Raw genomic sequence first — 60,948 nt, 5'->3', positions numbered from 1 at the left:
GAATGCAAAGTGATGGAAATAGCTAACCCTGGCCCTTTCTTTTCACACATGTATCACCTGAGAGACAATAGGTCAAACAATTTCTTAGCTTTTATCTTTTTACATTCAATGATTACAAAAAAATGCTATCAAAAACCATAAGTTGAAGTAAGACGACAACACCATTGCCAAAAGAATCTAAACAACAGTCCACAAAACACTACACAGAAAACTAAAGATTGAGTTTGTTGGGTATATTTTTACTTTTTAGCACTTTTTGATATTTCTAAAAAGGGTACATAATTTAAGCTATGAATCCTTCATTTTTAAAATTTTACAATGAATTAGCTGACAAAATGTTTAAATATCAGCAAAATGATACAAGTAACAAGGCAAAAGCTCAGACACAACCAAGGCAGACGAAATATTTTTGAAAATATATATTTAAATAAGTTGAAGCCTTTTTCAACTGTTTTTTAGTTTGTTCTTATGTTGTGCTGTTACACCACTGTTCCAGGTTAGATACAGGGTTGAGTGCTCAAAAACATGTTTAACCCCACAACATACTATATATGCCTTACTGGAATACAGTGGTAGTAGTTGGTTGCTGTCTATTATATTTGTTTTTTCGTTTTGTACATAAATCAGGCTGTTGGTTTTCTTGTTTGAATTGTTTTAACAGATTGTCATGTAAGGGCCTTGTTTAGCTTTTGATAGGGTATGGGTTTTGCTCGTTGTTGAAGGCAGAATGGTGACCTATAGTTGCTTACAGCTACAACATATGGTCTCTGGTGGATATCTTTCTCACTAGCAATCATACCATATCTTCTTATTTTCATAAAAAAACAAAAACAAGTGGTATTTTATGAATTTATTTATTTCATTCAGATACAACCTTCCTGATCATAATAAAAAGAAACTATAAATAGAGGTAACAAATATGTTTGTTTTACCATCAGCAACAACAGACCTGCAACAGACTTAAAATAAATCATAAATAAGGTAATAAAGAGTATAGATATTACATTTTAGACCTAAAATACCATAGTCCTTGCTGCATATTCTAATTCTATTTTTTTATAACTGATTCCGGAAATTTTTAAATTCATGTCAAAGTTGTGGTTTAAAAGTCGTTGATGAAAAAATTCAAAACTATGAAATCAATACTGATATCTTTGTTTTGGTAGATCTATAATTCTTTTTGATTTTTGAATTAAAGGGGCCAAAAATGTGGCCTTAACATACTTTCTGCTTTTTCAAATTTTTATTCCAATTCCTACATACTGGTAATAATGATGCATAAAGAAATAAATTTGCAGTTATGTACATTTTAACAGATAACTCAAATCTGTTTCAAACCCACAAATTTAAAATTCCTGTTTGATGGTAAAAAATTTAAACATCTTTGTGACTGAATTTTTCCTCTAACTTTTATCCTATAAAATTATTTTGATTTCAGAGTTTTTTTTTTCACTTCACAAAGTGTCTGAAATAAGTTTAATAGTAGTAAGCTTTGTCTTTAAACAGCCAAAAAGAGATTAATAATAGCTAAAGCAGCTGCAGCAGAAATTTGAAGGTTACAATATTTAACAAGAAACAAAACTAAAAACAAATAATGAAAAAACATAAATGTTCTTTCAATATTTTAAACACAATTATTGTTGGAAATAAAATACAAGTACATATAAAATACAAATGAAATCATATAAATTATCACAGATAATAAATAAGGGCTTTTAAATTCAAGTTGCCTCCTGAAAAAAGGGGAGGGGTGGGAATTTGATTTTAAGTAAGGTTGGTGATATGTGGACCAATTTCTACAATAGGTATATGATATTTTCTATTGGTGGGAGTTTGAGAACAAGAGGTGTTCCCCTCCTCTCAGGTATAATTGAAAAGAAAAGCCCATGGTCAAATAAGATAAATAAGTTGACTTTTATCAATCCATTCTTAATGTCCTACTCAAAGCATGATTTTTTTGTGCAGGACGTTAAACACCCCAATCTAACTAACTAGTCCTTTTTTTATTTAGTGTATAATTTTATCTGCAGTGATGTGATACCTTTTTTTTTCACTACAAGGAGATTATTTGTGAATTCTATTTTCCTATTTTTTTATAAAATTTCTTAACCTGAAAATTCAACGCAGCGGAATATAATCCCTCAATTATTTTGGTTAAAAATTTCAAGGATTTCTTATATGAAATGGGATGATTATGAGTAAGACAAAACATCTTATTAAATATGAAATCAATACTCATGAATTTTTAGTTTTCTGACAGTTATGATAACTCTTATGCACAAAATATAAATTAAATAATGGTAAACACAATCTCACAGTATTTGCAAACAAAACATACATATTTTATTATTTTATTTAAGCATAATAAAAATCTTCTGAAATCTATAGTTCAGTCAATGTGGTTTGACCACAACATACATGTAAAATATGGACGGATATATTTTGAGATGCAATTTGTAACTACATGTATATCATATAAATACATAAAAATAGCACATCCTTTCTAAAATTACTGATTTCAATATAGTGTTTTTTCTTTTTTTACGTATAAAATCTTGAGACCTTTATAAACAAACACTCTGGATATATATTTTACATCAGCTCTTTCCATATAATAAAAAACATTCCAGGAAAAAAATATGTTATCAATAATTACATATAGCTATTGAGCAAATTTTATTTTAATTATGATAACCCTGATACATATTAACTGAAAAGTCTTTTTAAAGAAAACTTAACTTATTATCTCCCTTATTTTAACACTTGCCTATATATATAGAACATAGTAAAGAATATGAAATATAAAGATTTTGTTACTTGTAATGATAATCATGATGATAGCCCTTTCTTAAAAAAATATTTTGTTTTTGCCTTAGATAACTGATAGCTTTTTAGTGTTATCAGAGGTGTTTTGACTCACACTTCCTTTAAGTCTTTCATATAAATGACTTTCACTGTATATATATCGTTCACTTTTGTGATGATATATCCTATGAACCTGTTTTTATAATTTTAAAAAGTGAACTGACATTGTTACTTTTGATAGCTTGTCTACATGCTGATACCACTTGTGTCTTGTATTTACCAACTGTAAATAAATAGAAAAAATACATTTTAGTATACATTCTTACTTAACCATCGCATTCTGTTACATTTATCCCTAAGCACAGTAAACTAGTAAACAATTTTACAACCAAAATGATACAAATGTTAAATAATTTTCTTGTCAATTGTTATCTTATTTCATCTTGAGCCTTTATATAAAAAAGATGATGAAACAAATATTATTCATTTGAAACTTCTGTAAATTCGATATTGTTTATTTCAAACACTTGTAACTTAAATTTAAATTGAACTGACATGTTGCTAGAAAATAGGTTAACACAAGTATGATTATGGTTATAAATAACACTTTAATTCTAGTAGTACATAATCATTGCAGAATACTGCTCCTTTCAACTTGCAAAATCAGTTCAGTGAAAGTACAAATCCAATACTAACATATGCAAACCCTGCAACTTTCTTTTTAATTGTTTTTTTTTTATAATTAGTAAAAAGAATGGATAACTTAAATTACCAAATGGAAAAGACAGGATATAGTAAATTAGTTCATGACACAAATTCCCTAAATGTAATCTGAATTTTTTTTCTTAATCTTTTACCCTTTCCTAATTATTTTTGATATCTTAGTTTTTTCACTTCCCAGAGTGTTTGAAATTATTTTAATAGTAGTAAGCTTTGTCTTTCAACAACCCAAGAGATTACTGCTGGAAATAAAATATAGTCATAATGTGCCCTGCCAAAAGCTCACACCTCACTCTGAGTTTAAGACTGCCCCAAGAGGAATTCTTTGCTATATGTTAAATGCTACAACGGTACATGGAGGACAGACACAGATGAGGCATTATATCATCAATTAACAAATCATAGATTATAAAGGACAAAGGGATCTAACAAATATTGTCAAGCCATTTAGACAGATATAGGAAGATGTGGTATGAGTGCCAATGAGACAACTCTCCATCCAAGTAACAATTTATAAAAGTAAACCATTATAGGTCAAGGTACAGCCTTCAACACGAAGCATTGGCTCACACCGAACAGCAAGCTATAAAGGGCCCCAAAAATTACTAGTGTAAAACCATTCAAACGGGAAAACCAACGGTCTAATCTATATAAAAACGAGAAACGAGAAACATGTATGAACTACATAAACAGACGACAACTACTGTACATCAGATTCCTGACTTAGGACAGGTGCAAACATTTGCAGCGGGATAAAACGTTTTAATGGTACCAAACCTTCTCCCTTTTCTGAAACAATAGTATAACATAACAACATAGAAAGACACACTATAAAATATCAATTGGAAGGCTTAATTCAATCAAAAGATGCCTGCATAATCAGAAATATTCAAGATGGGTTTTATGTCACATCTCAGATACTCTGAATTCCAATTGAAAGAATAGTAAATACTTCAGGACAGAAAAGCTTTAGAATTACAGTAAATGAATTGGTAAACATTACATTTTCAAGGAAAAACAATGAATTGTTGCAGTAATAAAGCCAGTATTGACTAAGTCTTATATCCATTAAATGTTGTTCTGTTTACCTAAAAATTACATTTATTTTCAGTGTAGATTTCCATTAGAAACCTTTTAAATTTGTTAACATGACATACTAGTTTTTTCTCACGGTCACCTATAGAAAATTTCTTTTTTTTTGTCAATAATCATCTAAAGCAATCAATTGAAGCAAAAGGAAACTAACTCAATTGCAGAGAATAGGTTTTCTGTATATAACAGTATTAAGTATAAAATGCTTTGTTTCTTATTTGAAAACTAAATTTCGAAAAAGGTAAAGCATTAGTGAATATGCTAACATAATGTTACTGTACAGTACATTTGATATTATAACCTTTATCAAATTGATTATATTGATATTATTATTTTATAAACATATTAAATACCAATTAGAAGCCATAAAAGTTAAACATAGAAGCTACCAATATATTTTGTTTGAAATTTTCTTTTTCATTATAAGTGTGATGGGACACAAAATGGGGAGGGGGATTTTGTGTTGTGTAGGGTTAACATGGCAAACCATTCTCCATGCTTCACATTATAACAGTGAAAAGGATGAAACTGAATAATTAGCTTGGACAATAAAGACAGATATTAAAATCCATATACAGCATGATTTTTATTCTTAACATAACATGTAAATTTCAACATACCTCTGAGCCTGCCAGATTTCTGTATAATTTGATTAACAATCTTTAAAGAAGCTAATAACTCCTGGTGGTTACTACATCTTATTTTATATCCATTTATTAAGTCTCTATTCAAATTGTATAATTCTAAATAACCCTTCCGCATGTTCTTCCTGAAATGATATAAAAGAATAGTCCATGTATTAATACATTGGTTGCAAAGAAAAACTGATTTCCCCAAAAAATGAAAAATTATATTTCAGATGTGATATACATCCTGTAATTTCACTCCTCTGTATTCAAACAACGATGAAAGTTGACCATTCAATGACAATGATGTTGCACCAAAACCAAGTTAGTCTTATGCAAAAGTAGGTTTCGGACTAGGAACAGTAAAGTGTAAGAGTGTTTAAAGAATCAATTTGATTACAAGGCAGAGTTGGATGTGAACATGTCCTAGCCATTCTTGCAAATCTTAACATTTGGCATATAAAAATGAAATAAAATATACAGTAAACAGTATAGAGTTTTACTGAAGTCAAAAGCCTTACATGTCTCCCATAAGTCTGGCATCTTCAGCTCTTACCACCATACTTCTAATTAAATTGGAATGGTCAGCCATTTCTGCTGTTAACTTTTGTCGAACTACATGGAATTCATCAACCTATAAACAAACAAAAAAAGCAATAAATTTTCATTTACGCATTTCGTGGTTGTTTGGAAATATAATTAATACAAAGTGAATTACACCAAATTTTTTCTATTTAAAGCGCTTTTTTGAGAAAATTTCCTACATCTTTCTATCAATCTATTTTATTTACTATGAATTCTTTTTTATTCTTAGGCACCAATTTTTGTGGATTTCATGGAAAAAGGGAAATCAAAAATGTAAAAGATCAAACAAGTACAAATTTTCTATTGGTTTGAACGCTGACTTTTGCAAAACCACAAATCAATTATCCATGAAAATAAAATTTTTACTCAATCCATGCAAATTTGTACCCAAGATAAACAAGAGTGCACACGCTGAAATGTTTCGCCTTCTTTACTAATCATTGATATTATGTTGATAGTCCTAAATATAAAGCTTTATTACAACTGTCACATAAACTTAACATTAACCAAGTAAACTAAACATTGACCAATGAACCATGAAAATGAGGTCAAGGTCAGATGAACCATGCTAGGCAGGCATGTACAGCTAACAATTCTTCCATACACCAAATATAGTTGACCTATTGCTTATAGTTTAAGAAAAACAGACCAAAACACAATAACTTAACACTGATCAATGAACCTTGAAAATGAGGTCAAGGTCAAATAAAACCTGTGTGACTGACATACAGATCATAAAATATTTCCATACACCAAATATAGTTGAACTATTGCATATAGTATTAGAAAAAAAGACCAAAACTCAAAAACTTAACTTTGACCACTGAACCATGAAAATGAGGTCAAGGTCAGATGACACCTGCCAGCTAGACATGTAAACCTTACAATCATTCCATACACCAAATATAGTAGACCTATTGCATACAGTATCAGAAAAACAGACCAAAACACAAAAACTTAACTATAACCACTGAACCATGAAAATGAGGTCAAGGTCAAATAAAACCTGCATGACTGACATATAGATCATAAAATATTTCCATACACCAAATATAGTTGAACTATTGCATATAGTATTAGAAAAAAAGACCAAAACTCAAAAACTTAACTTTGACCACTGAACCATGAAAATGAGGTCAAGGTCAGATGACACCTGCCAGCTAGACATGTACACCTTACAATCATTCCATAAACCAAATATAGTAGACCTATTGCATACAGTATAAGAAAAACAGACCAAAACACAAAAACTTAACTATATCCACTGAACCATGAAAATGAGGTCAAGGTCAGATGACACCTGCCAGTTGGACATGTACACCTTACAGTCCTTCCATACACCAAATATACTAGACCTATTGCTTATAGTATCTGAGATATGGACTTGACCACCAAAACTTAACCTTGTTCACTGATCCATGAAATGAGGTCGAGGTCAAGTGAAAACTGTCTGACAGGGATGAGGACCTTGCAAGGTACGCACATACCAAATATAGTTATCCTATTACTTATAATAAGAGAGAATTTAACATAACAAAAATTCTTAACTTTTTTTTCAAGTAGTCACTGAACCATGAAAATGAGGTCAAGGACATTGGACATGTGACTGACGGAAACTTCGTAACATGAGGCATCCATATACAAAGTATGAAGCATCCAGCTCTTCCACCTTCTAAAATATAAAGCTTTTAAGAAGTTAGCTAACGCCGCCGCCGCCGGATCACTATCCCTATGTCGAGCTTTCTGCGACAAAAGTCGCAGGCTCGACAATAAATAAATCCACTGTATTCCATATTCATATCATGCTTTTAAATGACAGAGCTTATGAAATATATCATTGCACTTATTAATTCTCTTTTCAAGCAATTAGTATAATAGGACTTTTTGCAGCAGATGCAGAAAGTTTATGAAGAATTTGCTCTTCATATTTTTGTTGTTTCTCTGAGTTTAAAGTAAGATCATTTTTACCTATCAATTTTCAATAAAACAAGAACCAATACCTTGACCAGCAATTCTCTAAGTTTTTCCATTTCCTCTGGAAAATCAGCTGTGGACTGTAAATCATCAATATTCAAGAAAGAAGCCATTGCTTGTAATACATCCCCTGCCATGTCCATATCATCTGTTTTGATTACAACCTGAAAATGAACACATGAAAATAATGTGTATATTCATACTCACACCTTTGAGTGTGAATATCAGCTAACTTCTAGGGCAGTTAACTTGTGAGTGAATTTTGATCTTACTTCTCATATTGGATACTGGCAGTATTATCTTTAGTTTTTGATCAAATGGTCATTCTTTTTCTGCACTTTAGTAAACATAAGAAGAATCCAGTGTAATTTGATTAAGTGACATCCAGAATTTTGCCATCATACATAAAAGTTGGTAGGACAAGGAAATATTCAATAATGGTCCTTTGTATCCAAATATGTATCTAACTTATATTATTGTATCCATACTTATTCATGCAGACCTTAAAACACATTACATTCAAACTACTTGTTTTGGTTTCTTGGATGTATTTAAGCAAATACAGGATCCTTTTCATAATCAAATCTTATTATTTTTCCTAAAAAAAATAGACAAACCTTTGCCTACTTTTAAACATATAAAATTGCTAAAAATGGAAATCAGTTATTTAGTGGCAAAAAAAGGGGCAAAAGCCATGTTAGCTACAAATTAAACAAAAGATAAAATGTGATTTTTTTTTGTTTCAAACATTTTTTAAAGCTGAATATAGAAATAATATTTCGCTAATAGCAGTCAGTTTTGTTCAATTTTGTCATAATAAGCTAAAAAAACATTGCTGATGTATTATTGGCTTGCAAGTCAATAATTCAACTCATTTGAATCCATATTCATGTAACCTTCAATTTATCCTTTAGTGGAGTTGAGGTGCACATGTGTCCACCCGAATGTGGTGTCATGTTGTCCTCACGTTCATTTATTAAAAGAGAAAAGAATATCAACATCGAAAAGTGAAACAAGGGAGACACCAGGAATAACCATTTAGTTGACTGATACAACCCACAAAAAAACTATCATTCTTATGCAAATAAAACAATGATTTACATATATTTTTAACCTATAACTGGAGATCAAACAGACCATAAAAAATTGTATTTATTTGATTGCTCATGCTGATTTACTTATCTAAACATGTATTTAATTTATGTTCATATTGGGTTATTGACCGTAGGCAGTCTTTGGAGGTCACATAGATGGATAATTAGATAGTGTCTGGTCTAAAATATGCAAGAAATGCTGATATATTATAGCGATTCCACGAATTGTTAATGGTTTCTTTGGAATTTTTGAAATTTTGATATTCTTTTAAGTATGTTATAAATCAAATGTGAGAATTTGTGTCAAATCAGTGAACATGAATTTGACAGCTAATGCCCCTTTCATAATTTTTTAAGAACCTGTGCTATAAAATTCCCCTCCCCTATTAGCTTACCTGACCATTAGTCTCCATTTGTATGATAACGGGACCTGATCCTCGTAATGACATAAATGCTACATTCAAATTTCCTTCACATGCTATATCATCTTGTAAGAGAAAACTTTGGTTTATCCATAACAAAACCTAAAATAAATCAGAGGACAATATTAAATTTAATCCCTAAACTGTACTAGTAGAGTAACACTGTCAGGTGTGTTTGATTTGTAACTAATTTTAATCAGAAATTCATACTACGATCTTTTGTACATGAATACAGTGAAATTTTACCATAGGGTAGATGTCAAAATTTTATAAATGAACATACATTCTGTATGTGCCTGTCCCAAGTCAGGACCCTGTTATTCAGTGTTTGTTCTTTGTTGCTGTACATCATATTTGTTTTTAGTTTCATTGTTTTGTACATAGAATAGGCCATAAATTTTCTCGTTTGAATTGTTTTAAATTTGTCATTTCGGGGCCTTTATGAGTTTTGATTATTGTTGAAGGCTTTACGGTAACCTATAGTTGTTAACTTCTACATCATTTGATCTCTGGTGGAAGTTGTTTCATTTGCAATCATACCACATTTTCTTGTATTTTTATTGTCCTTTGAAGATCATATGTTAACAACAATCCTGATAGAATCACTTTAATAGTAAACCAACTAACTTTTTTGCAAGCAATTTATTTACTTTCACAAGTAAAAGAACAAAAAGAAATATGTTTAAACGCAAATCTTCCCTTATATAGAGACATCAAAATAGAAAATTAGAAAATTTCGGGAAAAAATTAGTGTTTAATCACCCCCCCCCCCAAAAAAAAATAAAGTATCAGGGAAAATAAGTTTGTTTACAGTATATCATGATTTTCTTAATTTGCTAAGTGAATTAAAAACATTAACAAGCATTTTTTTAGTATAATCAGATCTCAGGTTGAAAATACACATACCCTTTGAACTCTGTCATTGACTTGATATGTGACGGAACTCTTTGGTTCTGGAATGTCAGGTTTACATAAAGCATACATAGAAAATCTTGGCAACTGTCGCGTCAATTCAAATACATGGTATTGTCCACTGAAACGGAAGAGGAAGATTGATCTACATGATACAAAGCATAAAACATATATACAGAATGAACAAAATTATTCAAAAGCTGACTAATATCAAAATGAGAAAACACAAATTTTTAATGAACAAAATTTGGGAAATTCTTGAAATACAAAGGCAAAACTTACTAGGTGTATGAATTGTTTAATTCACAATATAACATGAGCAGTGGTCACAAAATTAGAAAAATAATCTTAATTAAATGGGAGGGTACTGTCATCCCTTGGAAGATACTAGATTCAGTTAAAGGACACTTAAGTTACTAGACAAAATGTGAAAATATGGATAGACAACAGTTGACTAAAATCATAGTCAAACTTAGATTTATTACCAACCCATGTTTAGATAGGTAGATCTATTGGCAAGTTTTTAGATGTCATATTATGTAAATTGAATTTACTGTCGATTCATTATTATTCATGGGGTTACAATTTTTGTGAATTCATGGACAAAGATGAACCCCAAATTTACATGTCCAACAAACTAAAAATTTCCTATTGGCATGCATGTAGACTTCTGCAAAATCATGAAATCAAGTATCCATGAAAATACTATTATTCATCAATTGATACCATTGAAAAATAAATGAATCTGCAGTACACTTACCTGGATTTATAACCCACAAATGCTTTAATATGTAGATCAACTGGTAGATCTTTGGGCGGTACTATAGGACATTTCAAACAATTGGATAATATACTGGGATGTGGATGTCTGAAAGTAAATATTTTTGTTAAAATTGTAAACCTTCTACTTTTATATTGGATATACATCAGTTTTTTTTTTATCAAGGAATCAAAGCAAAGTGCACAAAATTAAAGAAGAATACTGAAATTATAAAATAAAGTAGTAAAAAAAATTTCTTTTCTCTTCTTAAGGTTGGTGGTTCTCTCTGGGAACTCTGGCTTCCTCCACCAATTAAAACTGGTGCTATGATATAACAGTGTGCAGAAAGCGGTGTTGAACACCAACAATCAAGTATCTTCTTTAGGTTAATATGTTCAAGTAAATCATATTTGACTATACAGAATATCAAAGAGTTGAATTAACAGCTTAGTGATCAACTTTGTTAAATAACATCTATTTTCTAAAATATGTTTTCGCATTTAACACCATGTTGAACAACACTGGCTTTAAGCCTCATTTTTAGCATTTGTTAAAATAATCAAATTCTAAAATCAATTTCATAAAAGAAGATATTGCTATTACTGTGAACATATCAGATTTTTTTTAAAGACATGTCATTTCAACAGTTTTGTTTTCTGTTATATCTTTGCATGTATTTACTTTATCAACTTTTAATTGTGATACTTTTTTAGCTTTTTAAAACAATTTCCCAAAGTTTCCATTAATGACATTATACACCATAAAAAATGAAAAATAGTAACTGCCTAAACAAGATATTTGAATTTGTAAGTTACTTTTAAATGAGAAAAAGAAAAACAACAGACACAGAGAGGAACAGTAGCAAAAGAGCCTCCCTAGAGCAGATATCTACTTATACTTTTACAGTAAGTACTCTTAGAATTAGGTATTCCAGTCCAAGTGACCCCCTAGTAATTTAACATTCTATATAAAGAGTTGTCTAACCTCACCAATATAATTATTGAAAAAAATGAACTTATTAATGGTATACAAACTTAATAGAAGTAATATTTAGTAGTGAAAAATGCAAAATGAAGAATTTTTTTCTGATTTGTTTTATATATTTTTCTACACCAACTTACACAACATGACTTTCTCCATCAAATATTCCTTCAGCAAATAATAATACTGTTCTAATAATGGTATCTGCAAATATATGAAAACATATTCTAATACCAGAAATTGTTTTTGTATATATAATAACAGCTATTATGTATTAATTTTAACATAATTATAGATGCAAACTATTTTGTGACTACTGTAATGAAAGTTACAGAAATCTGTATTTGACAGATGATTTCTTTCTTGTAGTATAAAAAAAAGTTTTTTGGGGAAGTTTAGGCAACTGGTCTTCTGCATTTGTTTCTAAATCATAAAATGGAAAGACTTTTTGGTCATTGAGGTTTGATGAAAACCTCTAAGTAACTGAGCAATTGGTGTGTGTTTGTTTTGCATCTACATGCATTTTTGGTTTTTCCTTTGATTTGTGTGCTGTGTAAATTGCATACTGTGGATGCATTTATTTTCGTGGGTATCAATTTTTGTGGATTGAGGAAAACTTGCATTTTTGTGGATATTTGATTTCGTGGTTTTGCCAATCTCCGCATACAAAGCCTATAGACAATTTGTAATCGTTGAACATTTAAATTCGTGGTTCACCTGTAATCATGAAACCCATGAAAATTGGTATCCAACGAATAATAATGAATCCACAGTACCCTTTTTCCAATCATGGACAACAACCACTTGTTTATCCTTAGGCAAAATCTATGATCAAAACTTACCATTAGTTGTACCAACAAATAGCTCCACATGTGGCTAAAATAAACAAAGTTATCAAACTGAACAAATGAGCATTGTATTTATAGATTATCGTTGGTCATCTCAACGAGATTGATTTTCTCGCTTGAGCAAGTAGGGCGAAAGTGAGAAAAACAATCGAGTTGAGATGACCAATGATAATCTGTTTACCGCTATTTTACCTATGACGACGTTGTTAATTTCATTGACAACGGCATGTGCACCCTTAGTTTCTAGCGATAATTTTTCATATCACTCTACTGTTCTGAGAAAGGAAATTATCAGTCAGTAAGATCGAAGGAAAATTTCGTAAAATAGCGATAACATATTTATCATTACTTGTCTTATTTTAATATGAAGCAAGCAATATTTTTCTTTCTCTCAAATCTTTTTTTAGCTTTAAATTTGTCTTCATGTGAATTCATTTAATATACACACAAGGGCCATACAGAAAAAAAAAACATGAGTATTGAAAGGGACTTTCTACAAAGTGTATGAATTAAGAGTGATTTGAAGCATATTTTAATGGGACAGCAATCCAAACATTGAATAGCATTAAAAAATCTACAATACAATCTGAATGGTTTGCTTCCTAGAAAGTGAATGAGACATAATAATTATTTTTCAAAATGACTGTCTTAAGCCAATAATAGTTTAAGTGTATAACATAGCACTTGAACTGTGTTCTCTGCCCAAACAATGTACTTGTTTTGCTGTTTGGCTAATTTATTTTCATTCCTTTATATGAATTTCCACAGATAGCTCATAAGAATGTGATTATGCTGATCCCTTTATTAAGAAATTTTTACAAAACAAAATATGTTCATAATTTCACATTTGAAATAATTCTAGCTGGCCAATAAACAAATTAAAAATTAGTACACTGTAATTAAATCATTCAAATTTAAATCCGATAATTATACTTTTTTCTATCAATATGAAAACAAACTTACAGGTTTCCCTTCTTCTCCAGGATTGACTGTTAATGTTGTCTGTAACTGTGTTGATGCCTGTGGGGTTAAAAGTTAATGCAATGTATGATAGATTTCTATGAAGATTTCATCAGTTCTCTATGCAATTCATTTTAGTGTGTCTCCTAAAGTGTCTACATATTTGTACATCCCTGTTTTTCAAATGTTTGGGTTTGAGCATTTCTGATGAAGGTAAATCCAGAGAAGTGCTACTGACACACAAAATTTATGATTTTTTTTTTTATTTATTGATTATTCCAAAATAGCTTTCTTTAGACAAAATTAAGGCTTTGGTTAATATCATAGAGTAGTACTTAAAACTTGGTACTAGGATCTGTATTGATTTTGTAGTATGGCATAAGCTCTTTAATTTCTAGATGACAACAGAAATTCAGTACTGCACATTTGAGTTATGGTTATTGGCTAGTATTTCTAGGCTTTGATGTTTAGAGCATATCCGACTAAAATCCTTTTATCTTAATAATTTTTCACAACCTTAGTTTTAAGTACATTAAAAAAATTAATAATTTTCAATCCCAATGTGTAATTTGTAAATGGGAAAAAGGAACATCCTTATTTACCTTTTGTAACATTTTCAAAACATGTGTTTACACATAGGTACAGTTACTAAGAACCAACTTACTGGAATAACTCCCATAGCTTGTTGATCTAACTCTCCACCAGGTGGGAAAGGTTTCTCTGCTGAAAACTTATTTCCACTAGCAGCAGCTGATTGTTGCATCTGTAAGGCTAAGACACCTGCTTTTGTATTCTCATCATAATTCTTCAGCTCCATTTGTAAATTCTACAAAAATTATAAACATTCTTCAAAATACATATTCATTGTTTATCTAAGCATTTGAATCATATAGTTAGTAAATATATTTTTACAAAGCTTAATATTTAAACTGATGTTATTCATATAAATAAACTTTGAAAAATTTGATTACTGTTCTATCTGTATGATAATTAACAAAAATTAAAGTTTGTATAGGATTGTTAGATACTTTCTGCTTTGTTTGTATGTTTTTGGTGTTTAACACCACTTTCAGCGACCTAGCTATCATCACAGCCAGTTTTTATTGGTTGATGAAGCAATAGTAACTAGAAAGAACCATGACCTTCAAAAGGAAAGCTGGAAATCCTTGTCAAAGAGAGGCGAAAGATACCAAAGGGACATTCAAATTCATAAGTAGAAAAGAAACTGACAAAGCCATGTCAAAAAAAAAAAGACCAACAGACAAACAACAGTACATAAAACTAAAGACTGAGCAACACGAACCCCACCAAAAACTGAGGGTGATCTCAGGTGCTCTGGAAGGGTAAGCAGATCCTGCTCTACATGTGGCACTCATCAAGTTAGATTTAAGTCAAACACAACTGGTCACAATCCGAGTTCAAACTCACAATCTCAGAGTTGACAGGTTAGTGCTGATGGAAAGTTAACCATGACCTCATGTTACAAGAAACCTATAACAATAGTATCATGAAAAAGATGAATGAAATCATAAAAAAATCATAATTCTGACCTGTTTTCTAAGACTTAGTTCTCTAATAGTATCCTGCTCTAAGTTGGCATCCATCAGATTTCCTCTCATTTCTGCTGGAGCTGGATTGTATGCTTTTACTATAATAAATGAAAATTAAGTTAGAAAACATTCACATCTAAAAAAAAATTCCGAAAATATATCAATGAATTTTATTTTTCTCTTGCTTCCTTTTCATGCTTAAGATACCCTTTATCTTTCTTTTTTTTAAATACACTTAGATTTTAAATATGTCATCTGACATCAAATATGAATTTTGTGATTTTTTAGAAAACAAGCTACTGCTTGTAGTGTATGCCCTTATGTTTTACAGTTAGGGTTTTTTGCTTGTGAGATAGCTGTCTATATATTCTTATTTTTATATTTTCTGTGGATTCATTATAATTCATGGATTTCATTGGTACAGGTGAACCATGAACTTAAACGTTCAACAAATTACAAATTTTCTATGGGCTTGTATGCAGACTTTGGCAAAACCATGAAATCAAATATCCATGAAATGCAAGTTTTCATCAATCAATGAAATTCGGTACCAATGAAAATAAACAAGTGAAACTGTGAGCTACTGCTCACTGATGATACCCCCGCCCAAATATTTCGGTAAACAGAAAGTTGTTGAGTGATGAATTTGAAAACGCATCACACGGTATAGCTGACTGATATAAACCCTGAAACCCAATTTCAGAAATCCTTGTAATGTAGTTCCCAAGATAAATGTGACGAAAATTTTCAACTACTTGGATGTCATGTGTAAAATGATGTAAGTGTTCAGTAAACAGGAAGTTGTTGAGTGATGAATCTGTAAACGCATCACACGGTATAGCTGACTCATATAAATGTATGTATTTAAATATTTAGGGAACTATATTATTACATGTCTAGATGTTAGACGAAATGTAAATTAATGTATGTAATAACAATGATAATTGTAATGATTTTATGGCTCTGGTACTGCCTGGAATTAAATGTATGTGATTTATATAGAATGGAGATAATAATATGTCTGAACTATTTAATGTTTCATTTCAATGTATAAAAAAAATGTTTTTCTGTTACAAATCATGTTTTGTTTTATGTGTACATGTCATGCTGCCCATCGAGGGCCCTTGATTGGAATAATAAATATTCTTATTCTTATTCTTCTTATAAACCCTGAAACCAAATTTCAGAAATCCTTGTAATGTAGTCCCTGAGAAAAATGTGAAGAAAAATATTCATGGGACGGACGGACTGACGGATGGATGGATGGACAGACAGAGGTAAAACAGTATATCCCCATTTTTTTAAAGCGCGGGTATAATGAATCCACAGTGTACTAGTATTTGTAGCACAAGATACTGGTTGATCAAAAGACACATATCAAAAATAATTTGAATCAAAGCATAGTTTCAGGTAGATATATTAAAGGACAGAAATCAGTCACTTTCAAATTAGAAATATTCATTTGTATCACTGAAAAACGTGTTCTTTTATGGTTGAGAATATTATATTACATCACAAGTTTCCTCATTTAAAAAATAAATCTAAATCCTGACTTACTCTCTCCTTCAGTAGAAACACACAACAACTGCTGAGTTCCATCAAGTCTGTAATCAGCCTGAAAGCAGATATTTGTTTCATTGAAGTTCCAATCAATCTAATAATCAGGAGTATGATATACATGATTAGCAATCAATTTTAATTTGTTTATCATATTTTGCAAGACAGTAGAAAAATACACATAACAAAGATAATTTTAATTTAGTGAATGAACACTTTATATCTTGATATATTGTGTCAGTACCTATCTTTTGTTGGTCTTAAGATGTGTTTTTGGTTTTTGTGTATTCTGATTGATGTATCACATCTCCCTTTCTTCAAATCAAATCAAAAGAATATAATAATACTTTTACATATCTTTAATTTTCACAAACCTGTACAATACCAGCAACAGCAGATGCAAAATTGTCTTTGAATATAACTTCACCAGTTCTGTCACTTCTGGCATCAATCTGTAGAGAGAAAAAACAAAGTAAAAAATACTAGGGGGTGTTTAAGGATCCTCACTACCCATGAGGGTCTTGTATGGTCGGTAAAGTAGAAAATAATAGATAAATCTACAATCTAAAACTCTTTTAAAATGTAAAACTAGTGGCAAAGTTTAAAATAAACGAAATTCAACTATTTACATTATAACGCAGTAGTGTAAAAAATAATTTTCTAGTTTTCTGGATGTTAATTAGAAATTGCACTTACCATAGGACTAACCATTTGATAAAGCAAGCACGCAAATACATTGCTATAAAATAATCATTGGCATCTTAACCTTACAGCATTTTACTCTAACATGTCACCAAATAAGTTTCATTGAAAATACAATAGTTGGTATTTTGCTAACTTGATTTTTGTTATGCAGTTAAGTCATACATTATACTTAAACCTGTCATTAAATTCAATAACTACATGTATTAACAATTTTCGTCATATCTTTTCCAGGTGTCAAGGCAAAGGCTCTATATGTGAAAAATGTATTTAATTTCTATGACAATGTATTGAGACACATAAATTAAGTGACCAAGAAATTTTGTATCAATCTGTTCATCATGATTTTTTGGGACAATATCTGAAGATTTTGTGCAAACATTCTTTTCAATGTTGTTGAGGTAAACACAGTAGATCTCCTGTTTTACCAGTTGTCCTTAAGTATTTCTAACCATCTCTATGGGTAATAGGATAATGTATATGATTTGTTTCCTTATTTAAACATTCTTAAGTACCTTTCCATTACTCCATCCTGTTATTAACTCTGCTACACCATCAGAATCTATATCAAAACTGTGTATAGTCAGGGCTTGATTCTTAGACTGAAATATACAAAGTGAAATCTTCATACATGTGTATGTTAACATACCTAAATCCAATTCTATTATTATTTATAAATTACAATATAAAGCCAAACAAAAATTCAAAACACTTATCACTTTTTTTAAAACATTTCTTGATACAACAGAAACAAGTACTTTTAAAAGTGATCGAGAAATAGCCAATGGGAAAAAAATTGTACATTGTTTTTAAACTCGTCAATTTTTTAATGGAAATGTCAAAATTTAAGCTTCCCCTTAATTTACACTAGAATAGACAATACCATTTTGCAAAAACAACTTACCTTAATTCTCCAATATCTAGCTGATCTATCATAAACCCCTACAGTACCATTAGCCAAAGCATATCCAAACCTAGAATCCATCATTGGACACAGAGATGTAATGGCCTAAAAAAGTAGAATTATGAGATCACAGTATTATAACTCAAGAATTTCTTAAATCATAGATTTGAGAATTCAGTCATTATATTCTACTCTACGATGGCTCTATTAATATCTGAAGGCATAGATTTATCACATCTTTGATGATACAATAATTATAATCAAAAGTGCAAAACTGTTTCACTTGAGCAATTTTGACATCAACAGTTACCAATTTTTAACTAGAAATAAATTGTGAAAAAATGTTACTAGCATTTACCTTTTTGGAAGGGTATTGGTAAACAGATATATAGCCTTTACTATAACTTCACATGGACTAACATAATAGAAAATTAACCCAACATCAATATATATATGTAGGAGTAATTACCTCAGTTTCTGTCATTTCAGCAATAATCTCATCCTCTCTAAAAACTCTTATATCAAAATCTTCAGAACCAACTACAAGCTGTAAAAGAAAAATAGATAAAAATTATATCTCTATTCATTCTAAAAAAAAACGTTTTAAATAATCAAAAACTTTCAATAATAATAAAAAGATAGTTTTTAAAGGTAGATACATGTTATATTTCTACCTTATCATATGTACATATTTATATTCTGTTTTTAACAAAAAAGAATAACTTTTGTGAACATATCTTTTTCGATAATGGAATATACAATTTTATCCAAAGATTTAAATATAATTATTTTCATCATTTCCTCAATGTGGTATTTTTTGTGCAGTTGTTAATACACTGCCTTGAGAGTTAGGGGATCGTAATTTTCTTTTTGACAAGTGCAGTGTTCTCCCCAGGATTTTTGGATAGCACCAGGGTAACGCGTGTGGACTTCTTGGTGAAATATTTCATGCAATCAGTTGTGTCGCATCGCGTCGCTTAGCTCTAGTTACTGTAGTTTTTATGTCTCTTGTTTTTTTTTAATACTGTGGTACTGTGTTATGTAGACATTGATTCAGAAAATTATTGGTAAAATAGAAGTAAATCAAAAAACAGTTTGTATACTTTAATATTTTTTTTAAATAAATAAATTATGATTCATAATAAAATATTAATCTGAATTTAAAGTAATTAAATCTTTTATAAAATCCCAAATCAATAAAAATAAAATATCATTCAAAAGTGAACAAAAATGTTCTATTTAAAAAACTTTCTAGATAATGATTCTAGAAAAAAGTTGTTGTATGTGAAAGGATTCTTGTCATAAGAAGATATAAAATTAACAAGAACAATTGCAAATATTGTTTTATTATTTGAACCAGTTTCTATCTTAGATTTTAATAAAAAGAAATTTTTCATAAATTTTAGAACATTTTGCCATAGATTTCATGTAAATATTAACCTTTCTTGTCTTTGGTGATAATCAAACATAGATACAGACTTAATACTGCCCTGAAATCTAAATCTTTATTTGTCATGAAAAGGAATTCCTAAATCTATAAATTTATCTTTGGTCTATAGATCTATAAGTAACCATATTCAATGTCAACAACTAAGTCTCCCTATTTTACCCGCCTAAATGACAGGAAGTAGATATAAATAGATTTAACATGTGCTTATGGATAAAATTTGCAAGAATTAGATTACTTCTGTTATTCATTGATTATGGATATAAATATTCAGTTTTAAGGTACAGTCATGCATTTTATTTATAAAATATAATAGATTGCAATTAATTGTAAATAAAAGTGAATATTCTACGTGAACTAACTGGGTCATGTGATATGTACAGACAGATACTACAGTTTGAAACCCGACTATCATGCAATAACTATGTCATAATTAAAGATAATATTGTCCATGGTTTAATCAGAGACATATAATACTATATTATAAGAATTGGGAAATGTATAGTTGTCCATTATACGTAATGAGCCACCTTTATGATGTACACAAAATGTACCTATCGGGTCAAGACACTGTTTGTGTACAAAGTATTTACCGACTTGTCACAGGTCAGTGCTTGGGTGGAGAGTGAAGCCATAAAATAGTTATCTGTGATCATAAAGTTATGAATTCTTAAATAAAACACAAAAGAATCATGTTACAAGTGTTAATTACTGTTTTTACATCGATTAAATGCAATCAGCAAGGTTAACCTCCTAAGGTAAATCGATCACGTGGTGTAAACAATCTGTGTTGAACTGGTTTGAACTGGTCAAATTTCACCTGGAATTTTATACCGCACGGAAAAGATTTAACAAGTCGTTTAAAACTTTACCGATTTACGATTTTTTAACTGAAAATTTTAGCACCACGGATAAAAATTATACATCGCGGTAAGAACGATACCACCGCGGTAAAAAATTATACATCGCGGGCCCGCGGTCCTTTAAGGGCCTGGGGAGAACACTGAAGTGAAATATCATCAATGAAAAGACCTGGGCAAGTAAAGGCTAGTCAATACATTTTAAACCCTAATTTTATGCTATTTTAACCATATTTAATAAAAAAAAAAAAGCACTGACAACATCATTTCAAAATCTCATATATTTCAAATCTAAAACACATTTAATCATTAAAAGGAATAGAACATATGAAAACTTTCATAAAACTTTCCAGCACTTTTATCGTTCTCAGACATCAACAATTAAAAAAACTGGATTTGGTGTTTCGAGCACAAATTTTGTACTCAGACTACAGAGTAAATTTTATAACAGAGAGCCATGGTGATGGAATTATGACTTTCATGTAATATTTCCATCTTTAAACCTGTGTTTAAGACAGATAGATATTTTTTAATATTACCTGATTTTGTCCTTGTGCATTAAAATCCACCAAAGCAAGGGAACATACATTGTCTCCAGTTACCTGTCAATAAAGTATGCATAAATATAGATTACTAATATTACATGCAAAACATAACTTACAGCAAGTCACTCCTTTAATCTTAATTGAAATGCACTATAATTTCAATGTCAATTCAAATAAAAAATACCACCTCCCACCCCTTTACCACATAATTTTTTGGTTTGTTTAAATCATCAATGAAAGTCAAGAAAATAAGATTTTTTTAAATTGGTCTTTTGTCCATTACTATGATTGATCAAGGAACAAACAATCATTCCTCGATTATTTGTAGTTAACTATAGAGTGTATAAACAGATTATTAGTCTCAGAAATGCATGATGTACTATAGTGCTTAACATATCTCCTTTAAGAAGCAATTTCCAAATTTTGTTTTATATTTCTAAAGACAAAATAATATAGAAAGAACCAAGTCTCTTTAAGTATCTTATTCAATACTGTAAACCAACTTATTTTCATAACGATGCCATAATTTCCTAACTTTGTTGGTGTATTCTTATAAGAGAAAATACTTTTTGTAATATACACAAATTTTTTTCTTCGTGAAAAAAAATGCTCACAAAATTAAGTTGATTTTCAATATATTGTAGTGGATAAATATAAGCCTTAATGTAAGCCAGATGTTTTGAAAATGTTTCATAGTTTTACTAATAATAGTCTGTTGTCAATGAATCTACTCACTGTCCAAAATATATCATTTCCATCCTGGTTATATCCTTGTAGTGAACAATTACCACCAATCAATACCATTGGTTCTATAATGGTTCCTAACTTTCCTATAACAATACAGTTGGCCCCATCTGCACACTAGAAAAATATTTTGAAGATGAATGCTTAGTACATAATTATACATATGTGTTACAATATTTTATATTCATTTATATTAAAAGTGTTGTGAAAATAATTTTGTGTGTTTCTGATAGAAAGCATATTCCTTGAACTGTTTCTCTTCATTCTTATCATCATGATCATGATAATTTCTTATCTTAAATTAGAATTGAATGCTTCTTTTTGTAGTTTTATGGGGCTGTTAAAGCATTGAATGAAGTGAAGAAGTGCTTTGTATTACAATGTGTGAACAGTCAATAAAGGAGTTGGTTCACTAACTCATAATTTTGGCATAGAAAATCTGCAATGATATTGTGAAAATTTGATGAAAACATATGTTAAAATGTCAAATTATTTTAGGCAAAGAAGATTTTAACCAATTGCATCATTAGTGATGTATTTGTGACATCATAAATGAAGGTGAATTTCACGAAAAATCTAATTTTTTGCATAATATTTTTGCTGAAATATTCTTAATATACCATATTCTTTACTTTTTAACAAACATTTCAATGGGAGAGGGGTGGCTACACATATATCATGAAAAAAGGTCACAAATTTCTAGAAAAATGGACTAAAATGAAACCTATTTCTTTTTTTGGCTAACATATTTATAACATTTGAAGCAGATATACAACTGTCTTATTATACTTTTAAGAATAAAACATTTAACAAAACACACATTAGATTAACTCAAACAATTGAAGTTTAAAACATACACCTTTACAGGGCTGTTTTTTGGGGGTAACTGGCTCTACTTCTTAACAACAAAAAATTACTATGAACAAAAAAGCAATCAATTCTTATAATTACAATTTAAATTCTTAAACCATGACATAATGAGTTAAATCAAGCTTTTAATTTGTTTTGTTTTAAATATTCCTATGCAATGTTGAAACATTGTCATGGAGAGAACATGTATGTATTCATGGATGTTGCATTTTATTGAAACATAATTATTACTTTAGTACACAACATGATTGTTTTTTACCAATCAAAATGATGGAAGCTTATAAAACATATACGTAATGTGATTAGTTATTGATGCAGGCATTTTTTGTATTATGATAATCTGGTAAAATAACAAATGACTTTATAATGAAGCTGTGTAAACGAAATTTCTCTGGTAATGAAATATAGTTTAAGTAATAGAATTTTACATTAAAACATAAGACATTTATAAATAAAATGACACAATTATCACTATTTTGGTGTATTTTTCCTTTGATCCTTTTTTGTGATAATTTTTCATATCATGTTACTTGCATGTGATAGAAAATTATCACTAGTATCTAAGGCCAACTTGCAAAAGCGTATTTTTTCTCAGTTGAGAGAAAGAGAATGTATGACGTCATGAGCCTACATCATTGACGTTGCATAGGAAAACAGAAATTAACAGATTATCAATGGTCTTTCAAGCTCGAGGTTATCGGCCTTCAATGAGATTGTAGCTGAGAAACATCCTCTCGTTTGAAAAACCAAAGATAATCTATAAGTATATAATAGTTGATATATAACTCACATCCTTATAAAACAAATCACTATTATTATTGACATCATAAGCCAGTATATTTGTTTGTGTTCCTATAGCCAGTATATCATTCTTTCCATTTAGTGATCCAGCACACACTGATGATACTTGTTGATTTATATTTAATAAATTGATATCTTGGTCTTTTGTGGTGTCCACTCTTCCTCCACGCTGACCTCTTGTGTGTGGACTGTGAATCAATACCTGAAAAAATATTTATGTCTTACATCATTTAACAATATTTCAATCACTTTTATTAAAACTGTTAACTTAACTAACTAGAAGCTCTAAAGAGCCTGTATCGTTCACTTAGGTCTAAGTGCATAATCAACAATGGACTCTCTCCAACATTGTAGACTAGAATAGAATTTATGTCAAAAATTTCTTTTTTGTTGATCTTGTATTTGCAGCTTTTGCTGATCATTTTGTCTGTTTAGTTTCTCTCTATCTTCTTTAAGTTGCTCAAAACACAAAAGAGGGTAAAAAATAAATCATCATTTAAGGGCATTCACTCCTATGAAGAGTGACAGTCTACTTACTATATCGGCAACATTTGACTTGTTAGTGGATCTTGCCTTGCTGATCACTTTTGTTATTTAAAATTTCGATTTAACAATTATGGTTATTAAGATATATGGCAAAAACACAAAAAAATGGTAAAAATCATCATCAAAGGGCAATAACTCTAATTTGGAGTCTACTGACGATTTCAACCTTGCATACTTATTTGTAGATCTTTTCTTGCTGATCATTATTGCAACTTATATCTCTATCTATTATAGTTTTCAAGATAAAAAAACAAAAATTAAAAAAAATTGGTAAAATTTGTCATTTAAGAGCAATAACTCCTATAAGTTGCCTGATGGCTTTGATGTCAATAAACAATTGGTAGAGCTCAACATTCTGAACATTTTTGCCCTGTCAGATTTTCAATATTTATAACAGTTTTCAGAATAATAGACAAAACTTGCAGTTTACCCCTATGTTCTATTTTTAGCCATGTCGGCCATCTTTGTTGGCAGGCAGGGTCATCGGACACATTTTTCAAACTAGATACCCAAATGATGATTGTGGCCAAGTTCGGTTAAATTTGGTCCAGTAGTTTCAGAGGAGAAGATTTTTGTAAAAGTAAACGGACGACGACGGATGACAGACACCAAGTGATGGGAAAAGCTCAATTGGCCCGTTGGGACAGGTGAGCCAAAAACTGGTAACCCTTTAAAGAAACACATGCTGTTACTTTGTGTTTTTTTATTTGTGTTGTTGGGTTGCTGTCTCATTGATGTATACCCTGAATAATCCCATATCTTTTTTTATTCATATTGAATACTTGTTGATCTCAAATTTTGCTGTTACAATCCTTAATTCTTTGTGACATGTTTAAGGAATGTACAGTACTCGTGAAATTAAAGCTTAGCAAGCGAAAATCAATACAATATAGTTATTTGACTCTGAAGCTGTGAATGTAGACAGGCTTAATTTTTACATAAGACATTTGATGTATCAATAAAATTGAGAATGGAAATGGGGAATGTGTCAAAGAGACAACAACCTGACCATAGAACAGACAACAGCAGAAGGTCACCAACAGGTCTTCAATGCAGCGAGAAATTCCCGCACCCGGAGGCGTCCTTCAGCTGGCCCCTAAACAAATATATATACTAGTTCAGTGATAATGAACGCCATACTAAACTCCAAATTGTACACAAGAAACTAAAATCAAAAATAATACAAGACTAACAAAGGCTAGAGGCTCCTGACTTGGGACAGGCGCAAAAATGCGGCGGGGTTAAACATGTTTATGAGATCTCAACCCTCCCCCTATACCTCTAGCCAATGTAGAAAAGTAAACGCATAACAATACGCACATTAAAATTCAGTTCAAGAGAAGTCCGAGTCTGATGTCAGAAGATGTAACCAAAGAAAATAAACAAAATGACAATAATACATAAATAACAACAGACTACTAGCAGTTAACTGACATGCCAGCTCCAGACTTCAATTAAACTGATTGAAAGATTATGTCTTCATCATATGAATATCAGGCACAATCCTTCCCGTTAGGGGTTTAGTATCATACCATCATAACATATATGAGAAGAACATAACCCGTGTCATGCCAACAACTGGTTTTTAAATAAATGTGTTTAGTGCCGATGCAAAGACCCTATAAGTGAATCAATATTAACGCCAAAATATGCAATTTTTAATGACCTGACAACAGTATCGTAACTATATCCCTTCTTAATAAGTCTATTTAAAGGTTTTGTTAGCTTCAGAGGTGATACTGACATTTTTGTGCTTTATAAAGAATATTTCCATAAAAAATTGGATGTGAAATACCTGAACGTATAAGAAGTCTGCATGTTGAGCTATATTTACGAATGATGTCCTTATACCGATGATAAAATTTAGTAAATGTTTTGACTAGTTTGTGATATCGAAAACCCTGGTGTAATAATTTTTCAGTAATACATAAATTTCTCTCGTTAAAATCTAAAACATTGTTACATACACGAGCGAATCGTACAAGTTGAGATATATAAACACCGTAAGATGGTGACAAGGGAACGTCACCATCTAAAAATGGATAATTAACGATAGGAAATGAAAAATCATCTCTTTTATCATATATTTTAGTATTAAGCTTTCCATTAATGATATAGATATCAAGATCGAGGAAATACCCATTTGTACAAAATGTTTGTTTCTTAAGCTATTTCAGCTACTTTGCATTAGCTATACATGTATCAAGTTAGTCAGTTTTTTCTTGTTGTTTTTTTTTTTTTGGGGGGGGGGGGGGGGGGGCGGAAGCCAAGAGTACCTGTAGAAAACCATTCACAAAAAAGGACAAAATCTATCCAATGTAAAGTCAAACAACCATGGGCACCTTACCTATTTTACCATTTTCAAAATTATAGACATTTGATATAAACACTTCAGTATGTATATAAATATGCTTGTTTAAGTCAGGAACCATGTAGACAGTGGTGGTCTTTGGTTATATCATAGTGTTTTTGTGAATTTGGTGTTGACAGCAGATCTTTGGTTAGTTTGGTAGGCTCTGTTTAAGGTGGTACTAAACACCTTGACTAAAATTAATTTGGCTTGTTTAATTATCATAAAATTTTGACAAAATATTTACTTTGACCCTTTGACAAAAATATAAAAATTTCTTAATAAAAAACTTGAACCACATACTTTATTGGAAAAATTTCATTGGATATATAGCAGTTTGACAAACACTAATTTTGATCATTGAGAAGCTTAATATTTCATTAACAATAGATCGCGATTAAAACATTTAACGTTCAGCTGATTTTTACAGAGTTATCTCCGGGGTCAGTCCCTGTAGTGTTATGTCATGTATGTACCACCTTAATTTAATTTTGGCAATTGACAGATTGGAACTTCTCTTGTTGAAGAATATATTTACTAAATGTCTTTTCTGGAATTTTTGTATTGTTGAGTTGGCATATTTACACAATATACCTTTGAAGGTATTCAATATCTATATATATACAGTGTATATATATTACATGTTAATCTTCTACAAGACAGCTAACAAGAACACTGTCATTGGCATATACACCAACAATCATTGTACATTGTATATATTAAGTATCTTCATTGTATCTTGATCACTTCTCCAATAGAACCTCTCTTGTTTTGTAAGATAGACAAGACTCACCTTTCCTGCTGTGGTAGCACATGTTAATGCTGGGTGTTTACCATCGTATTTACCAACGGTTACCATCCGTGGATTCACCTTGTGGTGAATTTTTAAATTAAATATTGGCACCAACATGATAAATTTTCATTGGTTGCTGCAAAAAAAAAAAAGGAAGATATTAGTTACTGTTTTGTATATCAAAATAGTGCAATCATTATTAGATCTTTTGATAAATTTTAATAAATAAGCAGGTACAGCAGTATATGTTTTACCTGAGGCAGCTTTAATGCTTTCTATATTGTATTATTTTGTAAAGTACTGAATTGTTGAAGGGAGACCTGTAATTGTTCTCGTCTTTGCTCTTTGGTCAGATGTTCTATTGATAGTTATCTCATCATCGCTCATTCAGGCCATCATCCTCAACTCCTAATTTTGTTTATTTTTTTGTTTCTCAATCTCTCATACAATGGCATTACCTTTCGTGTGTTGCGTCTACATATAAATTGGAACACTTTATAGTGACTGAAAAAGGTGAACAAATCCACAGTCTTCAGAATCAGAAAATGAAGAAGACACATAGAAACAGTACCAGATCATTTGACATTGCAGCAAATAAAAGAAAACTCATGTTGGAATAGTTCCAGTTCAAGGTACAAAATGGAAAAAAAAATATTGTGAAACACACATAAACACAATAGTTTATAATTAATAAAGATATCATAATGACTTTACATGGTTATTTCCGTCATGTCTGTAATGGCCTGGTTATTGGTTTCTTGGCCTATACAGCAAGTCTTGAACCAATAATAAGGCCAATACAGAAATAATCACTTAATAATATCATAGTGTAGAATACACGACATTCAAATTTTGATTTTATGAATGAAATACCCCTTTTGACTGTCTTCATGCTTAACCACAGGCCCATCAACCCAGGCTTGTAAAATTGCTGACGGGCCTGTAAAAATCAGGTCTACAGTCTTCATGATAAACTTTACAGGACGGAGCTCAATTTTTTGTAAATTTTAGTTAGACTCTGTTGGCCTGTAGAGATGATTTTTACAGACCCAAGAGTAATTTTACAAGCCTGGGCTGCTGGGCCTGTGGCAACAAATTCATGTATAATTTTGTAAAAGAAAACAAATCTGTATCGTTGGCGCTTAATTTCAAGTGGGTACCAATATAAGTCTGTCATCATAAATTCATATCTGTAACATGTTAAGCAGGACTGCTCTTCTCTTTACTTTTTCAATTTGTGAAATTTGTTGTGGATCCCTGAATGGTTACGCAGTATCCAGTACTCTTAATTTTGGTCGGACTAGAGTAGAGCTTTGACAGCATGAGCTTTGACTGTGTGAGCTTTAACTTTAGGTGAGGCTATGTTAAGGTTTCAGCTAATAAATCGAAGAGACTGATTTGCTTTTGATCATGTAATCGATATTTTTACCCCATTTTAACATGTTTAAGTTTGATTGAAGCAATGAAGGGTTGGGCCTAAATATTTTGCAGAAATCAACTTTTTGATTTTCTTTAAATACATTTTGGACATAGATGATTGATGACACATATGTGTTGACAATTCTACATTTACATAAGATGCAATCAGAAATTTAAGAATTAAATTGCTAAATTAGTTTCATAATAACAAACTACCAGAAATAAATAAATTCTTGCAGAACTTTTGTATCGAATGAAAACATTCGCATACCGGAAGTGGAGCAGAGGTAAAGTTTTATTTCGATCTCGATATGTAATGGAAGTTTAAAGATAAAAACCCAACATGATATTTACTTCATTCAATATAGTTTGGTATAATGAAATCAAATGAATACAAAAATCTATTTTTCCTTCTTTTTTTTATAAACATTCTGCCCGATCAGGATCTGACATTTTCAAAAACAAATCCGGACCGGATACTATGTTGACATGGGATATTGGATGTGGCAATACAAAATTTTCTACATAGCATGATAAGGCATGGTCTGATTTTCATGAGAAGAGTTATTTGTTGTAAAGTACCAGTGATATTCAGAGTTCGTCAGATGTGGGTGAAAGGTTTTGCAGTGAATTCACTAAATAGGCTTAATTCTTTAAGCAGGTAAAACATGATACAGAAACATTCAAACAAGTTTGGTGTTATGACTCAGATGTAATTCAAGCTGTCTTAAGATATACACCAAGGGAGTCTTATGGTTAGGGGTCGTCCATAATTGTCAACCATTTTTCAAAGTGTACAAAGCACACGCTCATGACACGAATTATAGTTATCTCGTACCATTGTAAACTCGTACCAATGTCAACTCGTACCATTAAAAAAATACTCGTACCAATGCAAACTCGTACCACTGCTAAATCGTACCACGGTAAATTCATACCATTGTAAACTCGTACCAACTTATTTAAATGTATTGAAATGGTGTTTAATGATGAATATATACTTTAATTTCACTCAATACCTCTTAAGTCTGTAAAATGTATATAATTTGAAATTACAATGACCAATTTGTAGCTAATTTTCCTTTCCTTGTCTAATTGGATAGAGAAAACCGTGGTAGAATGGCTCTGTTGTCTCCCTTGAATAGACTCTTTTTTAAACTTTTACTGGCTGTGTTTGGATATACGCCTAAGGCAGCCTATGGTTACCCATAGGTATCTTTGGGTACCCATGGTTTGATATTTTGATATATAGAATATCAAACCAAAGGTACCTATGGATAACCATAGGCCACCTCTGGCGTATATCCAAACACAGCCATAGACAACTATTTGATTTAATTTTTTAAAATCATTCCAAATCCGTAACATTGAATAGATTTGGGTATTTTTCTATTGTTTCTAAAAGGAATTTTATTTAATGAAAGAATTATTTATTGTGTTTTAAAGGTATAAAATTGTTTATGACCAACAGTTAGAAAGTATGAAATTTATTTTTATACAATATTCAGCACATTTTAGCAGAATACCGACCGTGCAAGGGCTGAATAGCCAGTCAAGGTCGTTAAAAACTTCCATTTGTTGTTAGCAGAATATGTCCATGCTAATATGATTAAACAAGTTGATTAGTTAATAATCAACCAATAATCACACAATCAAAGGAATTAAGTAATTACACTGTAATTTTGTCTCAGTTTTCATTAAAATCTGGTATAAAATTCAGATATTTTAATTTTTTGTATAAAGCTTAAACAAAAATAATCATAAAACACTGATTCGTATTTTTGTCTAAGTTTTCATTAAAATCTAGTATAAAATTCAAGTAATTCAACTTTTTTTATTTAGTTTACCAAAAAAAAAATCATAAAACATTCGTATTTTTGAATATATTTTTAATGGTACGAGTTTGCAGTGGTACGAGTTCTGATTGGTACGACTTCCCAGTGGTACGAGTTTACATTGGTACGAGTTAACTTTTTTGGTACGAGTCTACGTGGTACGAGTTTACAATGGTACGAGTTAACTTGCTTCCCTCATGACACTAGGCTAGTGACAAGGGGAGAGGGGGTAAAAATACATGTATAATGCAGGGCTCACGCTACCAGGCGACTAGGGCGAAGTAGTTGCTTTCCAGTCCGTCATTTCGCTTTTCCGGACCCTCAAAAGCGAAAACAAGTCGCCCTGTTGTTTACGATACTTGCTTTCAGTCGCTTTCGTCATCAGACATTTTCAATTTTTACCAAGTTGATAAAACATCAATTTTTTATTGATTATTAAAGAAATTCAGACATAAACAATTCATTTTCTTAAGAAAAGAGGTTTAAGCATTGACTTTACAGTGTGTAGCAGGTTATTTAATAGAAAGACAACTTTTTATCACTGCATGCACTTCCGGTACCTGTTACTCAGAGAGCGTTCATCAATCTAAATTTGGGCGGCAAAATAAGTTTGTTACTTTATTTGAAAGTGATAAAAGTTGCCTCCAGTAAATGTTTAATCCATTTATTGCAGTACAAACGTCATATTCCTTTCCAAATAGCTTGTCAAACATCGTTTATTTTGTAAATTTTCTTCGTCTGCCATTAATCGTTTACTAACTACGGATCAGAACCGGACTAGCTTTGACCGAAATCCGTATTTTTACAACAATTACTACGGACGCATGAATGGAAAAGCTGACAGAAGAATATTGATCCCAAAAGGAAAAATTACACATTCCACACGCATTAACGGACTTTTGGTTAAATCTAATTGATTAATGTATATAATTCCATATAATTTATATGGATTGTTTCAAAATATTGATTAAAGTTGCTTAACTACTAATATCAATATATTATGGCCCAGCTTAAATTTGTATATCTTTTGATGAGAAACACTGAATTTCATAACATGATAAATAAGATAGTTTTTAATTGAATTGTAATTCATATTTTATAATTTCTTTACCTTTTTGACATAAAAAAAAATTCTTTTTAGTGCTAGATATTTAGTTGGTAGTTTCTAACAAGAACCTTAACTTAAACAACTTTGAATTTGAACTGTTAATTTAATTGTATACTCAGATATGAATTGAACAATATAAAAAGAACATTATTTACATATGACCCTTTATACTATATTAAAATCAAAACATTGTAGCGCAACACACGAAGGAGCACTTGAACTCTTTCAAATCTCACCACTTCTCCCTATCAGTTTCAAAAAGAGAAGTCACTTCTCCCTATGATTCTGAAGTAGTGTGAGCTCTGATAATGGTCCTTTTTGGCAAACGCTTTTTTTTTTCTAGATTCTGGAAATTTTCTTCTTTTACACAGAACTAAATTTTATTTATTATCGCAATGAAGCAAACTATCATCTGTGCATTTGATAATAATGTGAAATTGAAAGATAAAAGTAATCTATTCTAAATATATGCGAAACTGATTTTCATAATGCAACGTTAACAAGACAACAAAATAAAAAAAAATCAAGGCAAATGGATCCAGTCCAAACAGGTATTAGGGTGAACAGACCTAGGGCAACAGGTACTAGGGTGTACTGACCGGAATTCATGGCTTGCTAAACATTTTTTTGGTTTGTTTGTTGATCAAACATGAGGGTTCAACCCAGGCTCTCTTCAATTCATGAGGCTAATGCACAATGTAGATTATGGCACGACTGGGACCAACAGACACAGTGTAAGGATGAGAAAAGGGCCATTGGCACAATTCCATGGTTTTCTATCCCTCTGACACTTGTAATATCATAAATCTACATAAAATTATCTAAAAATGGTGTATAAATATGGCTTATTTTTTCAGGTCCAGGAAGATAATTGGTGGAATATTAGTGTTCCTAGTATTTCTATATTTACTTGGTTCCAGAATTCCCAGCATTGGACAAAAATCATCACCAGTTGATGGTAAAAATTATGTTTATGGCAGTGTTGTCTGTTTAGTATGAACACAATGAATATGACAAAAAATAAACAAAAAACTTTTCAGAATCAATTATATAGATATGTCAGTTTTCCACACTTTGAGAGGCTTTAAGAGTTATATTTCTTTGGTGCTGGATGAAATATTACTAAATCAGGTTGAAAATTATGAGGACTTATTTTGCAAATATTTTGACATTTTTCATACAAGTCTATAGAAAGGTCTAACTTTCATGACTTTTAAAGTCTGAACTTTTATATGGTAGTAATGTGAATAAATCAATGTGTTTTACTGCAGGTCAAAATTTTATTAATCAGCATGATTAGTGATAAATGTTAACTTGTAAAGAAAGGGAAAAAGAAAATCAATGAAAATATACTTATAATAACTAACTAAAGCTGACAAGCTATGGCAGTAGAAATATCATACATTTTATTCTATCATAAATGAAAATCTACATGATATACTGATGAAAATTAAATTTTTTTTCAGAAACGGCTTCATTATGTATAGATGACAATCTAAGGTTTCTAAGAGGTGAAGTTAAAAAATATGATGCATTTATAAATCACAACCCACAGATTGCTGGAGAGCAATTCTACCCAGCTTATGTTGGTAGGTTTACATTTATCAAATATATCGCTTACAGTTTTGGAATCATTATGTTTAAGTCAAACTAAACTGAATTGATAGAGAAGGAGTTTTCAGAATTATAATAACTGAATTAAGTAACAAATTCAGAGTACTCAAACATGTAAGAATTTAGTCTGATTTCTGTAGATCAGAACCATGGTAAAAATGTGATCTGCCCACCTGTAAAGTTTGATCAAGATGGAATCCATCACAATGCAAAGTTGAATTGGAAAATTGATAGAGAAAATGAAATTTAGTCTGAAGTGGTCATTTTAATGTTGACATGATATAAAATGTTTGAACATAAATAAAATGTTAAGTCTTGTTAAAATCTTCAGTTATTTTCCTGCTATTAAATCCAGTTACATGTACATGCATGTTCATTCATTTTGCAAAGAGTTATCCACAGCTGTTCAGTCACTTTTTGTAATTTATTGTTGTGCACTAGTAAATACATTCTCTAAACAGTCAGAGCTCTGACATAAACAAGTCAGAATAAAATGACTTCTTCAAGTCGGAAAGTGTTTTGAAATTCTGACCTGTACGCGTCAATTTTTGTTTTGCGTAGTTTTCACTTGAGTCCGTCAAACCAGAAGTTATTTTGAATTTGCCGCCGATCTACGACACATACGATCACATGGTTTTTTGCAAGAGATCACGTGTTTGAGAGTCGTTGTTTTGGAAGTGTCTCGAACGAGAAGTCATTGAATATTATATTGATTATTTACGATTTTTAGTGAAAATCTAGGTCATTGTGGGCATTTTTAGAAAGGTAATTCATATTACCTCCATATTTTCATGGGCATTTTTATATTTTTTGCCTATAAAGAAGTTCCTTGCAAGTGATTTTCTTGCTGTTTCATGAAGGCGCGCGACCGGTAAATACGGACGCGTGGTCTTTGAGATGACCTGGTGTTTGACAATTCTGACTTGTTCAGGTCAGAAAATGTTGTTATGACAATGAATTGTTATTTTCGGGAGATAACTCGTGTTGTCTTAAACAATATTAACATTATTAACCAGTCAGTGCAATTTAAAAAGTAAAATAATTGCTTCGAGCTGAACATCGTCACATGATTTTTCTATTTTTAAACTCAATGACGAATTGATTTTTTAACCTTTCTGATTCGTTTCTCCCTATGAGAAAAACGATCATTGTGAATATTGATATGATGATAATGAAACGAAAATGGGAAAAATTTTAATAAAAGAAAAAGGAAGGGAGGGGTTTAACTAAAGAACCCAAGGGTTTTTTTTATTTTTAAAGTTATAACTTGAGAACAATAAGTGATGCACATACCTGGTCTTCATTTATGATCATGGGACATGATAAAACAAATCAAATGAAATGTAGGGCAAGTCTCCAGGGATCACCCCTATCCCTGTCATTTCTCTATTCCTTTTTATACGACCGCAAAAAAATTTTGTGGTCGTATATTGGTATGACGTTGGCATCGTCGTCGTCCGGCGTCGTTGTCCGAAGACACATTGGTTTTCGCACTCTAACTTTAGTTTAAGTAAATGGATCTTTTTGAAATTTTACCATAAGGTTAAATACCACAAAAGGAAGGTTGGGATTGATTTTGGGGGTTATGGTACCAACAGTTAAGGAATAAGGGGCCAAAAAAGGGCCAAAAATAAGCATTTTCTAGTTTCCAGACAATAACTGTGGAACGGTGTATGGATCTCTCTGAAATTATACTACAAGTTTCCATACCACAAAGGGATGGTTAGGATTTGCTTTGGGGGGTTATGGCTCAAACCGTTTAGGAATTAGGGGCAAAAAAGGGGGAAAAACAAGGTTGTCCTGGTTAATGGACAAATACTTTAGTACAAAACATAATTTAAAGCAGTGTAAGGGAGATAAATCAAATACATCATTGAAATTATCTCCCTTACACTGCTTTTAAATTATGTATAAAGTAATGGTTAATGAACAATAAAGATAATTTAAAACAGTGTAAGGGAGGTAATCCAAATACAACGTTTTGGTTACTTCCCTTACACTGCTTTTAAATTATGTTTAAAGAAATGCATATTTATAAAGGAAGACCAGTAAAAATATCTGCAAATGTTGCATCTTTTTTTTTTACAAAAAAATCCATATGAAATATTTGACACTATATTTTTAATTCTATTATAAAATAGATTAAGTTAGCACTATGGTAAATTTAAATGGGTAATTATGGTTGCCAACTCCATTGGAAATTTGAATTGAGATTATGACCATATCTTGAGGGAATGAATTTTTTGGGGGTAAAAAGGGGGGGGGGGGAGGGGGGGGGGGTGATAAAAAGAAATTGTGGGGGGTCAATTTTTTCTCATCTCAGATTTCAGAAATTAAAAAAATTATTCTTCAAATATTATTTTTTTTTCAAATTTCAAATATTGAAAAATTTCAAGAAGAAATCTTTAATTGCACAGTATGGCGCATTAGATTTGTAAAATCTTTGATCACATTTATTTATTTGTTATGCCGAATCCAACAGTGTACATGTATTTTGGGTCCAGTTTTCAAATTGGTCTACATTAAGGTCCAAAGGGTCCAAAATTAAACTTTGTTTGATTTTAGCAAAAATTGAATATATGAGGTTCTTTGATATGCTGAATCTAAACATGTATTTAGATTTTTGATTTTTGGCCCAGTTTTCAAGTTGGTCCAAATTGGGGTCCAAAATTAAACTTTGTTTGATTTCAACAAAAATTGAATATATGGGGTTCCTTGATATGCTGAATCTAACCATGTATTTAGATTTTTTATTTGTGGACCCCGTTATCAAATTGGTTCATATTGAGGTCAAAAGGGTCCAAAATTAAACTTTGTTTGATTTCATCTAAAATTGAATTATTGGGGTTCTTTGATATTCCAAATCTAACCGTGTATTTAGATTTTTAATTTTGGGTCCTGTTTTTTAAATTGGTCTACATTAAGGTCCAAAGGGTCCAAAATTAAACTTAGTTTGATTTTAACAAAAATTGAATTCTTGGGGTTCTTTGATATGCTGAATCTAAACATGTATTTAGATTTTTTATTATGGGCACAGTTTTCAAGTTGGTCCAAATTAGGGTCCAAAATTAAACTTTGTTTGATTTCAACAAAAATTGAATATATGAGGTTCTTTGATATGCTGAATCTAACCATGTATTTAGATTTTTTATTTGTAGGCCACGCTATCAAATTGGTTCATATTGAGGTCAAAAGGGTCCAAAATTAAACTTTGTTTGATTTCATCAAAAATTGAATTATTGGGGTTCTTTGATATGCCAAATCTAACTGTGTTTTTAGATTTTTAATTTGGGTCCCGTTTTTTAAATTGGTCTTCATTGAGGTCCAAAGGGTCCAAAATTAAACTTAGTTTGATTTTAACAAAAATTGAATTCTTGGGGTTCTTTGATATGCTGAATCTAAACATGTGTTTAGATTTTTGATTATGGGCCCAGTTTTCAAGTTGGTCCAAGTTGGGGTCCAAAATTAAACTTTTTTTGATTTCAACAAAAATTGAATATATGGGGTTCTTTGATATGCTGAATCTAACCATGAATTTAGATTTTTTATTTGTGGGCCCGCTATCAAATTGGTTCATATTGAGGTCAAAAGGGTCCAAAATTAAACTTTGTTTGATTTCATCAAAAATTGAATCATTGGGATTCTTTGATATTCCAAATCTAACCGTGTATTTAGATTTTTAATTTTAAGATCCGTTTTTTAAATTGGTCTACATTAAGGTCCAAAGGGTTCAAAATTAAACTTTGTTTGATTTTAGCAAAAATTGAATTCTTGGGGTTATTTGATATGCTGAATCTAAACATGTGTTTAGATTTTTGATTATGGGCCCAGTTTTCAAGTTTGTCCAAGTTGGGGTCCAAAATTAAACTTTGTTTGATTTTAACAAAAATTGAATATATGGGGTTCTTTGATATGCTGAATCTAACCATGTATTTTGATTTTGGACATTGGACCATAATAGGTAAATTAAAAAAATTCAAGTTCTTAGACCACATTCTTTCTGTGTCAGAAACCTATGCTGTGTCAAATATTTAATAACAATCCAAATTCAGAGCTGTATCAAGCTTGAATGTTGTGTCCATACTTACCCCAACTGTTCAGGGTTCGACCTTTGCGGTCGTATCAAGCTGCGCCCCAGCGAAGCATTTTATTATAATGTCAAATTGATTTGAATGAAATATACCGGGCTAGTCTCCAGGTTTACTCCACCCGCTGCCATTTGCAAATGTTCTTATATTTTGTAAACGGTAGAGATCCCCACCCCTAAACCGTATATATTCTTGTATGGGACAATTTAACAAATCAAATGATATGTTGGGGAGGTCCCTGGGGGTCACCCCCTACCCCTTCTGTTTGAAAACTTGTAAACGGTCGAGATCCCCACCCCTAAACCATATATTTTCTTGAATAGGACAATAAAACAAATCAAATGAAATATAGGGGAAGTCCCTTGGGATAACCCCCACCCCCTCCTGTGTGAAAACTTGTAAACAGTCGGGATCCCCACCCCTTAACCATATATATTCTTGTAAGGATCAATAAGACAAATCAAATGAAATAAAGGTGAAGTCCCTGAGGGTCACCCTACCCCCTCATGTTTGAAAACTTGTAAACCGTCGAGATCCCCACCCCTAAACCATATACATTCTTGCACAGGACAATAAAACAAATCAAATGAAATATAGGGGAAGTCCATTGGGGTCATCCCCATCCCCCTTTTTGAAATGTTCTGGATCACCACCCCTAAAGGTAAACCATATGATATTCCTGTTCGTCATTTCAAGAAGATTTGAATGACATGCAGGGTCAAACCCTAGGCGTCATTTATGCATAACACTTTACTAGACAAAACCAATTTGTACTGGAACTTGCCCAATGTCAGGCAACCAGGGGAATGGCGAATTATGGGAGCTTTGTTTGGGAGACTTCGTAACAGCATCCTGTTACAATTATTTCTTGTTTATTTTAATCTGCTGAGAGACCACCTTAATTTACATATTATATTTATCAGTGTTTGTGCAAACAGAATTGTCTATTCAGTATTATTTTCCTCTCACATGCATCACATCTTATTAATTACATGGATATAGGAAGATGTGGTATGAGTGCCAATGAGACAACTCTCCATCCAAGTTACAATTTATAAAAGTAAACCATTATAGGTCAAGGTATGGCCTTCAACACAGAGCATTGGCTCACACCGAACAGCAAGCTATAAAGGGCCTCAAAATATTACTAGTGTAAAACCATTCAAATGGAAAAACCAACGGTCTAATCTATATAAAAAAAAAAAAAAATTTTGGCATATTTGTTTTCCTCTGAAATTACACATCTATAATTCTTACCCCAGATGCTTAGCCACATGAAGCATTTACCTCTTATTTGAGACATAGATAGTCTTTGTTTCTACAGAAGTGAGAAGAACATTGGAAGTCAGAAATTTCTGACTTATAAAAGTCTGAATGTTCTGACTTAATAAGGTCAGAAAGACTCAGAATGATCTGAAAATACTGACTTTTTTTAATGTTTAGAGTATTTTAGAATATGAATGCACTTGTCATGCTAGTACCATAAGAAACCCTGACAAGATTTTGTTCCCAAACAACAATTTTTAAAGATATTAAGAATAACAAGTGTACAATGGAACATAAATTACAAAGTTATAAGTGTTGTGAAAAAAGCTTTTTTAAAAAAAAAATCAATAGATAGTTATCTTTCAACTTTTACATGTATTTAAAAAACAGTGAAAATATTATGGATTATATGTACGGCTTCTTGAAGGACAACAAAGTCACCATATTTGGTCTGAATTTGTATGTTTTTTCTCCTCAAAATATTTTTAACATTAATAATGTCGGCTTTTTTCTTAACTAATTTTAAACATTCTTAATTATAATTAAATTTCCCCAACATTTTGCTTACAAACTCTGTAATTTCTAAAGTCAAATTGAAAGTTGTCTTCACAGATTCAATGTGTCTGAAAATGTTATATTGAAAAAACAATACTTTTATATCCTCAAATAAAATGGGCATACCGTGAGTTTAATGGTCATGCAGATATGCAATCCAGGATGTTAACAATCAGAGTTTAGATTACAGTCATATAGTAATAGGCAGAGTTTTTCTTATATAATCAATAACCAGAGTAAAGATAATTGATTAATAGAGGTTTAGTTTAATATAAGTAATAAACAAAGCTAATTAATACACTTGCAATCACATACATGTAGTTAAATTAGTAAATACAGAATATTCATACAAAATTCAGACAGAAATACTGTAATAGGTCAAGTCATTAGGGACGACATCAAAAGTTCAATGTAGGATAAAAAACTTAATTCACATCACATAGTTTTTTCACTGACCCCCCTCCCCCCATCTTAACTTAATTTGGGAAAGATTGATTGACCAATATGGATTTATGTAAAATCGATTTTGGATAAACAAAACTTGCAGCAACTTTAACCCCACCCCCACCCCCAAACTATTTGATTTAAGTTTTTTTTATCCTACATTGGTCTTTTGATGGCGTCCCTTAGAATGTGCTGACTTTGTACATGTTGTAGTGATAGTTATGGCACCCATACAACATATAGGAATCAGTCAAAAGGAGAGAAAAATTCTTGAAATTTGTCACATAGTGACATTTGTGAGTCGGAATAACAAAATATAGACTCATTAATCTCTCCATCTTTTCAAAAATTATGAACCAGATTTTATGCATATCCATTTAGTTTTTGACAGACTCTTTTAAGTCAGAACATGATTTGACCTGTTTGAGTCAATTTGCAGAACAAAATTTCCAATCAAAGCTATGTGTTCTTCCTCTTAGCCCCCTTCTGAATCTGCCACTGTTGAGTTTATTCATTGATTTTTCCATACATTATCATTAATATCAAATGGCAATGCCTTACTTAATAATTTCAATAAATTTAGTTTTTGACTGATGTTTTAAAGTCAGAACATGACTTGACCTGTTTAAGTCAATTTGCAGAACAAAATTTCCAATCAAAGCTAGGTGTACTTCCTTTAAGGCCAGCAATGCCCGGCTTAAATATTTCAATAAATTTATTTTAGTTTTGGACTGAGTCTTTTAAGTCAGAACATGATTTGACCTGTTTAAAACAAAATACATTTAATATTGAATATACCAAATAAACTTTTTTATAGTCCTCATTATTGTGACTTATGGGGACTTTATTCTCTCTGTCTTTTATCTGGCTCACCCATACATTTTTAAATCAATATGACAAAACTATACTTAAAAGTTGTAATAAGTTTAGTTTTGACTGACTCTTTCAGGTCAGAACATGATTTGACCTGTTAAAGTCAGTTTACAGAACAAAATTTCCAATCAAAGCTAGGTGTACTTCCTTTAAGCCCTGCTTCTGAATCTGCCATTTTCGAGTTTATTATTTGATAAGTTTTTAGAAACAATTAAGTCAAATGGTTATTTATTTTAGGGGATCTTACATATATTTCCTGTGTCTTTTATCTGACGTTCCCATACATTCATTAAATAACATATGGCAATGCCCAGCTTATATATTTCAATAAATTTATTTTAGTTTTGGACTGACTCTTTTAAGTCAGAACATGATTTGACCTGTTTAAAACAAAATACATTTAATATTGAATATACCAAATAAACTTTTTTATAATCCTCATTATTGTGACTTATGGCGACCTTATTTCCTCTGTCTTTTATCTGGCTCACCTATATATTTTTAAATCAATATGACAATACTAGACTTAAAAGTTGTAATAAGTTTAGGTTTGTTCGACTCTTTGAAGTCAGAACATGATTTGACCTGTTACAGTCAGTTTACAGAACAAAATTTCCATTCAAAACTGGTCTTTTCCTCTAAGCCCCCCCCCCCTAATCTGAATCTGCTACTGTTGAGTTAATTAATTGATAAGTTTTATTTAGAAACAATTCAGTCAAATGGTTTTTAAAATAATATTTTTTATAACCAAAAGTTCCATATGTTAACTTAACAGAAAAAAAAGTCACGAAAATGCAGAAATAGAATAAAATTTTAAGATAATTTGATGAAATTTGTAAACAAAATACATTTGAATATTAAATATACCAAATAAACTTTTTTATAGTCCTCGTTATTGTGACTTTATTATTGGGTGTCTTTTATCTGATTTTCCCATACATTCTTAAATGCATATGACAATTCCAGACTTAAAAGTTGCAATAATTAGTAAAAGTATAGTTTTTGACTGACTCTTTGAAGTCAGAACATAATGTGACTTGTTCAAGTCAGTTTGCACAGCAGGATTTACCTCAATGAAATATTAAGATATCAAATATATACCAAATAAACTTTTATATAGTTCTAAAAATTGTGACTTAATATTTGTGATCTTTTTTCCTACTTGTATCCATACATTCTAACAATCACATCACAATCATGACAATGCCCGACTGTTACAGTTGCAATCCATTTAGTGTTTGACAGACTCTTATAAGTCAGAACATGATTTGACCTGCTTGAATCAGTTTACAGAACACAATTTCCAATCAAAGCTATGTGTTCTTCCTCAAGTCCCCTTCTGAATCTGCCACTGTTGAGTTTATTAATTGATAAGTTTTAAGAAACAATTAAGTCAAATGGTTATTTATCTTAGAGGATCTTGCATGTATTTCGTGTGTATTTAATCTGACGTTTCCGTACATATCATTAATATCATATGGCAATGCCTGACTTAAAAATTTCAATAAATTTAGTTTTTGACTGATTTTTTAAAGTCAGAACATGATTTGACCTGTTTAAGTCAATTTGTCAGAACATAATTTGACCTGTTCAAGTCAGTTTGCAGAACAAAATTTCCAATTAAAGCTAGGTGTACTTCCTTTAAGCCCTGCTTCTGAATCTGCCATTTTTGAGTTTATTATTTGATAAATTTTTAGAAACAATTAAGTCAAATTGGTTATTCATTTTAGGGGATCTTACATATATTTCCTATGTCTTTTATCTGACGTTCTCATACATTCATTAATATCATATGGAAGTGTCCAACTTTAAAATTTCAATAAACTTAGTTTTGGACTGACTGTTTTAAGTCAGAACATGATTTGACCTGTTTAAAACAAAATACATTTAATATTGAATATACCAAATAAACTTTTTTATAGTCCTCATTATTTTGACTTTAGGGGACCTTATTTCCTCTGTCTTTTATCTGGCTTTCCCATACATTTTTAAATCAATACGACAATACTAGACTTAAAAGTTGTATTAATAAGTTTAGTTTTGACTGACTCTTTGAAAGCAGAACATGATTTGACCTGTTAAAGTCAGTTTACAGAACAAAATTTCCAATCAAAGCTAGGTGTTCTTCCTCTAAGCCCCCCACCCCCTAAAAATGAATCTGCTACTGTTGAGTTAATTGATTGATAAGTTTTTTTAGAATCAATTCAGTCAAATGGTTATTAAAATATTATTTTTTTTGGCAACCACAAGTTCTATGTGTAAACTTAACAGAAAAGAAAAGTCATGAAAATACAGAAATAAAATAAAATTTTAAGATAATTTGATGAAAATCTTTAAAAACAAAATGCATTTGATATTGAATATACCAAATAAACTTTTTTATAGTCCTCATTATTGTGACGTAAGGGGACCTTATTTCATCTGGCTTTTATCTGGCTTTCCCATACATTTTAAAATCAATATGAAAATCCTAGACTTAAAAGTTGAAATTAGTTTAGTTTTGTTTGACTCTTTGAAGTCAGAAAATGATTTGACCTGTTAAAGTCAGTTTACAGAACAAAATTTCCAATCAAAACTAGGTCTTCTTTCTTCTAAGCCCCCCCTTTTTTTCCCCTTTATCTGAATCTGCTACTGTTGAGTTAATTAATCATGTTAATTGATAAGTTTTTTTAGAAACAATTCAGTCAAATGGTCTTTAAAATAATATTTTTTACAACCAAAAGTTCCATGTGTTAACTTGACAGAAAAGAAAAAGTCATGAAAATACAGAAATAGAAAAAAATTTTAAGATAATTTGATGAAATTGTAAACAAAATACATTTGAATATTACATATACCAAACAAACTTTTTTTATAGTCCTCATTATTGTGACTTTATTATTGGGTGTCTTTTATCTGTTTTTCCCATACATTCTTAAATGCATATGACAATGCCAGACTTAGAAGTTGCAATAATTAGTTAAAGTATAGTTTTTGACTGACTCTTTGAAGTCAGAACATAATTTGACCTGTTTAAAACAAAATACATTTAAATATTGAATATACCAAATAAACTTTTTTATATAATCCTCATTATTGTGACTTTAGGGGACCTTATTTCCTCTGTTTTTTATCTGGCTCTCCCATACATTTTTAAATCAATATGACAATACTAGACTTAAAAGTTGTAATAAGTTTAGTTTTGACTGACTCTTTCAGGTCAGAACATGATTTGACCTGTTAAAGTCAGTTTACAGAACAAAATTTCCAATCAAAGCTAGGTGTACTTCCTTTAATCCAAGAAAGTCCTTGCTTTCAGACTGCTTCTGAATCTGCCATTTTCGAGTTTATTATTTGATAAATTTTTAGAAACAATTAAGTCAAATGGTTATTTATTTTAGGGGATCTTAACATATATTTCCTGTGTCTTTTATCTGACGTTCCCATACATTCATTTAATATCATATGGCAATGCCCAGCTTAAGTATTTCAATAAATTTATTTTAGTTTAGGACTGACTCTTTTAAGTCAGAACATGATTTGACCTGTTTAAAACAAAATACATTTAATATTGAATATACCAAATAAACTTGTTTATAGTCCTCATTATTGTGACTTATGGGGACCTAATTTCCTCAGTCTTTTATCTGGCTTACCTATACATTTTTTAATCAATATGACAATACTAGACTTAAAAGTTGTAATACGTTTAGTAAGTCAGAACATAATGTGACTTGTTTGAGTCAGTTTGCACAACAGTATTTACCTCAATGAAATATTAAAATAATAAATGTTTTGCTCTTAATACATTTAGCTTAAAGTGGATGAGAATATATCTTTTATTAGTAAACATAGTCTTATCATGAATAAGTGTCTTGTTTTTCCTTGGAAGATTTGAAGTATTGTCATGGTACTAGTAAATGTATCCAATATTGTATTTTGTAAATCTTTTGATATTCAAAAAATTGTATGATCCATTTTTTCTCACCTGGTTTTTCTTTGTATTTTGAAATAATTGAAAGTGATGAGATAAATATATTATGTTTAGATTCTGGAAAGGAGAATGTATGATGTCAGATGAGCCCCACTTTTTAAAACTCTTTAATTCGAAACTAGTAATCACCATATTTTTATGGAGATTGATAACAAAGTGGTAGTAATGACTGCTTCAAATCAGAACAAAAATGACCTCTCGAAGTCAAAATGCATTAAAAAGGGGCATAAATCTTATTAAAATATGAAGATATTCATGCAGTCACAATATTTTGTGCAAAAGCTGACCTGTGGAAGTCATTTTATGAGACATAAACTGACCTGTACAAGTCATATTCTATTGAGTGCAAGAAGGGAGACAACACTTACTTCAAATTATATCTGACCTATGGAAGTCATTTTATTCTGACTTGTTTATGTCAGAGCTCTGACTGCTAAATATTCCGAAAAAGACCCAACAGATCAGAATATATTGATGGCAAGTGAAATGGCTGAACAATGTTAAATTTTTAAGGCACTTGATTTGTCTGAATATTGTTTGAAAGACTGGACAGGGCTTACTTACATGTATTGTATGATTGGTTTCAATCAAAACAGCTGTTACAGTTTAGTTAATGAAGTCTAAAGCTGTTGCCTTGATGTGGATATCAGGCCTTGCGGTCATAAAAGTTTCAAGCATAATGATCTTACTCAGACTCAAAAATCAACCAATCAAAGTACACGATTTGGTGCTTCAGGCACATATTTTGTACTTAGCTGAGTACTGAGTGAAGTTTTATGAAAAAAGGCCAGCTATCCACTATTTGTGGCCTGGATTAAGAATGATAATGAATCTTTCTGTACAGTCTTAATTTTAATTTCCAGGAAATGGAAAGGTATCGGTATCCTTGGACAGTGAGAAGGGAATGTACATCAGACTAAACAGGGCTTTGTCATTACCTGTCAAATATTATCCTATAGTCACTGCACATTTGGATGACTATATTTCAAAGGGTAAGTGTTTCATGTTTTATATTAAATTTTTTAGACATCAATAATTTTGTTAAACCTTCATGAAATGATATGAAACTTGAGCAAATCAATGCTTCTTTACAATTTAGAAATAGCAACTGATTTTTTTTCTTTTTCAGTTGTTTACTGAATAATGGACTTATATTAAGTTTTGGCTGTCAACATTACACTTTTAAACTGACAGCAGAAAGCACAGGAAAGACACAGAACTTCATGGAACCCTTTACAACTTTTGTAATTTTTTGCTTCGCAAAGTTCTGCCTATTCTAACAGTGTTTTTCATTTTACACCAATTGGATTTACATATTGTTCCCATGTATTTCTTTTCCAGTTTTGATTAATGTGCCATTTCTGTTTTACATGTATTAAGACCACTGTCCTTCATGTCCTTAATGTGTTTTTATTTCTGATATATCAATTACAGATGCAACAGTGTTAAATATTCATCATGGAATAGCAGAAAAGATACAGTGTTTTGAAGTTGTAAGTTTGTATTTACACATTTTGAACACAAATCATTTATATTACATTTGATGTTATACATGTATTTCTAAAATATATATATTTTTTATGAAATTAAATGCCTCAGTGCAAAGTAATTAAAACATTGTTGCATATTCAAGCAAGAAAGAGTTTATAGATAATAACTTTGACAAACCGCATTAAAAGAAAACTTGGTCACTTGAAGTTAAAATGATGGGGTCATTAACATTTATACCAGAAACAACTTTTCTTTTCAATTTTACATCATTGTACAAATAGAAAGAGGACTAAGAAGTATATTTTAAGATGTGAAGTCCAAGATTATTTACTCTTTATATTTGTATTTCAGACAAATGTAATGAAAGTATCCTAATGAAAGTATTTTCCCAGATTACTTTTACTGATATGTTTTTTTCTCTAAACATCAAAGAATGGTAAATCCTCACCATGCTTAAATTTTATTCCTCATCTATAAAAGCTTTGATGGGGAAATCACTGGTTGTACTGTAAGTTTAAGCACGAATGATTTTATTATACTTTTTTCAGGACAAAGGGTGGAGGAGTAACTGCCTTACAGTAGAATCCTTGGTTTATGCCAGTAGGACTAGACCTTCTATATTAGTTCAAGATATCAAAATCAGAAATCCTAGTGTATGTACAAAACATTTGAAGAAATACTTTTCTTGATTATATAAGAGAAATGCCAATGTGAAATATTGTCAATCATATTAATACAAGCAGGGTTTAAGCTAGGATTTTGAGGGCTTTAGTCACTTTTGCGCGAGATGAAAATCAACATTATTTGGGGTAACAGCAAGGGACCAAGGATGTATGTATATTACTAACTATACATCTTTGTCAGACTTTGAAGGACTAATTGCAGGATTTGACTGATCGTTTTAGAAATATTGAAATTATAAAGCGAATTGTCCGGGGGAAAACAATTTTGTTCAAATGACGAAACTATGACAAGCGAACTGCAAATTGTGGTCGTTGGCCTTGAGAAATATTGAAATTAAAATGCAGACTGACTAATTTTACTGGGGAAAATAATTAACTGGATTAGTGACCCATCCAATGGCGATAAGCGGATTAGCTGTAAACACAACTTTATAACACCTGTTGAAAATGTTAATTAGCTGAGGGTCATAAACTTGTCAGAAACATGTAATACAGGTAGAATTCAGGTATTTTCATGCGAAAATATTTTTACACTTTCCAAATTTAAGTGACGAAATTGATTTGAAATACTTTCGTCATTTTGAAAACAGTTTCGTAAATTACGAAAGTGACGAGCACTAGCAAAATCACGGAATACAAGTATATGGATTTAAACATTTGTTGATTTCTGTCATTTTGATAAACAGAAGTAACCTGTATCATAAATCAGGTGGGTTCCATTTATATTTTATAATCAACTTAAACTTCAGGTTTTTATTTCATCTCTCATAATTGAAAGTGACGAGCGCTAGCAAAATCACGGAATACAAGTATATGGATTTAAACATTTGTTGATTTCTGTCATTTTGATAAACAGAAGTAACCTGTATCATAAATCAGGTGGGTTCCATTTATATTTTATAATCAACTTAAACTTCAGGTTTTTATTTCATCTCTCATAATTGAAAGTAGGAGGAATAAGCAATTTTTAAGCGTTAAATTTTTTTTTAAATTTTGAGCTGATGCATGCCACAAATCATTCTTAAATGCTTTCGGAAAAAATAGGTATGAAATTTTAGATATTTCAGACTGTTTTTTAAAACAGCTGACACAGGTTTGTTTATGTTGGGACTTTTGGTATAAATTTGGCAGTTTGGAAAAAAATTACCCCAACTTTCCAGTCCTAAAAATATAAGAGAATTGATTCAAAAAGTTCTAGTTCCTTGATTACCAACAATGGTATCATTCACAGTTGTAGTGAAAGTTGAATATATTATTAACAAGAACTTTACCTTTTCTGTAGAAAAACTCAGTGGTAGTAAATTTAGACCAGATTGGTGAGACACAGTTGAAGGATGCCAAAGTTAGTAAAGCTAGGTAACTATACATGTAATATTATATTATATATGAACAGCTGATCTAAGATACTAGTGGACACATACATCATTGGATCATGTTTTAGAGTTGAGCTAACAACTCTTTAATTGGTGAGCACCATGTTTTTTTTCTTCATGTATATGTATGTGCTGATCAAGAAGAACCAATAATATATTGTCGATTCATTTCATTTATTTTTTGTTTGTACCAATTTTCATGGATTAAGGGAAAATTCTAATGAAGTGGATAATTACAAAATTACAAAAGTTTGCATACAAGCCTATAGAAAAATGTGTACTTTGTTGATCATTTGAGTTCGTGATTCACCTATAACCATTGATTATTATGTTGAGAGGTTGAGAGGTTGTTGCATTTTTACATGTATAGTTTGAAATGTAATATTTTCTTAGTGAAGCAGCTTTCTTATGTCAAGAGCATTGCCCTCTAATTCTATCACACAATTCATTGTTTTTACTGTATTTTTTTGTCTATATTTTTTTCATATCTATCACATTTTCAACTCAGAGTAAACATGAGATCAACTTTGTATTACTATATACTAATAATAATTCAATTAATGAATTAATTGCAGCCATCATAGTGCAACTTGAAATACTGTGGCTTCATATATATTTCATGGGTACCAATTTTTGTGGATTGAGGAAACATTGTAATTTCATTGATATTTGATATTGAGGTTTTGCCAAAATCTGCATACTGCCTATAGAAAACTTGTGTTTTGTTGAACCTTTAAATTAGTGGTTCACCTTTACTCACGATATACATGAAAATTGGTATCCATTGAATAATACTGAATCCAAAGTACAAATATTTGTTTTTGCAGTACTACAGATGCAACAGGAATGTCTGTGGAGTATACATCAACTCAGGGAGTCATCCTGATACCAGATTCAAAGTACAAAGTACACATTGCTATAGCAACAGTTAAAATTGGTCCTTCTGTAGCCATCAAAGCTGGAAAGTAAGAAAATTACGAAAAATAACATAACAACATTAGTTTTTAATAAGCTGAAGTTTAACTGATCCTTGAGTTTACTGACTGGATGGTTATAGGACGGTCTATATATTTTTGTAATCTAATGGGAATATTTTAATTGCAAGAGGAAAGGAGGGATTTTTAAATTGTCATAGCAGTTGATTGAGTGAATTATTCTGAGTTAGTATATTGAGGACAAGACAAACCATATGATGTAGTTTGGATAGACCACTCTTTTTTGTATAGGTAATTGTCAATTTTGACCATATTGATGCTAAGACAATCAGAGACATTAGTGAAAGATGATATTTTGGTAGACACTTTTTTATTGAGACAAGAAAACACGAAAAGCAGAATACCAGGTTCAAATTTTTGTGAAAATTTACTCCTCATAGCTGAACTCTCTTATACTCATGCACCCATTTTTCTGAAAAGCATGACATGAAAAATTCTTGAAATAATGTTGTGTTTCTATTATTTTTTTTTTAAATATCATACCTGCATAATACTAGAAGAATCCAGTACTGAAACATTAAATCTCTTACGTTAATAATGTACACAATTCAATGAAAATTTGCACGTAGAAAAGAAAAAAAGACTGCAGATTTGTTAAAAAGGAATAAAAAACAAAAATCAAAAACATAAAAGAAACAGTAACATAAAACTAAAAAAAAAAAAAAGTCATTTGAAAATTTAGGATAGATATTTTCCTGTTAATTTTAATAGCTTTATCATCAATATTTTAATTACAATATTTTAATTGCAATATTTAAGGTCTGTTAGATTCCATGTAGTAACAGCAGTTAATTATTCACAACCTGTCGATTTAAAGTCAAAGGCACCAGAACACCTACAGAGGAGTGTGGATCAGGTACACATTTATTTTATATACAGCCAAACCTGCCATAAAGGTCACCTCTATTAAGCAAAAACCTGTCTTGTCAGACCACCACCTTCCTGTCCCACTGTTATTTTACCTATGCATTTTTGAACCTCAATTTAAAGGTTACTTTTCAAAAGGTCAGTTCTCCCTGATCCGAGGGTGACCTTTATATACATCCTTCAAAATTTACAAATAGGTCAGACACTTAGGGTTTTCTATTTCCTTTATTTTCTATATTATGAGAAGTTATATTTTATTCCATTATGATTTGTGAAATATAAAACAGTGGATAAAAAAAGTTCATGACATCTAAAATAAATTCTGGTGGAATTTTTCAAAAGTGTCCAAAGGAAAAAAAAAGTTGTCTTCCTTTGACCAGTTGTCATTTTTTTCAAACGTTTAAACATATGTTAGGTTATTTTGAATCAATGAATACAAGTCAGTAGACCATTTTTTTGGAAAAGGAAGACATTTTAAAAGTAAATAATAGATTGTATATGCCCTAATTTTTTCATTGAATAATGTTATCAACTGATATTTTTTAATGTTTATATGCCAGCAAGTGAATATCAGATTCATTATACATGTACTTATTTTCTAAGTTAGAACTTAGTAAATGAAATAAGACTTTATAAATTTCATTCATCGAAAGCCTTTTTCCCGATTTACCATCATCAAGGACACTCAAACCCTAACATTTGAAAGCCAAGGATGTATAAATATGCTGAAAAGTTTTAGAGCTATTTAACTGAAAGGGACCTACAAAGAATAGCCAAATTCATATATGGTCAACTTTGCCAAAGAAAGTTTAACTTTAGTTTCTCGTATGCTTATATTCAAATTGCTCTATAGCTAATAAAACATCATTATTATGTTTCAATGCGTACAGCATCATATTTATTTACTTCAACTTCTAGCTTTTGAAAATTTTTAGCTCTTGGAGTCAGTTTTGAAGATAGATTATGCATCACTTAGAGAAGAGCATATTAAAGTTTGGAGAGATGTAAGTTGCAATTTTAGACAATAAGAAGTCATAAGGTTTTTGAATCTTTTCAAAATGAGGAATTATTTTGTTGTTGATCTGCATGAATGAAAACTGATGCAGAACTCAATGTTCTGAATAAAAAGAGAAGTGGGAGTAAAAGTCAATGAGATAGCAACCCTATGACACAAAAACAAGGTCAATATGAAGTTTTCAACAATAAACAAGACTAGTGTTAACACACTATAGATAGGACAGGAAAATAAACCCTAGAATAGAGATAACCACTGAATACCTGTATACTGTCTATCTATATATTGTTCAATCTTTACCATGTTTACTGGCTGACTCTAGCACAATTTTTTTCTTGCCTTGAAAGTTGAAAAAAAAGAACTAGGTATGCCATTTCCAGTGGCAGCATCAACAATTTTTTCAAGTTTGTGATAAGGTCAGTCTAAGGGAAACCACCAATGATAGTTGTTTTTCAGTTGTATCAACATTGGCACTTCCCATTTCCATGGAGATTATTTCCCTCAGTTATGGTCTATTTTCTTTGAAACTTTTGCATAGTTTACATGTTAAAGTTAGTGATTAGGTCAGTTTGGGGGAGCATCTAATGATAAGTCAATGATATATGGAATGCAGTTGTATTAGCATTGGCATATCTTATTCCACAAATTATTTGGGCACTGTACCTTCAGTCATGGTTCATTTAATACTTTGCATAAAGTACATTTCAAAGTATTATAATTTTAATTTGAACATTTGCATTTTACTATCAAAATTACATATACAGACGAGACATACCTCTGTGTCAACAGTTTATCATAGCTTTTAAGTGAACATGATTCTTTATTGTTGTGTTGCATTTTTTCACAAGAAGATAACACAATATAAAAGAAATTTAGAATATACACAATCTATGCAATTTTAAATCTGGTTTACATAATTAGTAAGCAATTAAAGAATATGTAAAGCAGATATATTTTAAAACCTATTATCATGGTTATGGAGTTATGAAATATTATAAAAATGAATCTGCGACAAACTCATTTTTTATAGAGAATAAACTATTTTCACCAAAAAATAGGAAGAAGAATTCATAAAATTTAGTTATATATGATTGAATAAATTACTATGTTCTAGTGTTGCAGCATTTTCAACTGATTTCCCTTGCTAATGATCACTCATGATGTAAAATGTGTGATTGCATAATCAAATCCTATCTCCTAGGATTTCATTGTGTTTTATTTGTCTGTCGTTTGTGAATCACATAATCTTGTGTTGGAAGTCATATTTCTGCATGTACAAATTATGCTTTTATTCAAGATATGGAAAAGTGGATTTGGTATCAGTAATTCCAAGGCAACTGGTTCCTTGAATGGAGATAAAATCAACACTACAATATACTATGTCCTCAGTAACATTCAGGCTCCGTTACATGAGCTGAGTACGACCATTGAGGAAAAGTCAAAGATCCAGAAAACTTTACATTATCCAGATAGATGTTATGGAGGTCACACATTATTGTAAGTTTCGAACACTTTACATTTTAAAGATGAAGCATTTTGCAAGATCTAGTGTATTATAAAAGTTTCATTTTTCAGATATGTGTGATGTAATCAACTTCTTATTGTAAGTTCTAGTGTGTTGATTGTAGTTTTTCTTTCATTAGTTTTATTATATGGAACAGTAATTTTAATGTTTTAAAAGTAACAAATAAGTATTTTCTATTTTAGTACTTTTTTTATGGACATGTATAACACAGAAGTTTAAAATTGAAAAAAATATTTTTTTCATTTTTTCAAAAAAATATTTTATTGAAATTTTTTTTTATCAAATGTTTGGCTCCAATTTTTTTGGAATAAAAAAAATCTTTACATTAGGTTTTATTCTGAAACATTATGGTCAGAGATAAAAGATGAGGAAGACATTGCTGATGTGACCTCTACATGGATGATCACATTAGAGAAGAAAGGATGTAATATTATTGTCAGAGCAGGTACATTTAAAACATTACATCATGTTTGGTAGAGGCTGTTGATAAAATACTATTGAAACATTGAATAATATGCAACATCACAACAACCTTAACACCTTTGTTAGACGTCTAGGGAGTTACTGAATTGTCTTTTCATTGAGGTAAGACCAACAGAACACAGCAAGCTAAAGACTGTCATTGCCAAATATGATTTTACTTCTGAGCATACCTCTATCATTTTATCACAGTCTTCAAACTTTTACTTTTGATGTTATTTTCATTCAAAACTTGCTGGTCATAACAGATTCTTATTTGCCATGACTGTATGACTGCAGCCATTTTTGAAGATTGCAGGAAATTAATAAAAGCAAATGCAACATAACATATTTTTCATTTTGGCAACAACTACACATTATGACGATTCAGAAGCTGCAAAACAGTTTTAAATTTCTTCAGTTTATTTAAGTAAATATAGCATAGAATAGCATACATTTTGGTTTTTTTTGTGTTTTGCACAAAAAAAAAGTACATTGCTGAAATAAATTTCTGTCAATGTTTTTTTAATCTATTTGTTATTTATGTTTTATTATTATATAAAGACAGCATCAGTGAATGTCAAGCAGGCAACAACATAAAATAAAAACAATAAAATAATACTTGTAAAATATGAAAAAACATGAGTAAAAGGATATGTAGGGTATATACCAATGACACAAAACCAAAAGATGTAACTTATTCCAAATTTTTATATTTCAATGAAACATGTCGCTGAAGCTATCCATTTGAAATTTTATATTTCAATGAAACATGTCCCTGAAGCTATCCATTTGAAATTTTATATTTCAATGAAACATGTCGCTGAAGCTATTCATTTAAAATTTTATAAGGTGCTGAAGGAGTATTACAAGCCATACTACTTAGTCTTGGTGGATTAAGATTTGACGACAACCATTTGGAGATGTCCATGGAACCAAAGGATCTCCATAGAGACTTATTATTCCATAGACTTAACTATGGCAACAATACACATGTGAACATATCTGTGATAGTAGGCAATGACAATAAGGCTGTCATACGTGTATCTTTAGATAGAAATGATCGCCCATATTATGCCTGTGATGCTGGATGTATAGATGCACCCATTGCTTTAAGGTATAATATGATATATGAAATTGAATAGATTTTGTTTTAAAAAATGCCCATGTTTTTGCCAATTTGTGAGTGTATCAATATTTATTTTGTCTTCATTATTGGTCTTATAAATCATGAAAAAAATGAAGTGTACATGGCAGATCATTGCTAGTATCAAGGGAATTTCAAAAGAAATAATGATGTGATCATTTTGCATGTAGAAATTTGTTTTTAATAGTATTTGCACAGCTGCTCAAAAGTCCAGAAAAAATTTGAAAAGGTTCTTTTATTCTACCAGCATGACCAGTGGATACTTACAAAAAAAGATTTAAAAAAAAAAGATTAAACATGAGTTTGCTCAATATTATGAATTTATGAAACGAGGATCGTACATATTTTTAGTTGAAACTCTTAATTTTGTGTAATTTTATTTGCAAAATTAATTGCATTGGCCTTGTATATATATTCTTTATTTTTGTATAAAGTACACACTTATTGCTGAATTGAAATGAAACTTCTTGTATCAGTATTAATTTCTCCCAAGAAAATAAATATTCCATACTAAGTTGTTCATTCCCAATAAAAATCGGTCATTAGGAGCTAAAATTTAATGCAATTCAAATCTTACAAGAGTATTTAAATTTTAAGGATAAAGATTTGTATGATCTTAAATTCTTGGGAAAAGAAAAACAAAGACAGAAGTAAATACACATATATAAAAAGGCTAAACATGATAAATGATATTGTTTAACAATGGTTGAACAGTATATGACTACAATGCAGAAATGGAAAAGAAGGATATAGAATATTGATTCATGACACACAAATATCTCATGCACTTGACAAAACCCAAAGAAAAGGAATAGGGCTTTAAGTGTTCTCCTCTATCTCAAAGTCACAGTAAGGACTTCAACACCTAGCCAAAACTTGTACCTCACTGTAAGTTAACGATAATCCCAATCAATGATTGTAGAAGAAATCATTGCTAGATGTTGATAACCTGACTTATTGGTATTAAATAACGTAAAAGGGGTTAAATCAGTAATATGTCCAGATACATAAAAAAATACATCAGAAATGTCATCTATCTTTTTCAGTAAAGAGGTAGTTCAGTTTCCTGTGAAGAGGACTGAACCATTAACTTCCATCCTGTATATAACAGCTGATAAACAACACATGGAGGAACTCAAACACACAATACATGTCAAGGAGATTAAAGAAGGTAATGATTTATATTACATGGTTAAAAGGAGTTGTTGGGTATTCATCAATGAGACAAGGATACAAAACAGCAAATGTCAACATACAGCCTCTATCAACAGTCAAGTGTCTTTGCAATATGTCAAGCTCTTAATTGCCCTGAATCTAAAGAAGTTGTGAACAATTCAATATGTTAGTTTGACTTCTAAATTCATCAAAACATAAGTAATATAAATAAAAGGAGATGTAGGATATATGTCAATGAGACAGCAACCCAACAGCAACAAAACACAACAGTCATCTCAAAAAATCAATAAATAAGTGTCTAAACGATATGTTAAGCTCTTTATCACCCTGAGTTTGGAAAAGATGTGATATAAACAGACTGAACAATATGCATTTGTATTATATTAAAACATAAAGATGAACATGATGTAATAAATCTTTATTTAGAGTATCTATGTACTTTAAATTCAGAAACTAATGTGATGTTTTTTATGCTGTATGGCTCAGATTACATATTTAAAATCAGTATTATTATTCTTATCAAGTATATTTCATCCAAAGATATATTTTACCTGTAAATATAGGAAACAGTAGTTTGTCCATGTTCAAATTTCATAAATGGATTAAGAAGAAAAAGTACAAATTAAAACTGAGGATTCGCCTGAATAGGTTCTTGACATAAATTTACCACCTAAGATTCATTTTTTATGTTTTTTTTTCAGCTCCAGCACATGAACACCATGTCATTGCGTTACACAAACATGGCCACCATTTTGGAGGACTTCCAACAATATTTTGGGCTTCTTTAGCATTCCTTATAATTATATTCCATTTGTTTTTATTTAAACTGATATATAATGAGTACTGCCAGGGACAAGATAGGTACGGTCGGACTAGATATAGTGTGTGATTGAGTGTTTCCATGGTGACCATGTTTTTGTTGGTAATCTTCCAATGGCAGCTAACTATAGAGACAAGTGATACAATATCTAGAAACATGATATCAGCCCAGAAAGGCAACCAGATAAAAGTTTGGATCTTTCAAGTGCCTGCGTTGAGTAACTGTGTTGACAAGAAATTATTTCTTCTGTGGGATAGTATTTTATTGAGAAATTCAAAGTTCTCAAAGGTGCTGGATTGTTTAATAACCTTTCTGTCCAGTGGACAATTATCACTTATTGCTGCAGACATATTTAACTTAGCAATCAGTATTAAAGTCACTAAAAATTACCAAAATTTAATTAGTCAAATTTAAAAAAAAAATCATTGCTGGTCCAACAAGCATTTTACGGGTTTTGACTGACAGACAGATGTCCTTCATAAGCCTAGAAAATTTAAATTCTTCAATTTTGAAAAAATTCACTGTGACAGGTATTGGAATAGGTCTCACGGAATTATTGTGTTGCATGATCTACAAAATGTACAAGCGTGATCTAATGGTGGTCTGACTTTTCAAGCAGGGTGCAAGTAGAATATTTATCATGAAAAATCCAAGTATTTGATTGAAAGCAATAATTTTATCTTCTTGTTTTAATTACTTTAATATCAGTATGTGATTTTGAAATTCTGAATAGAAGCAGAAAATGAAGCCTTTGTGTTGTCATTCGTTGATTCTATTCCGTGTAAAAGAACTCTCTGTATATGTGGAAAAGATAACAGGCCACAGCAACACTTAATCTGTTTCTTTGATTAGAGGATGTTATACATCACACCTATAAAATTAATTGAATCAGCAATTAACTAAATGCAAATTGAATTCGGAGATAAATTTTTTTTTCAATTTTCAGTGACTATGTGATTATAAATAAAACCTGGGCCTACGGTCATACTCTTTACTCAGTGATCTAACTACAAATTTGTGCTCTAAACACCAAATCCAGTATTTGATTGGTTGAATTCTGAGTACGATAATCATACTCCAAATGTTTCTGACCGGAAGGCCTGGAAATCAAAGGTTGTGAATATCAGCTTTTGATTATGAAGTCTTAATTTCTTTGTTGCTTTCTTTTCTTTCATACATATAGGTTTCATCATCATTATAAAGCACACAGACAGCACACTTTTTTTTCAAAGCAATTTCTAAGCTTTTTTAAAGCCATGTAAAGTTAATATTCTTCTTCTCACTCAAATAATGTTTTTCTAGCTCAGATGTCTGGGTATATTTTATGTTAGCATTTATTTAACAACAATTTGGAGATGGAGTTTGTTATAAAACATATCAACCCTTTTCTCTCTTTCGCTACTGGTATCTCTTGAGCTGCAGTAGTCTTGAGTCAGTGGAACCTTTTATGGTTATAAGATGCATTCTGCAGCAGAGACAAATGTTATCACCTAAATAGAAAATCAGAAGTCCACTTTTTTATCATTAAATAGAAATCCCAAGAATTCTTATTTGCCATTGCCTGTATTTACATGTAAATGTATTCAAACTGTATTCTTCAGGTTTGAAAATAAATAATTACTATTCAGGAGAGTAATAAAACCAATTTATGTATTTTCACATGTTTCTTGAAATTATGCAATAACAAATGTAATTACAATTGTATATTTTTGTGGGATATCTTGTTTGTTAAGTATGTGATTGAAGTGGATATTTTTTGTTTATTTATTTATCATGTTTATATATGCCAGTTGGTAAATGTAGCTTATGTGTGTAGATTCTAATTAGCAGGAATTTAACAAGAACTTGGAGTATTTTATTTTAAGTTCAAAATGAAAAAGCTTGTAATGTGTAAGGATGTAATTGTTATGCATAAATGCAAGTAGTTTGTGAAGTGTGAGGAGTTCCAATCCATGTCTAGATATTATTATGGCAATAGTTGTTTGCACATCAAGCAGTCCTTTTCAACCCTCTGTAACTTTTTTTCTAACATTTTTTATGCAGCTATCAGAGAAATTCCTAAAGCACACTGAATGATTTGTTTTGTTGATTTATTTTAAGTTTTCTGTAGTATGTTTGACCTTGATTAAAACTAAGATTTTTACAGATTGCAGTAATTTTTCTTCGGGACATGAAGTAATGCACCTGCTGTTTTTATTTTTGATCAGAAATATTTTGCATCTTTCCCATACCAAAACATAGATTCATATTATTTGGCAACACATTTCTTCCTTTGAAGACACATATGTTTAGACATCAATTTTGCTTTTTATTCAACACTCATGACAGTATTAATCAACTGTAAAAGTTAGTATCAATTCCTAATACATATTTATAGTTATACAATGATCTCTTAAAGTTTAATATCTGATGCAATTTATAAACATCAACATCATATTTTATAAGTCAATAAGGTCATAGAGTTTTAAGAAATGAAGTTAAGACTTTTAGGGAGATCTCTGTCATATTTTAGTTCATTGATAGCTTGTCTCATTGGTAATCCTCCCCTATCTTCTCATTTTCTCTTTCAATACAAGTGTAAGGAAATGTTACATTTTTATTATTAGGTTGAAGGACCTGCATATATTTTGCACATGTACTGAGGTGCAAAAAATAAGTGTGAAATTATTTTTATTTCATAGTGCTATATCATATCAAATTAAATGAGCTGTATAAGCCTGTTGAATGAAGGATCTTCTGATTCTATCATTGATATGTAATGATTATTATTGTTCATGGGATTTGATATATTTGTTATAAAGGATTAAAAATGTCCATCATCTATTGATACTTTATTTTTTTAAACAGTCCAATTTCTAGGGCTATTTCAGCCATCCTTGCGCTACTCATGTGTGGTTATTGTTTTTACTATACCTTATAGGACTCAATTTTTCTGTTAATAAAGGAAAACTAACCCCACCACATTCTTTATGTGTCTGTCCCAAGTCAGGAGCTTGTAGTTCAATTGTTGTTGGTTCATGTCTGTCGTATTTGTTTTTTGTAAATTGTTTTGTTATGATTTAGGCTGTTAGTTTTCTCAATTGAATTGTTTCATATTTTTCATGTCAGGGCCTTTTATAGCGGACTATACAGTATGGGTTTTTTTGTCATTGTTGGAGGCTGTACGGTTGTCTATAACTGCTTACATACCTCTTCATTTGAACTTCGGTGGATAGCTGTCTCATTGGCATTCGTATCACAAATTAATTTTTACTGTAGACAATAATGAATCATTTATAAATTAGTTGTATGACCTGTTATGATCTGTCCAGGTCAACATACAGTATTGAACATTAGACAGATGTCCATCCAATAAATAAGAATAAAAATGTGACATGAGACAATGCAACCAATGATGAGGTTCTTAACTTATGACAGACACATAAAAATGTAGCTGGGTTTTTAGGCAGTTAAGCTGCCTTATGCGAGCACCCTAGATTTGTGTTCTACCCAATAAATGCTGAAATACGTGCCATTGTTATTATCTAGCTGGCTATTATGTTATTTATAACTAATTGGACATTTTTTTAATACTTTTATTTCTGGAATACCAAAAATATGACCAGAAAAACCTTAAATGATCGTCGAACTACCCAAAACTTTTGAAGTTGCACATAGGAAGTAGTGCTCAATAGAAATCCGTACGTAGTTTATTATCCCCTGTGCTTTTGGCTACGATGTCAAAGAACAATTGTATGAAATATTTCATCGCGGAAAATCTGTAATTACAAGTCGTTTATTTTTCCCAAATGGCAAAATGCGCAGGAATATTGTTCATGTACAACAAATCTCTATGATAGAGGAAATAAAGTTATATAAGTGGGTGGTAATTTCTAACTTATCTTGCCAAATAAGGTTGTTGTTATTTTATGAATGAAACGAGGTCATGAAAACAGATGTGGAAATCGACGTTGATGGGATGTTTTAAGTAATGTGGACAACTCGTCCCCGAGACAAGTCGGACCGAATCCACTCAAACCGTCTAAGAAGACAACTTTGACCGTTTGTCAGATTTACTTAGGGTTTCATAAAATATTAGACTAACATGTCTAGCGGAGCCATCTATCTTTTGTTTGTGCATTGGGGTCTATTTAGGGGTATTTGGAGGGGCCTGAAGAAGGGAGGGGTTTACTATAGAACCCTATGGGATTTTATTTTTTTAAATTTTCAAATGACTATTTCTCGAAAACAGTAGGTGATAGACACATGCAGTCTTCAGTAATGAGAACAGGACAATACAAAAAATCAACCAAAATATAGGGTGAGTCCCTGGGGGTCATCCCAACCCCCTTTAATTTGAAAATGTACTTTTATCTTGTAAACCGTCGCGATCCCCACCCCTAAACAATATATATACTTGAATGGGACAATTTAAGAAATCAAATGAAAATAATTTGGGGGAGTCCCCAGTGTCGTCCCACCCCCTCCTGTTTGAGAACTTGGAAATGGTCAAGATCCCCACCCCTAAACCATATATATTCATGTATGGGACAATAAAAAAAATCAAATGAAATATAGGGGGAGTCCATGGGGTCACCCCACCCCCTCCTGTTTGAGAACTTGGAAATTGTCGAGATCCCCACCCCTAAGACATATGTATTCATGTATGGGACAATATAACAAATCAAATGAAATATAGGGGGAGTCCCTGGAGTCACACCACCCCCTCCTGTTTGAGAACTTGGAAATGGTCAAGATCCCCACCCCTAAACCATATATATTCATGTATGGGACA

At 30.9% G+C, this 60,948-nt stretch overlaps 2 protein-coding genes across 2 annotated transcripts; one reads left to right on the top strand and one right to left on the bottom strand.

Moving 5' to 3' along the window:
• Positions 1-835: 835 nt before the first annotated feature.
• LOC127704403 (Bardet-Biedl syndrome 2 protein homolog) lies at positions 836-29,144 on the bottom strand. The gene is made up of 22 exons (XM_052208444.1): positions 29,084-29,144; positions 27,449-27,584; positions 23,749-23,961; positions 22,080-22,205; positions 21,339-21,401; positions 18,962-19,039; positions 18,493-18,597; positions 18,104-18,190; positions 17,261-17,338; positions 16,887-16,944; positions 15,330-15,427; positions 14,444-14,605; positions 13,783-13,839; positions 12,814-12,847; positions 12,112-12,175; positions 10,991-11,098; positions 10,225-10,351; positions 9,292-9,420; positions 7,829-7,966; positions 5,765-5,877; positions 5,238-5,386; positions 836-3,088 (listed from the first exon to the last, which is right to left on the bottom strand). The coding sequence occupies exons 2-22, from the start codon at positions 27,563-27,565 to the stop codon at positions 2,991-2,993; spliced, it is 2,202 nt and encodes a 733-aa protein (XP_052064404.1). The 5' UTR covers positions 27,566-27,584; positions 29,084-29,144; the 3' UTR covers positions 836-2,990.
• A 197-nt stretch (positions 29,145-29,341) lies between these two features.
• Positions 29,342-58,997, top strand: LOC127706494 (uncharacterized protein KIAA2013 homolog). Its single transcript, XM_052211145.1, has 15 exons — positions 29,342-29,528; positions 32,668-32,768; positions 33,277-33,399; positions 45,487-45,615; positions 46,058-46,116; positions 46,663-46,767; positions 48,080-48,153; positions 48,998-49,135; positions 49,925-50,021; positions 50,968-51,036; positions 52,345-52,544; positions 52,902-53,017; positions 53,884-54,148; positions 55,225-55,349; positions 56,056-58,997. Exons 1-15 carry the CDS (start codon positions 29,398-29,400, stop codon positions 56,241-56,243), a joined length of 1,920 nt encoding a protein of 639 aa, XP_052067105.1. The 5' UTR covers positions 29,342-29,397; the 3' UTR covers positions 56,244-58,997.
• Positions 58,998-60,948: the final 1,951 nt, after the last annotated feature.

This window comes from Mytilus californianus, unplaced genomic scaffold (genome assembly GCF_021869535.1).
Source record: "Mytilus californianus isolate M0D057914Y unplaced genomic scaffold, xbMytCali1.0.p SCAF_6, whole genome shotgun sequence".
In the NCBI taxonomy this organism is placed as follows: Eukaryota; Metazoa; Mollusca; class Bivalvia; order Mytilida; family Mytilidae; genus Mytilus; species Mytilus californianus.
The sequence above is the reverse complement of the archived record's forward strand: the minus strand, read 5'-3'. Positions and strand labels throughout refer to the sequence as shown.

What these genes read in the sequence shown, in the direction of transcription:
- LOC127704403 (XM_052208444.1), bottom strand. Translation starts at nt 27,565, where the DNA reads ATGTTGGTGCCAATATTTAATTTAAAAATTCACCACAAGGTGAATCCA. An exon ending in AAGCTATGGGAGTTATTCCA is followed by an intron (nt 13,840 to 14,443) that starts GTAAGTTGGTTC and finishes TTAACCCCACAG; the next exon opens with GCATCAACACAGTTACAGAC. An exon ending in TTAGAGAATTGCTGGTCAAG is followed by an intron (nt 5,878 to 7,828) that starts GTATTGGTTCTT and finishes GTTTGTTTATAG; the next exon opens with GTTGATGAATTCCATGTAGT.
- LOC127706494 (XM_052211145.1), top strand. Translation starts at nt 29,398, where the DNA reads ATGATAAGGCATGGTCTGATTTTCATGAGAAGAGTTATTTGTTGTAAA. An exon ending in AAAATCATCACCAGTTGATG is followed by an intron (nt 32,769 to 33,276) that starts GTAAAAATTATG and finishes ATTTTTTTTCAG; the next exon opens with AAACGGCTTCATTATGTATA. An exon ending in GGATGACTATATTTCAAAGG is followed by an intron (nt 45,616 to 46,057) that starts GTAAGTGTTTCA and finishes TATCAATTACAG; the next exon opens with ATGCAACAGTGTTAAATATT.